Source organism: Spinacia oleracea, chromosome 6 (assembly GCF_020520425.1).
Source record: "Spinacia oleracea cultivar Varoflay chromosome 6, BTI_SOV_V1, whole genome shotgun sequence".
Classification (NCBI taxonomy): Eukaryota; Viridiplantae; Streptophyta; class Magnoliopsida; order Caryophyllales; family Amaranthaceae; genus Spinacia; species Spinacia oleracea.
This window is the reverse complement of record NC_079492.1, coordinates 28910418-28982506: the sequence shown is the minus strand read 5'-3', so window position 1 is coordinate 28982506 and position 72089 is coordinate 28910418. Positions and strand designations below refer to the sequence as shown.

The following is a 72089-nucleotide window of genomic DNA, read 5'->3' as shown; positions in this document are numbered from 1 at the left end:
CTTGGTCCAAGTATGCATATAATATTAAGTCTAATAAATGCGGTTCAGTATTAATTAACAAGTTAATAAATCAGTGAGATCAAGTGAGCTGAATGCCTGACTAGAGGCCGCTTCAGTTCAAGTGGAATTAATTATATTAATCCACAGCTTACTCTTGACTGAACCCGTAGGGTCACACAAATAGTACATAAACGGATCAAGTATTTAATGGCATTAAATACTCCATCTATGGATATTCGGAATCGACGGATCTTGGTTTCAGTGGGAGCTGAGATCGTCACAGGCAAGAAATGAATACTCCGGAAACGATGATATTGCCGGAAACGGAAATATGGATCGTATCGGAAATATAAATATTATCCAAGTCGTAGATGTTGCCGGAAACGGAAACATGGTACGTATCGGAAAATATTATCGGAAATGGAAATATTGCCGGAATCGGAAATATTGCCGGAAACGGAAATATTGTCAGAATCGGAAATATTATCGGAATCGGAAAATAATTCCGGAAACGGAAATATTAAATATTTGTTCGAAACGGAAATTAATTCTGGAATCGGAAATATTAAATGTTGTTCGTATCGGAAATGAATTCCGGAATCGGGAATTTAAATCGGAAGCGTATCGTACGAATTAGCATCGGACGAGGCTCGCTAGACGAAGGCCCAGCACGAAGCCAGGCCATCGCCCAGCGAGCCGCACGCAGCAACGCACGCCTCGACCAGGCCCAGCGCAAGGCCAGGCCCAGCCAAGGGCGCGCGCGAGCAGCACCGCACATGGGCTGTGCGCTTGTCGTGGGCCGCAAGGCCTGCGCGGGTGCACGGTTTGTACGATGCGTGTGCGGGAAATCCTAATCCTATTAGGATTCGTGCGAAGATTAAAATCCTAATCCTATTAGATTTGCTTTGTTATTTAGAGTCCTAATAAAGTTCTAATTAACAAATCCACATCCTAGTAGGATTACAATTCCTTTTCCATACCTCTATAAATAAGGGCCTAGGGTCATTATTTGTACACACGATTCAAGTATTCAAAGTGATTTTTGAGAGCAAAAATTCAGTCATATAATTTCCTACATTTGCCGAAAATTCTAAGTACCTTAAGGGCGATTCTAGTTGGTCAAGCTTAAGGCGGATCCGGACGTGCTGTGGACTATCTACGGAAGGACGACATTTGGAGTCCTAAAGACTTGTTCTTGTTCGGTTCGGGCGCAGCTAGGGAAGGCATGCAACAAAGTGTATGCATCTAAACTATGCTAAATGATTATGTGTAAATAATATGCTTTCCTGGCTTTATGGTTTTTCCGCATGATTTATGAATTGTCATATGTATCATAACCTAACAGTGGTATCACGAGCCTCTTATTATTTTCATAATCTAAATTGCATGAACATGGTTAAATATTACAAATTTGCAAGAATTAAAAGGGTGATTAATTTTCGTAATTGTTAATTAATTGCAAATTGCGTTTATTTAATTATACGTACGCAGTTTTTCGGCAGTTTCTTCGTTACTCATCCAAATCGAGTGATTTTTGTGTCAATTCCGCATGTAAAAGGCATTCTAAAATTCTCAAATTCGAAGCCTAACTATGACTTTTCGGAGGTTTTAGTTTTTCGAATGCAAAATTTCGTAAATTTAAGATGTTAAATTAAATATTTGCGATTCTTGTTGATAAATCTTGAATTTTTGATTGACCTACTGTATATGTTTAACAAGTTTGAATGCCTAGCCTTGTTAATTATGCAATCTAATTTATAATTATGATTAATTTGTTGAAAATTGGAATAATTTAGAATTAATTTGATTTTCATAATTAGTTATAATTTAATTAGAAACCTATGATTAAAAACCACCATAAAAATTGTAAATTTATGTTAAATTTTAAATTTTTATGACCTAGACTTGAATCCATGTTAATCGAAAATCAATTAAATAATAAATTTTCGAGTTTTTCGCCCTAAAATTATGAAATTAATATTATTTATTAATTTGTCATTAATTTTGAATATAAATTTTTATTTTTTATGCGACTCGCTCATATAACTTGCACGCACAAAGCAATGGACGCTACGTGTTACCCTTAAGGGGTGTTGTATAGTGCGGGCATGCGACGACGAGCAAGGGAGCTCGTCGCCCATGCGGTACGAATGCAGCGAGCAAGGCCATGGTGCACGAGCACAAGGCAGCAGCCCTGCCTTGTGTCGTGGGCTGTGAGCAATGGGCGTGTGGGCAGGGGCGAGAGCAAGGCACGAGCAGTCGCGTGTGGGCAGCAAGCGTGCTGCGCCACAGCGCGCACTGCCTCGCGCAAGCATGCGGAGCCTCGCGCGCAGGGAGCGCAAGCTCGCGTGCCACGAGCGCTACGCACAGCGTCGATTGCTCGCGCGCAGCGAGCGTCAGCTCGCATACTGCTGCCTCGTGCGATGAGCGCAAGCTCGCGTGCGAGAAAGGCAGGCGCGCAGCGAGCGATGGCTCGCATGGATCGAGCGCTGGCAAGCGAGCGCAGCGAGCGATGGCTCCCGTGCATCGAGCGCTGGCGCGCGCAGCGAGCACTGGCTCGCATGTTCGATTGGCGCCTTGCGATGGGGAGCAGCAGCGATGCGACGCAGCGCATGGGCTGCGCGCACATGGCCAGCAATGGTTGTGTGCGTGTGGCCCATGGGCGTGCGTTGCGTGGGATTGTTGCGTTGCGATTAGATCGTTTTGAAATTTTAATTTGAAATTTTCAGTTTACGTAATTTTAATTAATTTTAAAATTAATAATTTAAATTATTTTCTTGGATTTTAATTTTGAATATTGTAATTATAATAAATTTTATTTATTCTAATTATTTTACTAAAATTAAAATCATGAATTAATTTAAATACGACTGAAATTAAATTAAAATTTTTTGGATTCAATTATAAATTTATATGAGCTTTAAATTTTAATTAAATTTGTATGTTTCCGGTTAGACTAGAAATACATTTTTATGTTTAAAATTAGTAAAGCATATGAATTTATTGGTTTAAGTGGGAGCCCTTTTTAGTCATAAACTCTTGATTAGGTCTACAAATCCTTAAGGTTAAAACAACTTGATTAGAATTAATAAGGACTGAATAATTTGTAGATTATTGGTGCCCTTGATTAATTGCTGCAAATATTTATGTGATGCATAACGTGTTTTACTAACCAACTATGTGGGCCATTCAAGATAATGAATGGGTGAATGGTATATATTGTATATGTACTGTTTTGCAGGTTATGAAGTGACTAGTATGGCCCAAATAGGATAGAAAATATGGTCTGCGTACCATTAATTTGAATGTAATTGGTCTATAGTACCAAAATTGTATTTCAATTCAAATATGGTCTGCGTACCATCAAATAGTTGTAATTAGTTTTAATTATAGCTTATCCTATTTGAAGAAAATGGTGCCTCCCACGGAGATTTTCAAGACGGACTTTGAAGTTAAAGCTTCAAGATGAAGTCGGGCCATACTAGATCACATTTATCTTATGCATGTTTTAAGTTATTTATTGCTTTTAAATATGTCTTAAAATGCATGAGATCAAAAGCTTGATTATGTTGCATGATTAAGGATTTTAGTTCACTTAAAATCTAACCAACATAGTAAGAGCCTTAAGTTCCAAACTTAAAAATTGAGTTAAAAGGTGCCATACCAAAATATACACTTGCTTGGATATCCTTTACATCAATCTAGTAATAGTTTTCGCTCAGCGAGGTGTTACTTATTGGTCCTAAAGGGGCAAGGTACACAAATAATTGTGAGTACATGTTAGTTTTGGTGAAACTCAACGATATAAGTAAGGAGTCCTTTTATGTCGTGGCAAAATCGATAGGTTTACCTAATAAGTTCTTAGACGTACCTATCAACCAAGAATAGTTTCTAGACTATTAGCAAAAGGCTTTTGCTTACCTAAGATGTTTTAGGACTAAGTCGACAAACTGTGCTTAGTTCTTCAATGATTTTAGGATCTTGGAATCATTTTATTCACACGTGCCGGAACACATAACTTGAATAAAATGCTTAATGAACATTGAATTATGCATGTATGCTAGAATTTAAGTTTATTAAGAGAAACTGTGAATCGTTATTTATTGGTTTATTCTTTTCAATTGTAGTTTTAAATATGGCAAACAACAATTCATTCAACATTCGATCAATTCTCGAAAAGGAGAAGTTGAGCGGGAAAAACTTCCTTGACTGGCAAAGGAACTTGCAAATAGTTCTTATGCAGGAAGAAAAGGAGTATGTCCTAGAAGAGGCGATGCCCGAAGCCGCAGGCGACGGGGTCACTCAGGCAGCCCTCAATCGTTGGATTGATGCCAACAAGGATGTGAAATGTCTAATGCTCGCCACCATGAGTGCAGATCTGCAGAAAACGTTCATCAATTCAGATGCTTTCACAATCATCAGTGAGTTGAAGAACATGTTCCAAGATCTGGCTCGAGTCGAAAGATTCGAGACTCATAGGCAAATTCTTGAGAACAAGCTTAAGAAAGGCGAGCCCGTAAGTCCACATGTTCTCAAAATGATTGGACTCATTGAGAATATGAGTCGGCTGGATCAGCAATTTTCTCAGGAAATGGCTATAGACACCATCCTCCATTCTCTTCATAGCGGGTATGATCAGTTCAAACTGAACTACAGTATGAATAGTCTAGACAAAACGCTCACTGAGCTTCACGGTATGCTGAAGACCGCTGAAAAGACGCTCAAAAGTGATAAGCATGATGTGCTTATGGTGCGTGGGGGCAAGTTCAAGAAATCTGGAAAGAAGAGGAATGCTAAGAAAAATGGCAACAAGGCCAGCCCAACTAAGCAAACTGGCGCCAAATCTGTAAAGAGGAAGGTCAGTCAACCCACTTCTGAATCCGAATGCTTCTACTGCAAGAAGAAGGGGCATTGGAAGAGAGATTGCTTGAAGCTAAAGGAAGATCAGAAGAACGGAACAGTCGTTCCATCTTCAGGTATTTTCGTTATAGACTGTATACTTGCTAATTCAACTTCTTGGGTATTAGATACAGGTTGTGGCTCACACTTATGTTCCAATCCACAGGGACTAAGAAGAAGTAGAAAGTTAAGCAAGGGTGAAGTCGACCTACGAGTGGGAAATGGAGCACGGATTGCTGCATTAGCTGTAGGAACTTATTATTTGTCGTTGCCCTCCGGGCTAGTTTTGGAACTGGAAGAGTGTTTCCATGTTCCAAGTCTTACTAAAAACATCATTTCAGTTTCTTGCTTAGATGCTAAGGGATTTTCCTTTTTAATAAAAGACAATAGTTGTTCGTTTTATTTTAAAGAGATGTTTTATGGATCTGCTAGATTAGTCAATGGACTTTATTTATTAGATCACGACAAACAAGTATATAACATAAATACCAAAAGGGCCAAAAAGGATGATTCAGATCTCACCAATCTGTGGCATTGTCGATTAGGCCATATAAACTTGAAACGCTTAGAAAGACATCAAAAGGAAGGCATTCTAGAACCATTTGACTTAGAGGATTATGGTAAATGCGAATCATGTTTACTTGGCAAAATGACAAAGCAACCTTTCTCTAAAGTTGGAGAAAGAGCAAATGAACTATTGGGTTTAATCCATACAGATGTATGTGGACCAATGAGTACAAATGCTAGAGGTGGTTTCAGCTACTTTATCACTTTCACTGATGACTTCAGTAGATATGGTTATGTCTACCTAATGAAGCATAAGTCTGAATCCTTTGACAAATTCAAGGAATTTCAGAGTGAAGTAGAGAATCAATTAGGCAAGAAGATTAAGGCACTGCGGTCTGACAGAGGCGGTGAATATCTGAGCTATGAATTTGATGACCATCTGAAAGAATGTGGAATTCTATCAGAATTGACTCCTCCTGGAACACCACAATGGAACGGTGTGTCGGAACGGAGGAACAGAACCTTGCTAGACATGGTCAGGTCAATGATGGGTCAGGCCAAACTTCCATTAGAATTTTGGGGACATGCACTAAATACAGTTGCACTCACTATAAATAGAGCTCCGTCTAAAGCTGTTGAAAAGACTCCATATGAGTTATGGTTTGGAAAGCCTCCAAATGTGTCTTTTCTTAAGATTTGGGGATGTGAAGTATACGTCAAACGATTAATTTCATACAAACTTCATCCAAAATCTGACAAATGTATCCTTGTGGGCTATCCAAAGGAAACAAAGGGGTATTACTTCTACAATACATCTGAGAACAAGGTGTTTGTTGCTCGAGATGGTGTCTTTTGGAGAAAGATCACATTTCCAAAATGACAAGTGGGAGAAAAGTAGACCTCGAAGAAATTCGAGTCGAACAACAAACTCTAGAGAATGCTCAAGATGACATTCAGGATGAAACTCAGAGATCTTTAGAAGAATCTGGTGAGAATCATGGTCAATCTAGAAATGTTACCCCGCGTAGATCGCAAAGATATAGATCTCAACCGGAAAGGTACTTAGGTATTTTGACGAACGAGAGCTATGACGTTCTATTACTTGAAAGTGATGAACCTGTGACTTACAAACAAGCTATGACGAGCCCTAGCTCCAAGCAATGGCAAGAAGCCATGCAATCTGAATTAGACTCCATGTCTGAAAACCAAGTATGGGATTTGGTCGATTTGCCAGATGGCTACCATGCCATTGGAAGCAAATGGGTTTTCAAACTGAAAAAGGACAAGGATGGGAAACTTGAAGTTTTCAAAGCTAGATTGGTTGCAAAAGGTTACAGGCAAGTCCACGGTGTGGATTACGATGAAACTTTTTCACCAGTTGCAATGCTAAAGTCTATTCGGATAATGTTAGCAATCGCTGCATATTACGATTACGAAATATGGCAGATGGATGTCAAAACTGCTTTCTTAAACGGCGTTTTAACAGAAACTGTGTTTATGACACAGCCTGAAGGTTTTGAGGATCCAAAGAATGCTAAAAAGTTATGCAAGCTAAAGAAGTCAATCTACGGATTAAAGCAGGCATCCAGGAGCTGGAATATACGTTTTGATGAAGCAGTCAGTGACTTTGGTTTCATCAAGAACGCAGACGAATCTTGTGTATACAAGAAGGTCAGTGGGAGCAAAATTGCTTTCCTAGTATTATATGTCGACGACATATTACTTATCGGAAATGACATTCCTATGTTGAACTCTGTCAAGATTTGGCTTGGGAAATGTTTTTCGATGAAAGATCTAGGAGAAGCACAGTACATATTGGGCATCAAGATTTACAGAGATAGATCTAAAAAGATGATTGGACTTAGTCAAAGCACTTATATCAATAAGGTGCTTGATAGGTTCAAGATGGCAGACTCCAAGTGAGGCTACCTACCCATGTCTCATGGAATAACTCTAAGCAAGACTCAGTGCCCAAAAACACTTGATGAGCGTAGACGAATGAATGGGATTCCATATGCATCATTGATTGGTTCAATAATGTATGCTATGATATGTACACACCGGGATGTTGCGTACGCACTCAGTGCTACGAGCAGATACCAGTCAGACCCAGGAGAGGCGCATTGGACTGCTGCCAAGAATATTCTGAAGTACCTGAAAAGGCACAAAGATGACTTCCTGGTCTATGGTGGAGATGATGAATTAATTGTTAAAGGCTATACGTACGCAAGTTTCCAAACCGACAAAGATGATTTCAGATCACAGTCTGGGTTTGTCTTCTGCCTCAACGGAGGTGCAGTAAGCTGGAAAAGTGCTAAGCAAAGCACCATTGCGGATTCTACAACTGAAGCGGAGTACATTGCTGCACATGAAGCAGCAAAGGAAGCTATATGGCTAAGGAAGTTCATAGGTGAACTTGGTGTAGTCCCCTCCATTAAAGGACCAATAGCCCTGTATTGTGATAATAACGGAGCTATTGCACAGGCAAAGGAGCCTAGACACCACCAGAGAGTCAAGCATGTACTTCGTAGATTTCACCTTCTACGAGAGTTCGTTGAAAGAAAAGAAGTCGAGATAAACAAGATTGGAACTGATGACAACATATCAGATCCATTGACTAAACCTCTGCCGCAGGCGAAGCACAACTCGCACACTGCAGCTATGGGAATCAAGCATATTGGAGAATGGCTTTGATATCCCTGTTTAATGTTTTAAAGTTTTAGAGTTTAAATCTTTGTAAAACATTATTGGTTAATCATTCACAATAAATGAAGAGAATTCATTTTTCCATTTAATTTGTGGTTTATTAAATGATGAGTCCCTTCAATTTGACGATATATTCAAGATAGACTGTCAGGACCAGTCCTGTGACTAAGAAATGTCTATCATTTGAACTTGAATGTCAAAGTTGAAAATGGTCCCTAGTCGGAGTTTTCTATAAAATTGGACGCATAGAAAACGTTAGACGATTAGAATGCAAGATGACTAGTAGTTCTGTTTCTTGAACTATGTGGACATGGCAATGTCATAATCATTTGCATAGATACTTACTTTGGGAAGACTAGTATCGGACAAGACCTATGAAACTTTACTGTAAGAGATGAAAATCTGTCATAAGTAAATTTCATTAAAATTATTAGACACTAAATCCTCAATACCATAGTGATTTGAGATTACTTGTTTGAGAACTGGTTGCTTTGACGTTGACCAACCGTCGCACCGTAAAAGGAGGCTATAAAGGCAACGCTCAGGTAATCACCTATCAAACGAAGTCTAATCTCAAGATCACAAGATTGGGATTGTCCTCCCATAAATCGGGATGAGATGCTTAAAAGTTGTACAAGGCCACTCGGAGAGCTAGGAACTGTGAAATGCATGGCCGTGCTCGGATGAATCATAGGCTATGATTATCTGTTTATTTGATCAGTTGAACTCTGAAACCGAGGAACACCTCTGGACATAATAAGGATGACAACTCTTACCTTATGTTCAAGAGCAAGCATCGAGCGACAAAGGAATTAGGAAATGCACACTTGTCCCTAAGGACAAGTGGGAGACTGAAGGAAATAGTGCCCTTGGTCCAAGTATGCATATAATATTAAGTCTAATAAATGCGGTTCAGTATTAATTAACAAGTTAATAAATCAGTGAGATCAAGTGAGCTTAATGCCTGACTAGAGGCCGCTTCAGTTCAAGTGGAATTAATGATATTAATCCACAGCTTACTCTTGACTGAACCCGTAGGGTCACACAAATAGTACGTAAACGGATCAAGTATTTAATGGCATTAAATACTCCATCTATGGATATTCGGAATCGACGGATCTTGGTTTCAGTGGGAGCTGAGATCGTCACAGGCAAGAAATGAATACTCCGGAAACGATGATATTGCCGGAAACGGAAATATGGATCGTATCGGAAATATAAATATTATCCAAGTCGTAGATGTTGCCGGAAACGGAAACATGGTACGTATCGGAAAATATTATCGGAAATGGAAATATTGCCGGAATCGGAAATATTGCCGGAAACGGAAATATTGTCAGAATCGGAAATATTATCGGAATCGGAAAATAATTCTGGAAACGGAAAAATTAAATATTTGTTCGAAACGGAAATTAATTCCGGAATCGGAAATATTAAATGTTGTTCGTATCGGAAATGAATTCCGGAATCGGGAATTTAAATCGGAAGCGTATCGTACGAATTAGCATCGGACGAGGCCCGCTAGACGAAGGCCCAGCACGAAGCCAGGCCATCGCCCAGCGAGCCGCACGCAGCAACGCACGCCTCGACCAGGCCCAGCGCAAGGCCAGGCCCAGCCAAGGGCGCGCGCGCGCAGCACCGCACATGGGCTGTGCGCTTGTCGTGGGCCGCAAGGCCTGCGCGGGTGCACGATTTGTACGATGCGTGTGCGGGAAATCCTAATCCTATTAGGATTCGTGCGAAGATTAAAATCCTAATCCTATTAGATTTGCTTTGTTATTTAGAGTCCTAATAAAGTTCTAATTAACAAATCCACATCCTAGTAGGATTACAATTCCTTTTCCATACCTCTATAAATAAGGGCCTAGGGTCATTATTTGTACACACGATTCAAGTATTCAAAGTGATTTTTGAGAGCAAAAATTCAGTCATATAATTGCCTACATTAGCCGAAAATTCTAAGTACCTTAAGGGCGATTCTAGTTGGTCAAGCTTAAGGCGGATCCGGACGTGCTGTGGACTATCTACGGAGGGACGACATTTGGAGTCCTAAAGACTTGTTCTTGTTCGGTTCGGGCGCAGCTAGGGAAGGCACGCAACAAAGTGTATGCATCTAAACTATGCTAAATGATTATGTGTAAATAATATGCTTTCCTGGCTTTATGGTTTTTCCGCATGATTTATGAAATGTCATATGTATCATAACCTAACAGAATAGACATCTCTTAGAAGACTTTACAAGTGCTTCAAAGGGAACAGAATATTTAAAGGACTTTCAAGTGGCTATTAATATTCTATTTGCTTGATGTTCTATACCCAAGTAGGCATAGAGGTCAAGTCACTGAAACTATGAGATTCTTCTATTAGATAGTAAAGAAACCTACAACTTGCAGTCAAACTATTATCATGAAGATTAATGAGTTTGTGACCTGTAAGAAAGCTATGACGAAATCCAGATTCCCTAAAATGGTTAGAGGCCATATATAGACTCAAATATTTTAAATGGTTAGAGGCCATAAAACATACTCAATGTTTTGATGACAAAATTGAAATTTTGTTGATTTGCAAGAATAGTTTCACACCTATTGGTTGCAAGTTGGTTTTAAGGATAAAAACCATCAAACATGGAATTGTGTTCACACACAAAGCTAGATTAGTTGCTAAAGGTTACAAGAAAATTCACGACGTAGATTGTGTTGAAGCCTCATGCAAAATCGTAATGCTTAAGTCTATAATTCAAGAAACGATTGCATATTGGTACATATGGCAATTGGATGACAAAACGTATTCCTCAATCAAATGTTGGAAGAAAACTATGTACATGGCATGTCATTGGATTTGTGGATCCAAATAAATGCTTGAAAAGGAATGCTAGCTTATGAAATATAAGTACATATTTAAGCAAGCAATTGGGAATTGGACCTGTATTTTAGTGAAGCTAATAAGCATTTTAGTTTCATAAAATGTACATGATTCTTATAGATGTATAAGAAGTTTAGTGGGAGTACATAAAAACTTAATTGGTCCTATGTTTATCACACACATATCTCTTTATTGTGAAATAACATTCAAATGCTAATGACTTAGATTTGAAATTATTCATCAATAATGGACCAAGGCGAAACTTAGTACATACTGGGTATTAAGATCTATTTACAAAGATCTTATATTAATGTTTTGGATTAAGTAATGGCATTTACTAAATCAAACACGAAATACTCCATTGGAGATATTCGACCCATGTGAATAAATCTAAGTAAAAGATGTCTGAACTATGTATAAGAGTTTACTAAGTTAAACATCAAAGGATCTAAGTAAGATTCTTAACCTATATTATATGTCAAAGAATTTAGCTAGATTTAGTATCTACTGAAACTAGATGAGCTAAAGTTACATGAATAGAATTCTATTGAGAATTATTTCGCAAAAGAATTTATCATGTATGATATAATATGAGGATCGCCAAAAACGTATCGTATGACTTTAGGCATGACGAACATATACCAATCTCTATTTATCTAAGTGGAGATCAACTAGATTGAGATCGATCAAGAAAAACTTATGGTACTTGAAAAGGTACATAAGAGTAGTTCTTGATTCAAGAAAATAAAGATATGCTAAATATTGATGCTACACGCATAAACACTGGCAAAGGATCAAATCAAGATTTCTTTGGAGTTAACCATTGACAAGGACGAGCTAAAGAGCATCGTATTTTGAAATGACAACATGGATTGGAGACCATGAGTTGTTGCGTGGGAAATTAAATATTAATTTCTATGTTCTAAGATACAGCTAGAAAGTCTTCCACATATCTATGAACTGCTTGGATAAGCAAATCTAAACAAAGCATCACTAGCAACCTAAACAGTTGAAGTAAAAGTAATTATTGCCTAAGAAGCAATAAAACAGGGTTGTTTAAATTAAAGAGTTCTTTACTGAACTTGGGTGGATCACATGTCTGCTAACTTGATGGTTCTTCATTGCAAAATGCGTAGAACCACTATCGAAATAAGAAAGACTAGATCACATAATTAACAAACTCAAAAGATCTTATCATCATATCTCGAAGAACATTCGATGAAAAGGATATTAAGATTGGCAAAGCATGATAAGTAAACCTATGCAACAAGTGAGAAAGCAACACTCACATTGTAGCACTGGAAATCAAGCATAGTTTTGAATTCCACTAATTGTTTTAAAGATGGGTTCGAGGCCCATGGTTGTAAAACATTGGGGTTGAACATTTATCATATATGAAATGTATTTTCATATTCCATTTAATCTTGGTTTAGTATTAAATGATGAGTCCCTTCAATTTGAATGAATATTCAAGATAGACTGTCAGGACCAGTCCTGTGACTAAGAAATGTCTATCAAGTGAACTTGAATGTCAAAGGTTGAAAATGGTCCCTGGTCGGAGTTTCCTATAAAATTGGACGCATAGAAAACGTTAGACGACTAGAATGCAAGATGACTAGTAGTTCTGTTTCTTGAACTATGTGGACATGGCAATGTCATAATCATTTGCATAGATACTTACTTTGGGAAGACTAGTATCGGAAAGACCTATGAAACTTTACTGTAAGAGATGAAAATCTGTCATAAGTAAATTTCATTAAAATTATTAGACACTAAATCCTCAGTACCTGAGTGATTTGAGATTACTTGTTTGAGAACTGGTTGCTTTGACGTTGACCAACCGTCGCACCGTAAAAGGAGGATATAAAGGCAACGCTCAGGTAATCACCTATCAAACGAAGTCTAATCTCAAGATCGCAAGATTGGGATTGTCCTCCCATAAATTGGGATGAGATGCTTAAAAGTTGTACAAGGCCACTCAGAGAACTAGAAACTGTGAAATGCATGGCCGTGCTCGGATGAATCATAGGCTATGATTATCTGTTTATTTGATCAGTTGAACTCTGAAACCGAGAAACACCTCTGGACATAATAAGGATGACAACTCTTACCTTATGTTCAAGAGCAAGCATCGAGCGACAAAGGAATTAGGTAAACGCACACTTGCCCTAAGGACAAGTGGGAGACTGAAGGAAATAATGCCCTTGGTCTAAGTATGCATTCAATGTTAAGTCTAATAAATGCGGTTCAGTATTAATTAACAAGTTAATAATTCAGTGAGATCAAGTGAGCTGAATGCCTAGCTAGAGGCCGCTTCAGTTCAAGTGGAATTAATGATATTAATCCACAGCTTACTCTTGACTGAACCCGTAGGGTCACACAAATAGTACGTAAACGGATCAAGTATTTAATGGCAATTAAATACTCTATCTATGGATATTCGGAATCGACGAATCTTGGTTTCAGTGGGAGCTGAGATCGTCACAAGCAAGAAATGAATACTCCGGAAACGATGATATTGGCGGAATCGGAAATATGAATCGTATCGGAAATATAAATATTATCCAAGTCGTAGATGTTGCCGGAAACGGAAACATGGTACGTATCGGAAAATATTATCGGAAATGGAAATATTGCCGGAATCGGAAATATTGCCGGAAACGGAAATATTGTCAGAATCGGAAATATTATCGGAATCGGAAAATAATTCCGGAAACGGAAATATTAAATATTTGTTCGAAACGGAAATTAATTCCGGAATCGGAAATATTAAATATTGTTTGGATCGGAAATGAATTCCGGAACCGGGAATTTAATCGGAAGCGTATCGTACGAATAAGCATCGGACGAGGCCTGCCGGACGAAAGCCCAGCGCAAAGCCAGGCCATCGCCCAGCAAGCAAAGACGCGCGCCAACGCCCAGCCCAAGGCAGCGCCAGGCCCACCGCAAGGCAGGCACAGCGCGCCAAGGCAAGGCTGCCCAGCGTGGGCTGCGTGGGTCGAGCGCACGCGTGCGGGCGCCCTCGTGGCTCCGTGCGTGTGTGTTTGTGTCCATGCACAATTCCTAAATCTATTAGGATTTGGTGTATGATTAAACTCCTATTCCTATTAGGATTATTTAATTAATTAGAGTCCTTGTAGGATTCTAAGTTTAATTAAATCGTATCCTACTAGGATTCCAATTCCCTTTCCAAACCTCTATAAATAAGGGCCTAGGGTCATAATTTATACGTACGATTGAAGTATTCAAAAGGGTAAGTTTTGAAAGAAAATTCAGCCACACTCTTGCACAATAATAGCCGAAAATTCCTAAGCACCTTAAGGGCGATTCTAGTTGGTCAATCTTGAGGCGGATCCGGACGTACTGTGGACTATCTACGGAGGGACGACACTTGGAGTCCTAAAGACTTGTTCTTGTTCGGTTCGGGCGCAGCTAGGGAAGGCACGCTACAAAGTGTATGCATCTATACTATGCTAAATGATTATGTGTAAATAATATGCTTTCCTGGCTTTATGGTTTTTCCGTATGATTTATGTATTGTCATATGTATCATAACCTAACATGCAAATATGCCTGTCATATCTGGTATCCACCAGGCCTGGAGCATATGTGGCTATTGTAAATCTTACTAAGGCGGTTTCAACTTATGTTAGTGGCATAGATCTTCGTGGTCTTAGTTCAGTACTTTCACTACTACAAATCGCGTACTTTAAAGTCGCTTTTTCGGCCATTTATCGACGCCTTAAGGCGTCGAGAAATTTCTCCTCGTCGCTTACAGAAAGCGTCGTCAAAAAGTTAGTCGAGAATTCTCGCCGCTTTTCTGCGTCAATAATCTCGACGGTTTTTAGGGTCCTGTCCTTTTTCCCAGCGTCGTGATTCTCGACGCCTTTATGCGACTAGAAATTTTATACAGTGTCTAGAATCCCACTTACCCGCCACGCTCAAAATAAAAATCTTTATTTTTGCGACGCCTTTGGTCGTCGAGAATTCTTTCAACCGTTGTTATTTGGCTGAACTAACATACTATACCAAAAAAGGTTGATCATAGACGATTTTAATATAAAATAAACAAACACTGTCATAACAAGCTAGCAGCAACATGTTTTATTTCCAAAAATAAGAATATACAAATATCAATTACAAAGGTATACATACATCAAAAAATCCCTCACATATAAAAACCTAATACTCAGCAAAAACATTATCTAAAAAAATACATGATCAATGATGGAGCAGCAACAGGGCGTCGAATAAATATAGGATACCAACTCGATGTCCTTTCTAGCAACCTTAGCTTTATGGCAGTCATTCGTTTCTCTCTTGTCAATTTCCGTAGATTACAGTAACAACCTAAAAGGAATAGTAACAATTAATAAAAATGGCAGCATGATATCATCTATTTTATTCCAATGCTTATAAACTATTTCGAAAATAGCACAAGCAGATCAGGTAGAGCAGAACCTATAAATTTTGACAAGGAATAAAAGTGGAAGAGCAGAACTCGTATTTGGTGCCAGCACTTAGTTTTAAGCTACAATAACAACTCCAATACAATGCATCCATAACAAAAACAAGAATCAACAACCAGACATGTATATGATAAATAAAAGTGGTTGTTCAGGTTTTGTGGAGTTTGGTAACCATTGCGGTAGAATACCACTTTTTTTTTTCAATGAAATAAAAAGTTATAATTTAGCATACATCTTGTATTGCATAGCATATTAAAAGTTATAATTTAGCATACATCTTGTATTGCATAGCATATTATTATCCCATCGTTTTAACTTTAGAACTTCATGAATTTGCAGAACCATTCTATAGTACTATTTGCTTATACAATAAAGAAGAGAACACCAAAAAGTTATCAGAAGACTTCATTTCCAGGCTAGCTTACAGATTAAACTTATTACGAGGTCCTGCTTTTATTGACAGAGTTATGGACTAGATCTACACCCCCCTCAAGCTAAGAGTGGTATCAATCACACCTATCTTTTTCACCAAAAAATAGCTTAATAAGGCGACTAAGTTTGGACTCATACCACAACAGAAAGGTTTCGTCCTTACCCGTATGAGATTTTATCCAATGGGCTAATAAATTCATTTTTTCTCTATGCTTGTCTTCCTATACATGGGTAGCAATGTAAAAAGTACTATAGAAAATCTGACAAGATAAGATGCATATATTTAACAAACACAAAATCTATGAGTAAAAGAAAGCATTGTGAGTCCATTTATACTCTTTCATCCAATTTTATAATACATATCGTAGTGTAATTTATAGGGCTAAGTTCATGATTCATACATAATAAGCTTGATGGTTTGCAAAGCTGTTAGAACCGGATATGTGAGATTGATTTTAGGAGTTTCGAAATTCTTTCCCACCGCTCTGATAGTTTATGCACTCATATTCAAACCGACTTTAACAAATAAATTAAGAAAAATTAATCAAATAAGTAGAATACGAGGAATAGACCTATAGAACTAGGAGATGTTGATCAAAGATCACTTGGTCATTAAACTAGCTAGCTCAACCAAGTACATGAGAAAGACGCACACACTATATAAACTATAATTTCAGAACATAATGAACACAACTCACCAGAACAGATCAGGTCCTGATGATCTGAGCACCTTAGTAACAAAGACAGCATAACATTAGCATACTACTTCAGTTACAAACTAGAGTTGAATATAAACATGAAAGCGTACATTGAGAGTTGTTCAAAACAGTATTAATAAAGGGATTCAGATAAATTGAGGAGAGGGGTTTAGTTCAAAGATGGTTAGATAAGGCATTAAACATAATGATAACAAAATCCATCCATTGAGAGTTGTTCAAAATAGTGTTAAAAGGGATTCGCATAAACTTACTCTTGAAGCACACAATCCCATCTTGCAGCCTCTGAACACAATTTACAAAAGACACAAGCTAGAGTGATGCTGCAAAAAATTTCCTAAAAAAAGCAGGAAATTATGAATTAATAAAGATTTTTTTTTTGCATTCAGATGTTAATCAATGTTTTTATTTTTATTACAAAGGAACTCAACTCAACAACTTATCAAACTCAATTACATCCAAGATCTAGTATCATAAAATTAATCGCATTAGTCAATGCTCTCTCAATGCCTCATAAGAATCTTGAGGGTTATCATTGGATCAGAATTTGTTGTCCTGATGGTACGCATGATAAGACCTTGAGGGTTAGGCCTTGGTACACTGGCTGTCGAATTTTCCTGATTTTATTTCAAGATACAAGTAGAACAAAAAAATATATGCAAGAGTGATTAGCACTACATTAGAAAATATCATGCCTTGATATTATCAGAAGGAATCAATTTTTAAATATATTTTTGTGAAAATGTAAAAGAAATGGAATCAAAACTAATTACCTTGATTTTTGGTGTATTCATTCAATCCCTTGTGGGAAGAGCAAGTTCATGATGTTGAGCCGCTTGGTCATCTCCATAGCTGGCAGGCCTGGAACAGAGGCAATCCCTCTGGCCATTGACAAGTGACATGTCATAAATTGGAACTGAATAAAACATGACTCGAAACAAACTGCGAGGCTACTTGCAGATTGAACCTACAACTATGATTGAAGAGAACAATATCAGATGAAATAAGGAAATGCGAGCATGAGGTTGCTTTTTGTCTGGGGAGTTAAAGAATCAAACCATGTTATGATATATGGAGGATAAAGATGATTATTCGAATCAGTTAAAAGGCTTGAGGACAGACCAAAATTTTCCCCAACGTTGTACGTATCGCGTCGAGCTCATGTCGTCGAGAATTAGCGTGTTTTGTTGTAGTGAAATCCTCAGATAAAACCCTAAAGATGGAAAAATATAAATCTGAAATAAGCCAGTAATAATAATTGAATAAATCGGTACACATACTGAAAAACTGAAACGAAAGAGACCCTTCTCATATTTGCAAATTCAGTAACATCATACAGAGAATATCAAACAATTGTTAAACCCAGGCAGCTTAATTAAATCAATTACTGTAGAATATTACCGTACTTGTCCTATTGGGAATCATGTGGTGCTAATGGCCATAAAATTTAAGCCAAATATGGTCAAACTATGAAATTCATTTCATTAAACCAATAAATGAACCCATAATCATTGACAAAATACATGGAGACAGGTAATTGCGTTCCATTAAAGCTTCAATTCAATCTCAGTTGAGTCTCAAGACAACAAATTGCTGCAAATAATGCCCATATGTTACTGTTTTAGGACACCCAATGAAGATTCAAAGCAAAATTAAGAGACCATAAAGCATCATCCAATCAAATATCTAAACATCCCAAATATCTGATTTAACATAAATATAAAAACCAAATTTATTGAAAACTATTTCATATCATTTAATCGAATGAATTAAGAACAACAAAAGCGTTCTCAAATCCCGGATCTAGATCAAAAAGAATATAAATGTTCCTCCTAACACAAATATATAACCAAAATTGTACTGGGTAATAACTAAAAGTAAAGAACACTGGCCTTGATCTTCTCTTCAACAATTTTAGAAATAAACTTACCCTAAATAACAACAGGATGAGAATTAGGCAGAACACCCTTACCAAAAACCTTAAAAAAACGAACTGAGTGACATCAATGACTGAAGTCTTGCCTTCTTTGTTGGCCTTCTCCTTGATATCATCAGGAGCCATTGACCAGATAAACTATAAATACACAAATCTGAATCAAACTCGAATATTTAATAATAAATTTCATTACCTACAACCAAACACGGTTAACGATTTCCCGAGCTATCTTCCAAATCTTCAATCTAGTAACAAAATAGTTATAAACAAACCAATAAATTACCCGAATAAAAAACGAAACCAATCTTGCCAAATAATGAATTAAAATCTCTAGAATTGAACAATAGATCTACGAAGAGGAAGGAATAAAAACGAAGATATAAAACAAAATTGATATCGCAAATTAACAGCGGAATACACAAAATTACAAGTTACATCAGCAAGGTAACCTTGAAACGTAGGAAAACCCGAATAGAAACCAAAGAGTCCTCGATCTCTGGTTGAAATCAGTTGATAGATCTGTGATTTTTCGAGAATATGAATTGAATGAGAGAGAAGTTGATTAGTGGGAGGCTAGGGTTCAGTTACACGGGGAGGGAGTGGGTGTTTTTCCCCCAAATTTTTTGAAGCAGAATATTAGTCTACCACGTGCCCAGCATGTGCCAAGTACTCGACGTCTTTCTGTGTCCACTTTTAGAGAAGACGACAAACCGTGTCGAGAAAATACGCGGACCAAAAATTTCACCAACGCTGTACCTTCGGCGTCGAGCAGCTATCGTCGAGAATTAGCGGGATTTGTAGTAGTGTTTTTTTTGTTGTTTGTTATTCAGAGCAGTCGCCACCGCCTGCTTAGAAGTCATACAGGAGATCTTGCTATTTTAATCTTGAAGTCCCTACATGAAAGAGCTATTACTCTTACCAACTGAGTTTTTCTTTCTTGTAGGTGCAACAGGGGGGCATGCTACTGGAGAAAAACATATCTCTGCTAGACAATACTATGCGTATAAACTCCAGAGCCGCCCTAATAATCTGCTTCTCAGAGCCGGCCGATGTTTTCAGCAGTATATCGTGGATATGTATGCGAAGGTCGAAAATACACGTCTTGACTTCTTCCGCAAAAACCAGTACACTATAAGGGAAGACCTGTACCAAGGGATCCTAGACACTGTAGAAAGAGGGGAAAATAGCGCTGCTAACGCAGGGCATCGTGTGGTGTTGCCACCAACTTTCATTGGAGGCCCTCGAGACCTTAAGAAGGGGTATTTAAATGCAATGGCGCTTGTTCAACGTTATGGAAAGCCTGATCTTTTGGTAACGATGACGTGTAACCCGAATTGGCAGGAGATAAAACAAGAACTTGCCATCGGAGAAGAAGCTCAAAACAGGCCTGATCTTGTTTCAAGGATTTTTCGAGCAAAATTTCTAGCCCTCAAGAAATTGATAATGGAGAAACATGTGTTTGGTGAGGTTGCTGCAATGATCTATCTCGTTGAGTTTCAGAAAAGGGGTTTTCCTCATGCGCATTTTCTCATCATTCTCACACCGCCTTGCAAGATCAAAACTCCTGCCGACTATGACAAATTCGTTTCTGTTGAGGTACCCTCCGTGGATACTCCTCGCCTTCGAAAGATCATCCTCAAGCACATGATGCATGACCCTTGTGGCCAGTTAAACCCCAAATGCCCGTGCATAAAACAGAAAGGAAATAAGGAACATTGTAAAAGTGGATACCCAAAACAATTTTGTGACGACACGACCACCAGTACTGATGGATTCCCGGTGTATAGGCGAAGGGACACTGGTGAAACGGTTCCCATTCGAAAGGCCACCTTGGATAACAGGTGGGTTATTCCATACAACCCGTACCTCTCATCTTTGTTTGATTGCCATCTCAACGTCGAGGTTTGTTCAAGCATTTAGGAAGTCAAGTACTTTTATAAATATGTTTACAAAGGCCATGATAGAATCTCGTTCAATGTTGTGCAAGATGGTGATCATAGCCTTGTTGATGAGATCGAACAATACCAATCAGGTAGATGGGTTTTGCCTTATGAAGCTGCATGACGCCTTTTGGCCTTTGACCTGTATGAAATGCATCCAACTGTGTTACCTCTCCAGGTCCACCTGCCTAACATGCAGACAGTTCAGCTCAGGCCTCGTGAGCAGCTTGATTCTGTCATTGCAACTGACAAACGGTCTCGCACTTCTCTCACCGAATTCTTTAAAGAAAATGCTGCAACTCCGAATGGCACATGCTATCTATATGGGAGGTTTATAGAAAAATACAGATGTGATGTGGCTGGAAAACAATGGCTTTTAAGGAAAAACAAGGCTGTGGTTATTGGTAGGCTAGCTTTTACTGCTCCGTCTGAAGGAGAGCGCTATTTCCTGAGATTACTGCTCGTTCATGTGCATAACCCTAAATCATTTGAGGATCTCTTGACAGTTGATGGCTATCGATGTGCAACTTTTCAGGAGGCGGCCCTGAAGCGCAGATTGCTTGAAGAAGATGAAGCTGTTGATCTGTGTTTGGCAGAGGCATGTGAGGTCCAAATGCATATTGCTTTGCGTAGCCTCTTTGCAACAGTCCTCATTTTCTGCCAACCAAGTAACCCGAATGCACTGTGGGATAAATACTATGCTGCTCTGTCTGAGGATTTTAAGCGCCAATTCCCGGACTTATATTCAAAGGTGAAGCATCTGACAGTGAGATCAGTGGAGCAATGCTTGGAAGAGATGGGGAAATCCCTAAACACTTTTGGTCTTGAACACTTGAATGTGGCACAGGATGCTGAGGTAGCCAGGACCAAAGATATAACTGATGCGCTAGATGCACCAATACCTGAACATTGCATTAGTTGCCGTGGTAGATTAAAACTAGCCCAACAAGAAGCATTCAATTCCATCATTGACCATGTGAAGCAAGAAAAGGGTGGGGCATTCTTTATAGATGGGCCTGGTGGAACTGGGAAAACGTTTTTGTACAACGCATTGTACGCAGAGGTCCGACTAATGGGAAAGATTGTGTTTGCAACTTCTACTTCATGTATCGCTGCAGCGAACATACCATCTGGTAGAACAGCCCACTCCAGGTTCAAAATACCAATTGATACTGAAGCTTCCCTAGCTTGCGATGTCCCAAAACAAGTTAGCTTGGGTGCATTGATACAGGCACCATCTCTTATCATATGGGACGAGGCTTCAATGGCAAGAAAAGAAAACGTTGAATCCTTAGATTTGCTTCTCCGCGACTTGTGTGATGAAAACCTGTTATTTGGTGGTTAGCTTGTTGTCTTTGGCTGTGATTTCCGACAGGTACTTCTTGTACTACCACGTAAAACTCAGCGAGAAGCAGTTGCAGTCAGTTTAGTCAGCTCTATCCTTTGGCCTAGGCTGATAAAGTTTCACCTCACAGAAAATATACGCGCCCGTGAAGATCCAGCCTTCTCCGAGTTTTTACTTGCACTGGGTAATGGACAGCTGCAAACTGTTGAAAATAGCCTTGTCTGCTTGCCGAGTGAGGTTGTAAAACCTCTTGAGGAAGGCAAGGATCCCATCACAGACCTGACCACTCTTACATTTCCTGAGCTTGACCTTCACACCTTCACCTCCGACATCTTTACAACAAGGGAAATTCTGACTCCCATGAACACCGATGTTGACTCTATAAACACGGACCTTATTCAAAAGTTCCCAGGGCAGTCGTTTCCCTATAAACGACTTGACACAATGCTTGATGATAACTGTGATGTCTATTCTACAGAATTTATAAATACACTCTGCCCTAGTGGGATGAGTCCTCATGAACCTGTCTTAATGAAGGGAAGTCTAGTAATTTTGATCCGAAATATTCTCCCAGCTTCTGGCCTATGCAATGGTACAAGGGTAATATGCGAAGGGTTCTTCCCCAACCTGATCCAGTGTGTGATAATCACTGGTCACCACAAAGGCAAGCATGTTTTCATTCCTCGTGTTAAACTAAGACCTGCTGCTTCTTCGAAGTACCCAATACTCTTTCAGAGGAAACAATTTCCTTTAAAACTCAGCTTCGCAATGACAATCAACAAGTCTTAGGGACAAACATTAAGTCAAGTTGTTGTGTACCTCCCTCGTCCGTGTTTCTCACATGGGCAGTTATATGTGGCCTTGTCACGGGCAAGACAATCAGCTCAGGTTACTGTCATTTCAGCCGGCACTCCACAACAGCGGACTGGAAATCAGGTTAAAAATGTCATTTCATATGATGTGTTGCGGCTGGCTGGTATTATATAATCCGCCACATCTATGTAAGTGTCCCTAATGTGTCTGTGCACTCAATACTTTGTTTGGCCTTCCCTTTCCACTTGCAGTGATCTATTACACTCACTCATATTCTGACTTATCATGCTTTTCATTCTACTGTAAATGTCGTTAGATAATTATTAACTAAATGTCTTATGTTGTCGTCTGTATCATTGCAGGGAGATATACAGCAACTTTGTGATAAGCTTGTTGTTGCTGGGCGTATAAACAAACGTAGGTAAAAGCATAAGGTCACAGTGTCAATTTTTAGGCTTAGAGCGTTAAGTCTGTTGGTTATGTGTGCTGAAATCTTCTATTGCTTTTGTTAACAGGTCCAAAGTTGACTTGAGCTCCCTACTAATGTGCTAATATTTCTGGTCGCTTCTGAATTTTTGATGTGCTGTTGCTAAAATCTGTTTTTTATGTTTAGTTTTTTAGAATTATTTCCAATGTTCTAAAATATTTGAACAGGTTATTTTAGTGGTAAAAAATGTTGTTTTAAAATGTTGAGAATCTATCGATTAAGGAGTTTAGTGGAATAAATACTTCATTCATTCGCTTCTACACAAACATACCATGGTTTCAAAGGTTCCTACTGTAATTATTGGGATGGATGTCTCACATGGCTCCCCTGGACTAGATGATGCATGTCCCATCTATTGCAGCAGTATGTTTGTAGTTCCGAGTGACTTGGTGATGGCGGTCGGACTGGATAGGTGGTTAAGAGGGATAATGCATTTTGTTCCACAAGGGGACGCCTTGGTGAGAATGAGTTTTGTCAAGGGATATGCCATCCCAGTGGGAAATGCTGTCATTTTAAAGCATATCATGGCTCATATACTGGTATATATTTTTCTTTTTTTCCTTGTAATTTTATTTAACTTTTTGTAGTTAAAATCATTGGAAATATGCATTTTTTCAGTAGATAATGGCGGAACGACTAATATAAGCTTATACTTATATTGGCAGGTACTTCCCGTACTTACCTAAACTTCAAGAATAAAAAAACAACATAGGTATTCATTATTGGCAGATAATATTAATGCTGATGGTATTAATATCGGAAGTATTCATTGTCTTCTCTGCTTCAAATACAGAGTCGTGACTACTTATTTGTCAGGAAATTTGTTCCTTTTGTCGGTAGTGTTATGGTGAAAGCTTGTAAGGAATCAGATGATGAATCGGATATGGAGGTTATTTTAGCTGGTTTGGCTTCTCTGAATGATGAAAGTTCTTGGTTTAAGAAAGAAGCTTCAAAATGGGATGCTCAGCTTAGTGACAACACTCCTCTAAAGACAAACCAGAACTATTGCATGTAACATATTCTTCTACTACGTATGTTAAGCTCTTCTATGACCAGGTCTTCCTCTTAAATTCTCCTATTCGGAGCAGTAAAGGATATAATATGAATATTTCTTTTGTGATGAACCGTTCTAAGAAAATCATCGACTGTTAGAAGCTAAGTTTGGGTGTCAGTTCAAACTGGCTTCTGGCCAACCGCTCCAGCCATTCATGAAGAAATTCTTCATAGAGTGAGGAAGCCAAATAATGAAGCATTCTTTTCTGGAGTCTTACTGCGGGAAATTCTGGTATGGTTTTCTCAACATTGCATCTTTTCTTTATTCAGAAAAATTAAGTTGTATTTTGTTTTTCATAATCTTTTCTTTCTTTCCCCAGAGCTGCTATGACTCAGAAAACATAAAGTAGAAGTCTAAATACGTCGTGGTTTCTTCACATTTAGTAGAATTGTTATGTTGTTGAATTTCGAGTCATGACTTTATTTATATCTTAAGCTGAATTGATTATTATCACTTTATTCCCAATTATATTCTTAATGTGGAATTTTAACTTAGGGAGCTGTATTTTATAACTACAGGAGGTAGTTATCAAACTAGAGTAGAACACACCAGGGAAATGTAATGCTCCAGCACGGAGAGAGTTTGCTTCTTTTTTGCTTTGAATTGATGTGGAAAAGTTGGTGATTAAACTAAGATGGACAACAACGATATTCTTAAAATAATGTTAATGCTTTCTGCATAATTTATGGGTGTTCTTTGGTCAAATTCGAAGTGTTGCAAAATAATTCTATTTTTGGGAGATGGTTCTTTTGGTTGTGTACAAACACGTAAAAGCTCAATTAATCTAGGGGCAGAGCGAAGTTGATTGCTATTCATCCTTTAATTTGATGTCCTTTTTCCCAGTTACTACTCCCAAACCCCAATAAGAATTCAAAGACTTTCCATTTTTGCTATCCGAGTCAAGTTTCCCACATATCCTCGCAGAATTTCCGAGTCAAGACTTTCCTCAATAGCTCTCCGAGTCAAGACTCGAAAGACTTTCCTCAATTCTCACAGAGTATTTGTTGTTTACCATCTTGGTTCTCCAACTAATGATCACTAATATATGACATATTTCGCGCAGACATGAACCTTTTCCTTCCGGTAAAGGAAACATTGATGCATTAGCCTTTATGGACGTCTTTTGCGTGGACGTACCATTTTTACATCAAACGTGTTGCCGGAAGTAGCAGCGTATACATGCATGCGTATTCACAGCACTATTCATTCTTTTTTACGCCATTGGTATTGCATTCTATTACATGTCTTTGCCTTGGAACTCACTTGTGATCTCATGTGCTTTTATATTATGCTTCTAAAGTATCATTAATTTCTGTTAGATACATGGTCAACAAAATATTATGGTTACTTCCTTTGTGTAGTTGTGTCCTTTTTTTGCTTAACATATCATTTTTCCTTGTTACCTATTATAATAATGGCAAGTCTGAGTAGGTGAAAACCAGCCACATATTTGTATTCTGTTCACTCCTCAAATGGCACAAACACTGCCCAAAAAAAAGGATAAGTTGGCTATTTAATTGGTCTTCTATGTATATTTTCATGTACTTCAGATTTTGAAAATATATACTACAGTTTTCCTATCTTTTAAGACACCGTGGCTTCATATTATGCTTCTAAAGTATGGATAGTGACTGTGAAATACGTCAGGTAATGCAAGTATTATGTTTGTTGCCTTTGTTTAAATCATATGCTCATTTTTTTGCTAATCATGTAATTTGTACTTTGATCTCTTATTAGTTATTATAAATCAATGCTAAGCATTAGTCATGGTCCTTATTCTGTTCACTTCTTAAATGCACAAAACCTGCCTTTAAAAAAGGATCAGTTATCTGTTTGATTGGCCGTCTATGCAAACTTTTATGAACTTATTCTGAATTTCTATGATACAGTCCATAAAAGAGTTAGAATAATACTAAATGTGTACTTACACAGCCTTATGAAGTATGGTGCACACACTGCTGGGTAGAGTCATGGGTATGACCTCATAAAGTTTTTACTGTTTTAACAACAATATTTCCAGGACAGTTCCTGTTTGGGACTGTTTCAGTCCTTTCTTTGCCAAAACCCACTGGTTAACCACCCATTTTTTACCTACAAACCCATGCTTTACCTTCCCCTATATATATATATATATATATATATATATATATATATATATATATATATATATATATATATATATATATATATATATATATATATATATATATATATATATGCTAATGGATTTCAGTTTACCTAAAGGATACAAGCTTCCCTTAACCAACAACTCTTTCATCCTTCTGTCAGGTATATCAGAAATCTTCCTTAATGTTCTTCCATTTCTTAGCCTTCATTGTTCTTTCCTTGCTTGCTTATGATTTTTAATAGTTGATTGATGCCATGCTACATGTATTTATTTCTTACCTTTAACATCAAATCAAGATCTTATAAATGCTTTGCTTAAAAGTTGGACTTATCTTCATAAATGCTTGTAGTCGCTTTGGTATACAATTTATTGTTTTAGCACTTACATGGCTGCATGTTTTTTTTTCAAAATTTGAGTGTTTCACATGGTTGGTAACAATAAATAGGATACTGATTACATGTTTCTTTCCCAATAAGGCAAGTTTTTTTTTCCTATTGTTAGTTCCTCAAGTATACTTCTTGTTGTTAACCAGTAATACCTGATTTTACCCTACCTTAACCAGCAGCCCTTAGAGGCTTTGTATGTCTTCCTGTTAGGGCTCAGCTCTCCATGACTGCATGTTTTTTCCCCAGAATTAGAGTCAATATCTGTTAATACTTTAATGCCTTGCATGTTTCACTCTCATAACATGTTTACCACTTATAAATGCAAAAACAACAACATAGCATGTTACACTAAAACATGCTTATAAATACATACTTTCTACACACTATCACCTGCTTCTTTACTCATCGTATGGTGAGATTTAATAGCTTCATGTTAAACAATTTGCACGTTAGTGTCATATGGTGAGATTTGCATGTTAGTGTATCATAAGGTGTTTTTCCTGTTCCGGTTAAACACTCACCTTTGCAGTTTATCCTTAAATGCATGTGTGGTCTACTTAAAGCCAAAAAAAACCAGCCATGTTCATACGCTTATTGTAATGAGTTCATATTGAAGTTTCTGGTTGTTGTGATCCACTTAAGTTGCTAATTAAGCTTTGAATCTTTTGTTAATTGATTAAATGAAGTTTTTTAATCTTAAGCTCCCATTGTCTGTTTAGAAATATTTCACAACACTCGATATTGCTATACAATTTGGCTGCTGATTTGATATTGCAGATCACTATCTTAAATGACCATGCTAATTTCCCCATGTTTTCCTTTTGTGCGGTATGGTATACCATACTAATTTCCCCATGTGTTCCTTTTTGTGCGGTATGGTGTACAGATTTGCAATATGAAACATGAACGTGTCTTCTTAGATGAGATGAACCCTATCAGTAAGTCATACAAAGTGAAAGTCAAGGTCATTGAGAAGGGGAGGTCTAAGCTATCTCCTAAGAAGGGGATCCTATATCAGCATTTGGTTTTGCAAGATGATAAGGTATCAATCTGGCTTCCTTTCAAATTACTCTATCCCTACTTACGTATGCGTGCTTTACCAACTTGTCCATCTACAACCACTTTCTTGTTAGCTATCGGTTTTCCAGTATATCAAGGTTCTGTACTATCTATTCCTTTGTACAATTGTTAGTTAGAATATACTATTGAAACCTGATGTGTTGTACCTCGTGCATGGACTCGTCCAGTGATATTATAATTAGCTATCTGTGTCCATTTGAATCTTGAGGGTTTTATTTGATTTTTGTACCATTTGTTGTTTGGATCAGAAGTTCTGAACAGTCTTGCTTTGATCTCATCCTTAATGAGTCACAGACTCATTTTGCATCGTACCAAAACTTCGGGTCATGATCAGGCATATGCATGCAAAATATACATATTGATCAAACACGTGCTCTCATAATCTCATTAGAGTATACCTTAACCTTTTTGTTCTTAGATTTTCCAAATTGCCTCAGCAATATATTAAGTGCAAAATGAAAATGCTCGTTAGCTATTACTCCTAGCCTTACCTGCCATTTTGTGGGCCTTATCTTACTTAGCATAACTTATACATTTACCCTGCTACCTGTTTGAAACTAATCAACCAAATACCCTGCTATTTAACAGAAAAACAAGATGCGGGGTGAGCTCTTTGGAGATCAGATAGAGGCATACAAGGACGCATTTGTGCACAAAGGAGAATATGAAATAGCTGATGCTCCCATCAGGCATGCAGACCCACAATGGAAGAAAACCGAAGAAGAGCTTGACTTCCAGATGACCTTTGGACGGCAGACAGTCATCCAACGTGTGAACGTTGAAGCAGGCCCTATCCTGCCCGACTACCAGTCCATTGCTTCTATCCCAAGAGCTGGGGATCCCGATGATAGATATGGTAATAAACAAGTTTGTCATTGCATGCATTGCTCATTTAATTATCTTTGATGTTCCATACACGTTTTGGTTATTATGGAATATATGCAACGTATATGTATTAGGTTTGCCCGAAATTCATAGTTCCAAATTTTAGAGATGCATAGCACTTAGATACTATTCAACAGTTATGCACGTGCAGTATAGTATTTCTTCCTTGTAGTCTGTTATTCCTTTAAAAAATGCGTCGGAACTGTCTCATTACAGCCTTATAACACCATCCTGCCCCACTGCATTCAGATATTGTTGGAGTGGTTCTTTATGTTGAGGAATAACCAAGGGTTATTACCACTGCCCAGGACCGCCAAGTCTTGGTTCGAGAAATTGTCATTGCTGATCATAGGTATCTTTGCCAGCCACCATCATTTATCTTAGTGTCACCTTTCACTCATACAAACACACTGATGTATCTACCACTTCTATTTGTCAGCTCTGAACAGCCATTAATCATCTCCGTCTTGAATGATCTTGCTGAAGCTGATTGTGACCCGCTCTCCTGCTGGGGTGAGAAGTTTGTTGTGGTTGGCTTCACTTCCTTGAGGGCCACATCCCACAAAGGTATTACTTATTAGAAGCACCCTACTGAAATCTATTTGTTAGTCTTCGCCACTCATATCTGTCTTTTATGGCGTAGCTTTATCCCTCTCATCAAGCATGTCCACTGTGTTCGTTCATGATCCTGAAGGGCACAGAGAAGATGCACTGAAAGAATGGTCATACCCTTTTCCCACTTGCTTTAACTTCACATGTACCACTTCCTCAACTGATTATTTTTCACCTTCTTACTTTCAGGGCACTCCGCCATCAGGTTGTCCTTGCTGATAGACAGTCACGGGTCCTTGTTTTTAGGAACCCCTCCAATGAAAAGGTGATCATAACCCTAGATGAACTGAGGAACAAAAAGGCAAGTCCCCATACCGTTCTTTAATTTGGTGTGCCTGCTAACTTTTAGCCGTTACAAGAGTATTCCTTAATTGTAATGTAGGGACTGATTACCTTTAAATTACCTTTACCTGATAAATATTTATCAAATATTTTGTATTATTCATCAAATATTTATTCCTTAATTGTAACAGAACACCAACACTCTCCAAGAGGAGCGCCCTTGGTTAAAAGTGTGTATCCCTGATGCAAGAATTGAGAAAGTGCATGCTTATCTTGGCTGCCCTAACTGTGGTAAGACAACCACTGTGCCAGTTGGTGAAGATTTTAAGTGTCTGACCTGCTCCAGGAACGGCGTTATATCCACTCCTAGGTTTGTCTAGAGAAATGTCGCTTACATTCATTTACGTTCTGCCCTCACAACCTTCACTAAATTTGTCATTTATAAATCACTTGAATTTATTTACGTTATAACCATCCTCAATGCAGAATCACTTTCAACTGTGAAGTCTCAGATGACACGGGCACATATGCCTTCACACCCTTCACCGAGGATTCTGAAAGACTTTTCAGAATGACTGTTGCTGATATCTTCAGGATGAAACACGATGTAAGTGTATTTATTTAATCCATAATGATGCCTGGTAACCGGCAAGCAAACCCTTTTACCATGTCATACTTAATAATGCACCCCCAAATAGCATAGCACATATATGTAACTGATATGTCAACTACACCATGCAAAACAACCTAATTCTGTTATACACTTTTTCCAGTTTATTATTAACTTCACAGATCAGTTGCTTGTGTTCAGTCCACACATGAATATTACCTATCCGTAACCAATGAATCAAAATGTATTTATCTCTAAACTGAACATATCCAACTCACACGTAAAAGCACACCTGGTCATACCCATCTCACACATAAAAGGGCAACTAATACACCACACAAGCATGTCCATGCAATTATATACTTCAACCTAACATTTCTAAGTGTATACCGTAAGTTTTTTACTTGTACCCTTTCAATCCAGTCAAAACAAAACTGCATTTACTATGCATGCGAAAACAAAACTGCATTTATGCTCGTAGCTGAAGGAAATATGTCCTTCACCCAAGGTGCATTAAGTCTAATACCAAGGTTCAGATTAATTGCGAATAATTAATTCAGTTAGATCAAGTGATCGGAACAGCTAGCTGGAGCAATGCTTCCGATCAGTGAGTTCTAATGGATATTGAACTCACAACTTACTCTTGACTGAACCTACAAGGTCACACCAATGACACGTAACAGATCACCGGATTAAATGAATCGGAAATTCATTTAATAGCTTTTCGGGAATTAGTTGGAAACGTATTATACGATACGACCTTTGTCGGAATCGTATATCGTATCGCGAATATTCGTAAGCTGGGCGACACGAATAAATCGTATAGTACGACGGTGATTCGTCGTATACGAAACGATAAATAATAATATCGGAAATATATTAAATCGCGATACGAAGGGCATCGGAGTTTCCGGCCCGTCGAGCCAAGCACGTAAGCGTGCAAGGCCCAACGAGCCAGCAAGCTCGCGAGCAAGCAAGGCAAGCCCATTGGGCGCGAGCACGCAACAGCAAGCAATAGCGCAACAGCAGCAACGAGCGAGCAAGGCCCACGGCCCAGCTGCTCGGCGCGCGCGCTGTGGGCTTCGACCTGCAGTGTGTCGCTGGGCACGCGGGCATGTGTCCGTTGCTTGGCTCGCACGGCTTGCTAGCCGGCCTTGCTTCTTGCTTGGTCGGTTAATAAGGTTAATGATATAACCATACAACCTAGTTTCCAACAAACAACACAATTCATACACTCAAACCCTAGAGACACAGAGAACCCTAATTCTCTCTGTGCCTCCAAAGTGAGTTCTTCCCAAAAGCAAAGTATCTTGATCAATTGTCTAAGCTACGGTTATCAAGACGGATCTGACGTGTCGGTGAACCAAGTAGAGGAACGACAAGTGGAGTTCTTTGTTCGTGTTCGTTGACGGATTAACGTGGAAAACACGCTTCGAATGTAAGTTTGCTTAATCTGTGCTTTATACATGTTTCCTGGCTTTGGGGATTGTTCCGCACATGTTATTATGTTTAACTGTATTCCCCTACAGTGGTATCATGAGCCTTATGTATTCAAAGCATGAATTAGCATGATTATTATTGTTTTTGCATTGTCGAAAATTTTGGAATTTTTGGTGATTTTTCGGAATTTTTTCGAATTATGGGATTAATTGCGAAATTGGCAGTTCCGAAATCAAAAATATTCGCTTTTTCAATTTTTAAAACCCTAAGCTGATGGAAAACGATTTTCTAAGATCAACTCATCAGAATAGAATTGCGAAAACAGGCCTCGAAGTATCGTTTTTTGGGCGTTTTTGTTAATTTTTCATTAAAAATTAAAAGTGTCGGACTGTAATTCAATTAAAAGGTCGACCTAAAATACTTTTGACATTTTGACACAATGTTGCTGGGTACATGCTTGATCTATGGTAAAATTTTCAGATTTTTCCGATAAGTATAAACCCTAATTTTGCCTTTCCCCAATTCATAAAATTTACAACCCTAATTGAATTTTAATTAATTTTGGTTTAATAATTCGGTTAATTGGGGAAGGGGGTATAATTTCATGGGTCATTGGTTAATTTTAAAAATTATTGGATTAAAATTTTGAATGGTTTCGTTAATTTTAATCGCACTAAAACCAAATTATTAATAATCTGAAATTTAATTGTTTATGAACGATATAAAGTTTCGGATTTTATTAATTAAAAGTTCAAACTTTAAATTTGATTCGATCGTTCTTGAAAGTTTGAATATTGTTAGCCCTTGATTTATTAATTTTACGAAATTGGATTGTCGTTAAAGTTTATTAAATCGTTAAAAATTGTTGTTTTTCGAAAATTAAATCGTAACTTTTTTTGAAAAATAAAATTAATGCAAGTTCGTGAATTAAATTTTAATTTTAATTAAGTTGGTCCGTATTACGAACCAAAAACACGAACATGAGCATGGTGGAAGTATGGCTCGTCGAGCCATACGAGGCCATTGTGCTCGCCGAGCCATGCGACACGGGCAGCAGCAGCAAGGCTGCGTGCCTCGTGCGCGCTAGGCAAGGAAGGGGCAGGCGAGTACGCTTGCGGGGCTGCGACGAAGCAAGGGCAAGCCTTGCGACGTCCAGCAGCATGGCTGCGGGTACGCGGTGCGCATGCGGTGCGATGGGGCTGGGGCGCGCGGGCATTGCTCGTGTGCTCTTGGGCCTCACGCACGATGGGGCTGGGGTGCGCGGGCAATGCTCGTGTGCTCTTGGGCTTCACGCAAGGCGGGGCTGGGCGCAAGCCTAGCCTGATTAGGCAATTGAACTTTTTTTTAAATCGTTTAATTCGTTGGGCTTCGTATATTTGCATTAATTTGGGCTAACGGGATATTTAATTTAATATTTTATTTTCTTGGGCCGGGCCGCGAGTTTTAATTTAATATTTCATAATTAATTATCCGGAATAATTATTGGTTTGAGTGGGAGCCACTAAATGAAATTAAAATGAAATAATTATTTTAATTATTTCGTAGGTCGCATTATTTTAATTAAATTCAATTTTAATTAGAATAAAGTCTAAGGATTAATAATTTGGAAATTGATTAATCTTTTAGGACGCGTTTATGTGAACGTAAATTTTAATTAATTCACGTAAATACTTGCATATTAACATGGGCCATTCGTTTTAGCATACGAATGGATGGATGCGTAGAATATATATTTTATGCAATGCAGGTACTCCAAGTGACTAGTATGGCCAATTTAGGATAGTTAAATACGGTCTGCGCACCGTTCTATCTTTGAATGTAAAGTTTTAAATATGGTCTGCGTACCATGGAAATTTTGATGTAATTTATTATTTTCAAGTATTTCTAAGTTTAGAACTTTAAGTTAGCATTTGAACGAAGATTCAGGACGATGCCAAGCTAACAAGGAGGTGATGAAGATTGGATGCTTCAAGACAAGAAGTTTTGGGCCATAATAGATCACCAATTATTTATGCAATCTAATATATATATTATGCGTGAATGTATGAATGTATGTATGCTTTGCATGAACAGGTTGTTTCCTATGAATCGATTAGTTTTAAGTTCACCAACTAATCGAACCAACATAGAAACAACTAGGTCCAAGTTATATTGAGTTTTAAAAATATCCTTCCAAATCAACACTTACAAAAATCTAGGGATCTAAGATAGTAGGTTTACGCAAAAGGGAGGTGCTATTTTAGTTGACTTAGGTGGTAAGGCGTCCTAAAGGAGCATGTTGATTGTGGTTACAACTTAAACAACAATGGCATTAAGTTGTGGCAATGGGATAAATTATGACATTAATTTATTAACCAAGAGTAATTTGGAGATTACTAGCAATAGGTTTTGCTTACCTAAAATCTTAAACTACTTAAGACATGCTAAAGCTGCTTAAGGATTTAGGACTTTTGGGGTCTTGGAATCGTTTCATTCATTTTGGACCATGTTTTTACTTTTGCATGAATGAAATGTTTTAATAGCTTTAATGATTGCATGTTTTTGCTTTTATTTCAAAGTTATTAAATTATATGAATGGTTATTTATTGCAAATTCTTTTCGATTGTAGTAATCAAAATGGTCGCAAACATAACAACAATCATATCATCTGAAATTCTGGATGTCGAGTTAGACTTGACTAATTTTCTTGAATGGAAAGAGAAACTTGTCGAAGTTTTGAAAGTTAATGGCATACACTATGTCATTGAAAAACCTTTTCCTAGCTATGATGCGCGAGGCATGACTCCTGAAAGGTACAGAAGTTGGGCACTTCACAAGTACCTTGTCCCGGAGTTCATCCTTAAGTCTATCCCTGAGAGTTGGAGAGGGAGGTTCATTACTTTTGAACCTCAAGCTCTCCTAAGTAGCCTCGAGGATAAGTGTGCGGGTTTTCGACCCTTGTGCCAAATTGGTGGCAATGGGGTCGACGAATTGGCTAATTCGATGGGCGATCTCAAGCTCGTAACCCCACGCAAGTCGTGCCTAGAAATCGAACTTCTAGAGGCACAAAGGCGCATTTACTCTGTCAAGATGGAAAAGAACACATCAATTCGGTCTCATGTGGATATGATGTCTGGATTATTTTTCACAATTGAGAGACTTGGTGGTTCCATCAAAGAGTCGGTAGCTATTGCACTAGTGTTGAATTCTCTTCATAAGGATTATGAGGGTTTTAAGATGCACTATCTCTTTCATCAGAAAGAGAGCACATTCTGTGAACTTGTGGAATTGCTCGTGAAATTCGAGAGATTCCTTAAGTTCAATCAAGACCCTTTGAATGTGAGATGCACTAAATTCAAGAAAGTAGGCAAGGGGAAGAAAAGCAAGGCTGCATCTTCGTCCACTCCTGGAGGGCATCTGGCGCCTTCTAAGCGCAAAATGAAGAGGAATGCTTCTCCTTCCACATCGCAATGCTTCAATTGTAATGAAATTGGTCATTACAAGCGAGATTGCCCCAAACTAAAGGAAGAGAAGAAGGACGAAAACGTAGCTTCTCCTTCAAGTATGTATGTTATACATTGTAATCTTGCTAATTCTACTTCTTGGGTATTAGATACTGGTTGTGGCTCACACTTATGTTCCAATTCACATGGACTAAGGAGAAGTAGAAAGCTTGATAGAGGCGAGATGGATCTACGCGTGGGAAATGGAGCACTGATTGCTGCATTAGCCGTAGGATCTTATTTTATTTCTTTGCCTAGTGGGTTTGTTTTGGAACTAGAAAACTGTTGCTATGTTCCTAGTATCACCAGAAATATCATTTCCGTTTCAAGTTTGGATTCTAAAGGTTTTAGTTTTCAATTTAAAGACAACAGTTGTTCTTTTTCTTTGAATAGAATGTTTTATGGTTCAGCACAACAAGAAAACGGTCTTTATGTGCTAGATACAAGCAAACACATTTATAACATAAATACCAAAAAGGCTAAAACTGGTGATTCGGATCTCATATTTCTGTGGCATTGTCGATTAGGCCATATAAACATAAAGCGCATGGAATTACTTCAACGCAAAGGAATTCTAGAATCATTCGACTTAGAGAAGATTGATCAATGCGAATCTTGTTTACTTGGCAAAATGACAAAGCCACCTTTCTCAAAGGTGGGATAAAGAGCAAGCGAACTTCTAGGGCTAATACATACGGACGTATGTGGGCCTATGAGTACGAAAGCTAGAGGTGAGTTCAGCTATTTCATAACGTTTACGGACGACTTCAGTAGATATGGCTATATTTACTTAATGAAGCACAAGTCTGAATCGTTTGACAAATTCCGAGAATTTCAAAATGAATTAGAGAATCAACATGGCAAGAAAATCAAAGCTCTAAGATCGGATCGAGAAGGTGAATATCTTAGCCACGAGTTTGATGACCATCTAAAAGAATGCGGTATTCTTTCTGAATTGACTGCTCCGGGGACACCTCAATGGAATGGAGTGTCGGAACGGAGAAATAGGACCTTACTCGATATGGTCAGGTCAATGATGGGTCAAGCCGAACTTCCTTTACAATTCAGGGGACATGCGTTGCAAACTGTAGTACTCACACTGAATCGTGCTCCGTCAAAAGCTGTTGAAAAGACTCCATACGAATAATGGACTGGGAAACTTCCAAAGTTGTCTTTTCTGAAGATTTGGGGTTGCAAAGCATATGTCAAGCGATTGATTTGGGACAAGCTACAACCTAAATCTGACAAATGTTTCTTCGTTGGGTATCCAAAAGAAACTATGGGGTATTACTTCTACAACAAGTCAGACAACAAGGTATTCGTTGCTCGTGACAGTGTCTTTTTGGAATGAAATCATATTTCCAAATTGACAAGTGGGAGAATAATAGACCTCGAAGAGATTCGAGACGAACAACGAACTCAGAACTCTTTAGAAGCAGTTCAAGTTGATGAACCTCCAAGGTCTTTAGAAGATCCAGTGGGAGTAGTTCCTCAAAACGTTGTTGCCCCTCGTAGGTCAAATAGAACTATTTTTCAGCCGGACAGATGGACAGGCGTCCTCTTGACTGAAAACTTAGACGTTCTCATATTGGATAGTGATGCACCTTTGACTTACAAGCAAGCTATGACGAGCCCAAGCTCCATTAAATGGTTAGAGGCCATGCAATCTGAAATAGACTCCATGTCTGAAAATCAAGTCTGGGATTTGGTTGATTTGCCGGATGGGTTCACACCTATCGGATGCAAATGGGTCTTCAAGTTGAAGAAAGACAAAGATGGAATTGTATACATATACAAGGCTAGATTGGTAGCAAAAGGTTACAGGCAAGTTCACGGCGTTGACTACGATGAAACCTTTTCTCCAGTCGCGATGCTTAAGTCTATTCAGATAATCCTTGTGATTGCCGCTTTTCATGACTATGAAATATGGAAAATGGATGTCAAAACTGCCTTCTTGAACGGTGTTCTTGAAGAGACTGTGTTCATGACACAGCCGGAGGGTTTTGTCGATCAAAAGAACCAAGGAAAGGTATGCAAGCTTAAGAAGTCCATCTACGGACTAAAGCAGGCATCAAGGAGTTGGAATAAACGATTTGATGAAGAAGTCAATAAGTTTGGCTTCATCAAGAATCAGGACGAATCTTGTGTATACAAGGTCAGTGGGAGTAAAATTGCATTCCTAGTCTTGTACGTTGACGACATACTGCTTATTGGAAACGACATTCCTATGTTGGAGTCTGTAAAGACTTGGCTCGGGAAGTGTTTCTCAATGAAGGACTTAGGAGAGGCACAGTACATATTGGGCATCAAGATCTATAGGGATAGATCTAAGAAGATGATTGGACTAAGCCAAAGCACTTACATTGACAAAGTGCTAGCTAAGTTCAATATGATGGAAGCCAAGAGAGGCCATCTACCCATGTCACATGGCGTATATCTAAGCAAGAATCAGTGTCCCAAAACATCTGATGTGCGTAGAAAGATGAGTGGAATTCCATACGCTTCGGCTATTGGATCCATCATGTATACTATGATTTGTACAAGGCCAGATATTTCGTTCGCACTCAGTGCAACGAGCAGGTACCAGTCAGAACCAGGTGAGGCGCATTGGACTGCTGCCAAGTGTTAGGTTATGATACATATGACATTTACATAGATCATGCGGAAACAACCATTAACCCAGGAAACATATTATTTACACATAATCATATAGCATAATTAGATGCATACTCTTTGTTGCGTGCCTTCCCTAGCTGCGCCCGAACCGAACAAGAACAAGTCTTTTAGGACTCCAAGTGTCGTCCCTCCGTAGAAAGTCCACAGCACGTCCGGATCCGCCTTAAGATTGACCAACTAGAATCGCCCTTAAGGTACTCAGAAAATTCGGCACTTTTGGGGCAAGATGGGTGTTTGAATTTTCTCTCAAAAAACTCACTTTTGAATACTTTGAAACTTGTATATAAATTATGACCCCTAGGCCTTTATTTATAGAGTTATGGAAAAGGAATCGTAATCCTAGTAGGATGCGAATTAATTGGAATTAGAATTCTACATGAATTCTACTTAATCAATTTATCCAATAGGAATAGACATTTAATCATACACTGACTCTTGCAGATTCAGGAATCTCGCATGAGCTCAAACTCACACACACACGGCAGCCACAAGGACTGCCCATGCGTGCGAGCTGTAGCCCACGCAGCAAGGCCCACGCATCCGTGGCCTTGGCGCGCGCTGGGCTTGTGCGTGCTTGCTGGGCGACGGCCTGGCTTCGTGCTGGGCCTTCGTCCGGCAGGTCTCGTCCGATGCTAATTCGTACGATACGCTTCCGATTAAATTTCCATTTCCGGAATCTATTTCCGATACGAACAATATTTAATATTTCCGATTCCGGAATTAATTTCCGTTTCGAACAAATATTTAATATTTCCGTTTCCGGAATTATTTTCCGATTCCGGTAATATTTCCGATTCTGACAATATTTCCGTTTCCGGCAATATTTCCGATTCTGGTAATATTTCCATTTCCAACAATATTTTCCGATACGTACCATGTTTCCGTTTCCGGCAACATCTACGACTTGGATAATATTCATATTTCCGATACGATCCATATTTCCGTTTCCGGCAATATCATCGTTTCCGGAGTATTCATTTCTTGCCTGTGACGATCTTAGCTCCCACTGAAACCAAGATCCGTCGGTTCCGAATATTCATAGATGGAGTATTTAATGCCATTAAATACTTGATCCGTTTACGTACTATTTGTGTGACCCTACGGGTTCAGTCAAGAGTAAGCTGTGGATTAATATCATTAATTCCACTTGAACTGAAGCGGCCTCTAGCTAGGCATTCAGCTCACTTGATCTCACTGAATTATTAACTTGTTAATTAATACTGAACCGCATTTATTAGACTTAACATAGAATGCATACTTGGACCAAGGGCATTATTTCCTTCAGTCTCCCACTTGTCCTTAGGGACAAGTGTGCATTTCCTAATTCCTTTGTCGCTCGATGCTTGCTCTTGAACATAAGGTAAGAGTTGTCATCCTTATTATGTCCAGAGGTGTTCCTCGGTTTCAGAGTTCAACTGATCAAATAAACAGATAATCATAGCCTATGATTCATCCGAGCACGGCCATGCATTTCACAGTTTCTAGCTCTCCGAGTGGCCTTGTACAACTTTTAAGCATCTCATCCCGATTTATGGGAGGACAATCCCAATCTTGCGATCTTGAGATTAGACTTCGTTTGATAGGTGATTACCTGAGCGTTGCCTTTATAGCCTCCTTTTACGGTGCGACGGTTGGTCAACGTCAAAGCAACCAGTTCTCAAACAAGTAATCTCAAATCACTCAGGTATTGAGGATTTAGTGTCTAATAATTTAATGAAATTTACTTATGACAGACTTTCATCTCTTACAGTAAAGTTTCATAGGTCTTGTCCGATACTAGTCTTCCCAAAGTAAGTATCTATGCAAATGATTATGACATTGCCATGTCCACATAGTTCAAGAAACAGAACTACTAGTCATCTTGCATTCTAATCGTCTAACGTTTTCTATGCGTCCAATTTTATAGAAAACTCCGACTAGGGACCATTTTCAACCTTTGACATTCAAGTTCACTTGATAGACATTTCTTAGTCACAGGACTGGTCCTGACAGTCTATCTTGAATATATCGTCAAGTTGAAGGGACTCATCATTTAATAAACCACAAATTAAATGGAAAAATGAATTCCTTTCATTTATTGTGAATGATTAACCAATAATGTTTTACAAAGATTTAAACTCTAAAACTTTAAAACATTAAACAGAGACATCAAAGCCATTCTCCAATATGCTTGATTCCCATAGCTGCAGTGTGCGAGTTGTGCTTCGCTTGCGGCAGAGGTTTAGTTAATGGATCTGATATGTTGTCATCAGTTCCAATTTTGCTTATCTCGACTTCTTTTCTTTCAACGAACTCTCGTAGAAGGTGAAATCTACGAAGTACATGCTTGACTCTCTGGTGGTGTCTAGGCTCTTTTGCCTGTGCAATAGCTCCGTTATTATCACAATACAGGGCTATTGGTCCTTTAATGGAGGGGACTACACCAAGTTCTCCTATGAACTTCCTTAGCCATATAGCTTCCTTTGCTGCTTCATGTGCAGCAATGTACTCCGCTTCAGTTGTAGAATCCGCAATGGTGCTTTGCTTAGCACTTTTCCAGCTTACTGCTCCTCCGTTGAGGCAGAAGACAAACCCAGACTGTGATCTGAAATCATCTTTGTCGGTTTGGAAACTTGCGTCCGTATAGCCTTTAACAATTAATTCATCATCTCCACCATAGACCAGGAAGTCATCTTTGTGCCTTTTCAGGTACTTCAGAATGTTCTTGGCAGCAGTCCAATGCGCCTCTCCTGGGTCTGACTGGTATCTGCTCGTAGCACTGAGTGCGTACGCAACATCCGGGCGTGTACATATCATAGCATACATTATTGAACCAATCAATGATGCATATGGAATCCCATTCATTCGTCTACGCTCATCAAGTGTTTTTGGGCACTGAGTCTTGCTTAGAGTCATTCCATGAGACATGGGTAGGTAGCCTCGCTTGGAGTCCGCCATCTTGAACCTATCAAGCACCTTATTGATATAAGTGCTTTGACTAAGTCCAATCATCTTTTTAGATCTATCTCTGTAAATCTTGATGCCCAATATGTACTGTGCTTCTCCTAGATCCTTCATCGAAAAACATTTCCCAAGCCAAATCTTGACAGAGTTCAACATAGGAATGTCATTTCCGATAAGCAATATGTCGTCGACATATAATACTAGGAAAGCAATTTTGCTCCCACTGACCTTCTTGTATACACAAGATTCGTCTGCGTTCTTGATGAAACCAAAGTCACTGACCGCTTCATCAAAACGTATATTCCAGCTCCTGGATGCCTGCTTCAATCCGTAGATTGATTTCTTTAGCTTGCATACCTTTTTAGCATTCTTTGGATCCTCAAAACCTTCAGGCTGTGTCATAAACACAGTTTCTGTTAAAACGCCGTTTAAGAAAGCAGTTTTGACATCCATCTGCCATATTTCGTAATCGTAATATGCAGCGATTGCTAACATTATTCGAATAGACTTTAGCATTGCAACTGGTGAAAAGGTTTCATCGTAATCCACACCGTGGACTTGCCTGTAACCTTTCGCAACCAATCTAGCTTTGAAAACTTCAAGTTTCCCATCCTTGTCCTTTTTCAGTTTGAAAACCCATTTGCTTCCAATGGCTTGGTAGCCATCCGGCAAATCGACCAAATCCCATACTTGGTTTTCAGACATGGAGTCTAATTCAGATTGCATGGCTTCTTGCCATTGCTTGGAGCTAGGGCTCGTCATAGCTTGCTTGTAAGTCGCAGGTTCATCACTTTCAAGTAATAGAACGTCATAGCTCTCGTTCGTCAAAATACCTAAGTACCTTTCCGGTTGAGATCTATATCTTTGCGATCTACGCGGGGTAACATTTCTAGATTGACCATGATTCTCACCAGATTCTTCTAAAGATCTCTGAGTTTCATCCTGAATGTCATCTTGAGCATTCTCTAGAGTTTGTGGTTCGACTCGAATTTCTTCGAGGTCTACTTTTCTCCCACTTGTCATTTTGGAAATGTGATCTTTCTCCAAAAAGACACCATCTCGAGCAACAAACACTTTGTTCTCAGATGTATTGTAGAAGTAATACCCCTTTGTTTCCTTTGGATAGCCCACAAGGATACATTTGTCAGATTTTGGATGAAGTTTGTCTGAAATTAATCGTTTGACGTATACTTCACATCCCCAAATCTTAAGAAAAGACACATTTGGAGGCTTTCCAAACCATAATTCGTATGGAGTCTTTTCGACAGCTTTAGACGGAGCTCTATTTATAGTGAGTGCAGCTGTATTTAGTGCATGTCCCCAAAATTCTAATGGAAGTTCGGCCTGACCCATCATTGACCTGACCATGTCTAGCAAGGTTCTGTTCCTCCGTTCTGACACACCGTTCCATTGTGGTGTTCCAGGAGGAGTCAATTCTGATAGAATTCCACATTCTTTCAGATGGTCATCAAATTCATAGCTCAGATATTCACCGCCTCTATCAGACCGCAGTGCCTTAATCTTCTTGCCTAATTGATTCTCTACTTCACTCTGAAATTCCTTGAATTTGTCAAAGGATTCAGACTTATGCTTCATTAGGTAGACATAACCATACCTACTGAAGTCATCAGTGAAAGTGATAAAGTAGCTGAAACCACCTCTAGCATTTGTACTCATTGGTCCACATACATCTGTATGGATTAAACCCAATAGTTCATTTGCTCTTTCTCCAACTTTAGAGAAAGGTTGCTTTGTCATTTTGCCAAGTAAACATGATTCGCATTTACCATAATCCTCTAAGTCAAATGGTTCTAGAATTCCTTCCCTTTGAAGTCTTTCTAAGCGTTTCAAGTTTATATGGCCTAATCGACAATGCCACAGATAGGTGAGATCTGAATCATCCTTTTTGGCCTTTTTGGTATTTATGTTATATACTTGTTTGTCGTGATCTAATAAATAAAGTCCATTGACTAATCTAGCAGATCCATAAAACATCTCTTTAAAATAAAACGAACAACTATTGTCTTTTATTATAAAGGAAAATCCCTTAGCATCTAAGCAAGAAACTGAAATGATGTTTTTAGTAAGACTTGGAACATGGAAACATTCTTCCAGTTCCAAAACTAGCCCGGAGGGCAACGACAAATAGTAAGTTCCTACGGCTAATGCAGCAATCCGTGCTCCATTTCCCACTCGTAGGTCGACTTCTCCCTTGCTTAACTTTCTACTTCTTCTTAGTCCCTGTGGATTGGAACATAAGTGTGAGCCACAACCTGTATCTAATACCCAAGAAGTTGAATTTGCAAGTATACAGTCTATAACGAAAATACCTGAAGATGGAACGACTGTTCCGTTCTTCTGATCTTCCTTTAGCTTCAAGCAATCTCTCTTCCAATGCCCCTTCTTCTTGCAGTAGAAGCATTCGGATTCAGAAGTGGGTTGACTGACCTTCCTCTTTGCAGATTTGGCGCCAGTTTGCTTAGTTGGGCTGGCCTTGTTGCCACCTTTCTTAGCATTCCTCTTCTTTCCAGATTTCTTGAACTTGCCCCCACGCACCATAAGCACATCCTGCTTATCACTTTTGAGCGTCTTTTCAGCGGTCTTCAGCATACCGTGAAGCTCAGTGAGCGTTTTGTCCAGACTATTCATACTGTAGTTCAGTTTAAACTGATCATACCCGTTATGAAGAGAATGGAGGATGGTGTCTACAACCATTTCCTGAGAGAATTGTTGATCCAGCCGACTCATATTCTCAATGAGTCCAATCATTTTGAGAACATGTGGACTTACGGGCTCGCCTTTCTTAAGCTTGGTCTCAAGAATTTGCCTATGAGTCTCGAATCTTTCGACTCGAGCCAGATCTTGGAACATGTTCTTCAACTCACTGATGATTGTGAAAGCATCTGAGTTGATGAACGTTTTCTGCAGATCCGCACTCATGGTGGCGAGCATTAGACATTTCACATCCTTGTTGGCATCAATCCAACGATTGAGGGCTGCCTGAGTGATCCCGTCGCCTGGAGCTTCGGGCATCGCCTCATCTAGGACATACTCCTTTTCTTCCTGCATAAGAACTATTTGCAAGTTCCTTTGCCAGTCAAGGAAGTTTTTCCCGTTCAACTTCTCCTTTTCGAGAATTGATCGAATGTTGAATGAATTGTTGTTTGCCATATTAAAACTACAATTGAAAAGAATAAACAAATAAATAACCATTCACAGTTTCTCTTAATAAACTTAAATTCTAGCATACATGCATAATTCAATGTTTATTAAGCATTTTATTCAAGTTATGTGTTCCGGCAGGTGTGAATAAAATGATTCCAAGATCCTAAAATCATTGAAGAACTAAGCACAGTTTGTCGACTTAATCCTAGAACATCTTAGGTAAGCAAAAGCCTTTTGCTAATAGTCTAGAAACTATTCTTGGTTGATAGGTACGTCTAAGAACTTATTAGGTAAACCTATCGAATTTGCCACGACATAAAAGGACTCCTTACTTATATCGTTGAGTTTCACCAAAACTAACATGTACTCACAATTATTTGTGTACCTTGCCCCTTTAGGACCAATAAGTAACACCTCGCTGAGCGAAAACTATTACTAGATTGATGTAAAGGATATCCAAGCAAGTGTATATTTTGGCATGGCACCTTTTAACTCAATTTTTAAGTTTGGAACTTAAGGCTCTTACTATGTTGGTTAGATTTTAAGTGAACTAAAATCCTTAATCATGCAACATAATCAAGCTTTTGATCTCATGCATTTTAAGACATATTTAAAGCAATAAATAACTTAAAACATGCATAAGATATTTGTGATCTAGTATGGCCCGACTTCATCTTGAAGCTTTGACTTCAAAGTCCGTCTTGAAAATCTCCGTGGGAGGCACCATTTTCTTCAAATAGGATAAGTTATAACTAATTACAACTATTTGATGGTACGCAGACCATATTTGAATTGAAAAACAACTTTGGTACTTTAGACCAATTACATTCAAATTAATGGTACGCAGACCATATTTTCTATCCTATTTGGGCCATACTAGTCACTTCATAACCTGCAAAACAGTACATATACAATATATACCATTCACCCATTCATTATCATGAATGGCCCACATAGCTGGTTAGTTAAACACATTATGCATCACGTAAACATTTGCAGCAATTAATCAAGGGCACCAATAATCTACCAATTATTCAGTCCTTATTAATTCTAATCGAGTTGTTTTAACCTTAAGGATTTGTAGACCTAATCAAGAGTTTATGACTAAAAAGTGCTCCCACTCAAACCAATAAATTCATATGCTTTACTAATTTTAAACATAAAATTGTATTTCTAGTCTAACCGGAAACATACAAATTTAATTAAAATTTAAAGCTCATATAAATCTATAATTGAATCCAAAATTTAATTTAATTTCATTCGCATTCAAATTAATTCATGATTTTAATTTTAGTAAAATAATTAGAATAAATTCCATTTATTATAATTATAATATTCAAAATTAAAATCCAAGAAATTAATTCAAATTATTAATTTTAAAATTAATTAAAATTACGTGAACTGAAATTTTCAATTAAACATTCAAAACGATCTAATCGAAACGCAAACACCCTACGCGTTGCACGCCCATGGGCCGTACGCACACAGCCATTGCTGGCCATGTGCGCGCAGCCCATGCGCTCGTCGCATAGCTGCTGCTGTCCTATCCGCAAGCCTCCGCACAGCGCCCACCGCACGCGAGCTATCGCTCGCAGCGCGCGCGCGTTACCGCGCTCGCTGGTGCGCGAGATCGCTCGCTGGTGCGCGCGAGCCATCGCTCGCTGGGGCGCTGCATCGCTCGCTGGTGCGCGCGAGCCATCGCTCGCTGGCGCGCGAGATCGCGCGCTGGTGCGCGCGAGCCATCGCTCGCTGGCGCGCGAGATCGCTCGCTGGTGCGCGCGAGTGATGCTGTGCGCAGCGCTCGTGGCACGCGAGCTTGCGCTCGCTGCGCACGAGGCTGCGCGCTGTTATGCGAGGCAGCGCGCGCTGTGGCGCAGCTCGCTTGCTGCCCACACGCGACTGCCTTGGCTCGCCCCTCGCCCATGCCCATCCGTTCATTGCTCGTGGCACACGACACAAGGCAGGGCTGCTGCCTTGTGCTCGTGCACTACGCCCTTGCTCATTGCATTCGTGCCGCACGGGCGACGAGCTCCCTTGCTCGTCGTCGCATGCCCGCATTATACAACACCCCTTAAGGGTAACACGAAGCGTCCATTGCTTCGTGCGTGCAAGTTATTTGAACGAATCGCATAAAAATTTAAAATTTATATTTAAAATTAATGACAAATTAATAAATAATATTAATTTCATAATTTTAGGGCGAAAAAATCGAAAATTTATTATCCAATTGATTTCCGATTGATATGGATTCAAGTCTAGGTCATAAAAATTTAAAATTTATCGTAAATTTACAATTTTTATGGTGGTTTTTAATCATAGGTTTCTAATTAAATTACAATTAATTATGAAAATCAAATTAATTCTAAATTATTCTAATTTTCAACAAATTAATCATAATTACAAATTAGATTGCATAATTAACAAGACTAGGCATTCAAACTTGTTAAACATATGCAGTAGGTCAATCAAAAATTCAAGATTTATCAACAGGAATCGCAAATATTTAATTTAACATCTTAAATTTACGAAATTTTGCATCCGAAAAACTAAAACCTTCGAAAAGTCATAGTTAGGCTTCGAATTTGAGAATTCTGGGTTCGGCAGAAAAATACTATTTTTGTCAAAATTTTAGAATGCCTTTTACATGCGGAATTGACACAAAAATCACTCAATTCGGATGAGTAATGAAGAAACTGCCGAAAAACTGCGTACATATAATTAAATAAACGCAATTTGCAATTAATTAACAATTACGAAAATTAATCACCCCTTTTAATTCTTGCAAATTTGTAATATTTAACCATGTTCATGCAATTTAGATTATGAAAATAATAAGGGGCTCGTGATACCACTGTTAGGTTATGATACATATGACATTTACATAGATCATGCGGAAACAACCATTAACCCAGGAAACATATTATTTACACATAATCATATAGCATAATTAGATGCATACTCTTTGTTGCGTGCCTTCCCTAGCTGCGCCCGAACCGAACAAGAACAAGTCTTTTAGGACTCCAAGTGTCGTCCCTCCGTAGAAAGTCCACAGCACGTCCGGATCCGCCTTAAGATTGACCAACTAGAATCGCCCTTAAGGTACTCAGAAAATTCGGCACTTTTGGGGCAAGATGGGTGTTTGAATTTTCTCTCAAAAAACTCACTTTTGAATACTTTGAAACTTGTATATAAATTATGACCCCTAGGCCTTTATTTATAGAGTTATGGAAAAGGAATCGTAATCCTAGTAGGATGCGAATTAATTGGAATTAGAATTCTACATGAATTCTACTTAATCAATTTATCCAATAGGAATAGACATTTAATCATACACTGACTCTTGCAGATTCAGGAATCTCGCATGAGCTCAAACTCACACACACACGGCAGCCACAAGGACTGCCCATGCGTGCGAGCTGTAGCCCACGCAGCAAGGCCCACGCATCCGTGGCCTTGGCGCGCGCTGGGCTTGTGCGTGCTTGCTGGGCGACGGCCTGGCTTCGTGCTGGGCCTTCGTCCGGCAGGTCTCGTCCGATGCTAATTCGTACGATACGCTTCCGATTAAATTTCCATTTCCGGAATCTATTTCCGATACGAACAATATTTAATATTTCCGATTCCGGAATTAATTTCCGTTTCGAACAAATATTTAATATTTCCGTTTCCGGAATTATTTTCCGATTCCGGTAATATTTCCGATTCTGACAATATTTCCGTTTCCGGCAATATTTCCGATTCTGGTAATATTTCCATTTCCAACAATATTTTCCGATACGTACCATGTTTCCGTTTCCGGCAACATCTACGACTTGGATAATATTCATATTTCCGATACGATCCATATTTCCGTTTCCGGCAATATCATCGTTTCCGGAGTATTCATTTCTTGCCTGTGACGATCTTAGCTCCCACTGAAACCAAGATCCGTCGGTTCCGAATATTCATAGATGGAGTATTTAATGCCATTAAATACTTGATCCGTTTACGTACTATTTGTGTGACCCTACGGGTTCAGTCAAGAGTAAGCTGTGGATTAATATCATTAATTCCACTTGAACTGAAGCGGCCTCTAGCTAGGCATTCAGCTCACTTGATCTCACTGAATTATTAACTTGTTAATTAATACTGAACCGCATTTATTAGACTTAACATAGAATGCATACTTGGACCAAGGGCATTATTTCCTTCACCAAGAACATCCTAAAGTACCTGAAAAGGACTAAGGATCAGTTTCTGGTTTATGGTGGTACAGATGAGTTGATTGTTAAGGGCTATACGGACGCAAGCTTTCAAACCGACAGAGATGATTTCAGATCACAGTCTGGGTTTGTGTTCTGCCTCAACGGCGGAGCAGTAAGCTGGAAAAGTGCTAAGCAAAGCACTATTGCGGATTCTACAACTGAAGCCGAGTACATTGCTGCCTCAGAAGAAGCAAAGGAAGCTGTTTGGATTCGGAAGTTCATCGAAGAACTTGGTGTTGTCCCCTCCATTAAAGGACCAGTGGCTTTGTATTCCGACAATAGTGGAACCATTGCCCAGGCAAAGGAGCCTAGGAGCCACCAGAAGTCCAAGCCCGTACTGCGGCGATTTCATATACTTCGATAGATCGTTGAAAGAAAGGAAATCGAGATTTGCAAGGTTGGAACTGACGACAACGTCGCGGATCCATTGACTAAACTGTTGCCACAAGTGAAACACAACGCACATGTAGCAACTATGGGAATCAAGCATGTTGGAGAATGGCTTTGATTTTCTAAGTATTGTTTTAGAACATCTGTTAGATCCATGTTTAAAACAATTGGTTTAACCATTTCATATTTATGAAATTTATTTATTTCATATTCATTTAATTGTGGTTTAGAATTAAATGATAAGTCCATGTGATTCAAATCATTCAAATGGGATGTCAAGATGGATTCTTTGGCAAAGAAACACCCATAAGTGAACTTGAATATTGAAGTCACAAAGGATCCCTAATCCAGGGCATTGAAAGGTGGACGACCAATGACTAATGAAGATTAGATTGCAAGTAGATTACTTAGTTCTGTTTCTTGAACTAGAGTGGCTGGATGTCAGGATCTTTTGCATAGATACTTATTGGATATTGTATCGGATTGACCATGAGAACGCTTTAAGAGATTAAAGTCATGTCATAGGTAGTTCTCATTAATGGTGATTAGAAACCGTTCCTCAGAACATGAGCGATTATGTCTTCTTGTTTGAGAATTAGTTCGCTTTGATACTAGCTAAACGTCGCACCGTAAAAGGAGGCTATAAAAGCAGTTATTGGGCGTACTATGAATCAAAGTGAGTATTCATAGATTGCAAGAATGGATTGTCCTCCTATCTTTGATAGGATATGGTGTTGTTGTGTAACAAGGCCTCTCGGAGAGTTAGATACTGTAAAATGCATGGTCGTGCTCAGAATGGTTAGGCTTAACCTTCTGCAAAAGTTTGACAGTTGAACTCTGTAATCCGAGAAACACTTCTGGACCTAATAAGGATGGCTTGGATCTTACCTTATGTTCAGTAAGTAACACTAAGTGACAAAGGAATGTGGATGCACACTTGTCTGAATGACAAGTGGGAGATTGAAGGAAATATGTCCTTCACCCAAGGTGCATTAAGTCTAATACCAAGGTTCAGATTAATTGCGAACAATTAATTCAGTGAGATCAAGTGATCGGAACAGCTAGCTGGAGCAATGCTTCCGATCATTGAGTTTTAATGGATATTGAACTCACAAATTGCTCTTGACTGAACCTACAAGGTCACACCAATGACACATAACAAATCACCGGATTAAATGAATCGGAAATTCATTTAATAGCTTTTCGGGAATTAGTTGGAAACGTATTATACGATACGACCTTTCTCGGAATCGTATATCGTATCGCGAATATTCGTAAGCTGGGCGACACGAATAAATCGTATCGTACGACGGTGATTCGTCGTATACGAAACGATAAATAATATATCGGAAATATATTAAATCGCGAATACGAAGGGCATCGGAGTTGTCGGCCCGTCGAGCCAAGCACGTAAGCGTGCAGGGCCCAACGAGCCAGCAAGCTCGCGAGCAAGCAAGGCAAGCCCATTGGGCGCGAGCACGCAACAGCAAGCAATATCACAACAACAGCGACGAGTGAGCAAGGCCCACGGCCCAGCTGCTCGGCGCGCGCTCTGTGGGCTTCGGCCTGCAGTGTGTCGCTGGGCACGCGGGTGTGTGTCCGTTGCTTGGCTCGCACGGCTTGCTAGCCGGCCTTGCTTCTTGCTTGGTCGGTTAGTAAGGTTAATGATATAACCTTACAACCTAGTTTCCAACAAACAACACAATTCATACACTCAAACCCTAGAGACACAGAGAACCCTAATTCTCTCTGTGCCTCCAAAGTGAGTTCTTCCCAAAAGCAAAGTATCTTGATCAATTGTCTAAGCTGCGGTTATCAAGACGGATCTGACGTGTCGGTGAACCAAGTAAAGGAACGACAAGTGGAGTTCTTTGTTCGTGTTCGTTGACGGATTAACGTGGAAAACACGCTTCGAATGTAAGTTTGCTTAATCTGTGCTTTATACATGTTTCCTGGCTTTGGGGATTGTTCCGCACATGTTATTATGTTTAACTGTATTCCCCTATAATAGCTTTATTGTTGTGTTGCTTCTATATGTTCCTGTACATGTGTTCTTCACACTAAAATAGCTCACACCCCTCTTTTTCCAGGGTGATCTAAAGACCTTCATGGTTGCACGCAAATTGCTCCTCACTAAGCATTTTTTGATTCAAGTCGGGCCAACTACATCTCTGTCCACAAGCAATGTGCTGCAATGGTGCTTGAAGAAAGTATCAATTCAGGAAGATATCGTGGAGGATGTCCTCACAACTGATGCCAACAGAGCAGAGAATGCTACCTGGACAGATGTGGCCACTGAAGGAAATACAAGCGCACAGAATGCTATTTCTTTGAATGCTGGGCATGCTGATGCAGAAGATTACACCAATGCCGATCCTTTGGATGCGGATAATGCAGCTACTGAAGATGATGATGCTAATCACAGTTCAGAGGAATGACTGTACTTAGCCTCCCTTTTGTCAAACATGCTAATGGCAACTACCTATGTATAAAAAACACTTGCAAGCATGTTCTTAGTGGCTACGTTTAAGCCTATCTTGCCTCTAACAGACTGGTTCATGTAATGTTAAGTTAACTCTAGGTATTTTGGATGTGGTTTTTCTAAAGGAACATGTAAGAGTTTAGAAACTCATGTTCCTAGGAAATACCCGTAAGCCTTTTGCTCGGCAGATATGCCTTAGAACTATCAGTGGCACCAATATTATCAATATATGTATGTTTTATTATTATCCAGGTAGTCCAGCTCATCATTATGTATACAAGTTTTATCCTTAAAAGGATACCCATTGTCGGCAGAAGTTAGCCGTTTATTTCACAAGCCATTAAGGGTACCTCATGAGCATGCATACAGGTTTACCATCAGCTTGTTGTGTTTGAAGCTTGTTAGGAGTTCACTGTGTTTCTTACAGGTTTTCCTTCTGCTTAGCTATTGCATGGTCATACTGAATTATAAGCACGTATTATATGCAGATGGCCACTGCCGAAGTTGTTAGGAGGTTTATAGCACTGTTTTGCATGCAATCCATGTGAGAAGTAACTTCCCTGATTCTTCAGCTCTTCTGTTCTTTGTAAATTTATGCTCTACTTTGAATTGACATCTTCTGGTTGTTTTTATTGTGTTACGAGCACAGGGATTCTATCTTCTGGCTAACAGTGTGACCGTTGCTTGGTTTATCACCCCGTCGTGACCTAGACTCAGAACCAAACGTAGTCTGTTAGTCTTCTGCAATCTCTGTGTTTAATTCTCAGTCCACACTTTGCATTGGCATAAAGGCTGAATATCTCCGCGGTACTTAGCATTGGAAGACATTGAATCTTATAAAAGGCCCCTATGTATCTCTTTTACATGTGATTTGAATGTTGCCTTCTCTTTGTATCTCTCTTACTTTGTGTTGACTTGGTTTGTGAACCCTCCCTCTCACTAACTAAGGAGATTTTGAAGGTTTTTTGTTTCTTAGTTGTTGTTTATCCTTTGAGTCACTTAAGAAAGGCTCGGGAGTATGTGGAATCAAGTTGCTATTCTGTTTTAATTTAAAGTGGGATTATGCTGTCATGTTTCTCATTTGTATGAAACTAAATAGCCACCATCAATAAAGTGGGACTAAGATTTTAATTTAGGTCGTACTACACCTTCATCTTATGAACACAAGCAAGAGTAGTACAGAAACGAGCTAAATAATGATCGTAATTGCCATTTTCCATGACGTTTCTAATGAAATTTATACATCACAGTTCGCCTATAGATTAATATATGGATAAGGGTTGTTTTTTATGGTGGATGTTGGTTTGGTCGAGTACTCTGAATTTATTTCATTGCCCAGAATTTGTATTTTGCTGTAAGTTTTTGTATTGAAGAGCTGGTATGATAACTCTTGATGGGTTTTGTAATGATTTTCTGCCCTAGATGTTTGTAATGTTTAAAACATATCCACCGGTTGAATTCTTTCTGTTTAGATTTTTCTATATCGGGAAATAATGCTAGGGTTGCGAAATAAACTGGAATGTTTTATTGTCTTTCTAGGACTTCTATCTGTATTTTGTTTGGAATTGATATATTAAGTAACGGCTCCGTTGCTACTGCAAACTACAGTCCCTGATTTATCTCTGTCACAAGGTTATGTTTTTTGGGTTTTGCTGTGGTTTTTGGGCTATACAAAGTATATGCTATAGAGATTTTGTGGAAAGAATTGAAATACCACTACGAATATGTAGCCCTAGGTTATTAGGTTAATTTCTTACTGAAGATAGGCGCATCAAGAGAATGTGGTGGGATGTAAGCTTCAAAGGGGATAGCCTTTATAATTTAGTACTCCGATGCTTCATAATCATTTAGTATTATTGATAGATCTTAGGACACAAATGTTCGTGGTTTTTGCTATTGCCTCTCCTACTGTTTGCTTTTTTTTGACATTTGTTTCTATCAATCATGATTAGGATGGAAGATTCAGGTCTAAGTAATTGAAAGTTAAACAATTTCTGAAACCTATAAATCAAGAGACTCTTACCTCGAGAACCTTCCCGTCAACATTATGCATTGCGTTGCTCCCATTTCGTAGGAGACAGTAAAGTAATAAATCATATGAAATTGACAAAGTGGAGTCAGTTTTGTTTGTTACCGACCTGAATTTGAGTACTGTTGTATGTTGTGAGTGCTCTCTTAGGAATTATTTTTCAATTTAATTATTTTCATGTAGGAGCACAAGATAATGGAAACTGGACTGACTAATTGGCAGAAAGCCTGCTTTGTTCCCACCAAATTAGATGCTCTTGTAATTGCCTTTAGAAAGTGGCTGAAGAAATACTCTTGTGGTCAAGTTGATTGGAGAATGAAATTCGATGGATCGCTGCCTCCAATATCTCCTCGTGAACAACAAATGGATAGGTTAGTCTCACTGAGTGAAGCCTACTGTTTGACGTATGCAAACCTTTATCCGTGGAAAATTTTTGTTTGTTTGTCTCTTCTCACCCCCTCCCCCAACCTCCTACTCGAATTTAAGGCGAATGCCATTTCATATAAATACATCTTGCCACCAGTTACTGTGATAGACTTAGGTGTCAAGGTTCACATTGATAGTCATAGCTGCTAAACATGTTTCAGGTACTAGAGTCACGTAGTGAACTGCAACAGCTGTAGTGCTGCATATAAGGGGCTCTACATCGGTGAACCTGTACTTTAAGTCATATATGTTATTATCATTGGGGTTGCTGCAGTAACCCGACAGGGAGCACTAACCATTTTTCAAAGAAGTGCTCTATTCATGGCGACATTGATATGTTTTGAGGTATCAAAATGGTTGTCTCGTTTCATAGACAAAAAGTGGTCTGTTCATGGAGGCATTGATATGTTTTAAGGTATCTGTTAAGATAGAATATAGGAGATAATATATTGTGAATATTCTGTAGAGTCCTAAATATGGTATGTTACCTAATATGAGTCCTACATATGGTATGTTACCTAATATGTAATCTAGGGTTTAGGTAATGAGTTGTACTATATATATACGTGTGTTATTAATGAGAAGGAGACGAGATTACACAATATTTGACATGGTATCAAGAGCTTAGGGAGATCCTACGACCCGTCTACAAAAAATTATCCCCTGCCGGTGGGTTAGAAAAATAAATCCACCGGCGGGATTCGTAATTAATATAATAATTCCGCTGCAAATTGGTAGAAGATGAGGTTGGTGTTGGAGAAAAGACTCGTACTTGGAATCGCGTCCAATTCGAGTATTCATATTGAGATAATTGGTGAGTTCGAAAAGAAGGGCGTTCTCATCAAGAGAGGAAAAAAAAAAAGTGCAGGTTCGAAAAGAATGGCGTTCTTGCTCGATTTTTTTTATTGAAGAATGGTGTTTCCAATCGCAACGTTCGTGAAACTGCCGTTACGATTGAGGGAGGGAGTAAAGGATAAGTAAAGGATAACGTAGTTATCCTAGAGGATAGAATATCATATGAGATAGAGTTATGTTATATGATATGAGTGATACTGAGGGAGTGTCGTCACCTACGGGTGATACTGAGGGAGTGTTGTCGCATACAGGTGACAATGAGGACGTGTCGTTGACTAGTGGCGTCGACGAAGGGGTGTCGTCGCCTGTGAGGGAGGAACAACAACATTATACACCCAGTCGAGTGGAATCAGACGTCGTCTCAGCAACGACAGGTGTCGATGAGACGACGTGTAGTGATGAGAGTGAGACAAGGCAGTCATCAGCCCGTCGTATGTGTCGACGAAGGTTCAGTTAGCAGATATCGTCACTAAAGCGTTGGGGAAGAAGCAATTTGAGTTTTTTTTTGAATAAGATGGGCATTCGAGATCTTCATGCTCCACCTTGAGGGGGATGTTAAGATAGAATATAGGAGATAATATATTGTGAATATTCTGTAGAGTCCTAAATATGGTATGTTACCTAATATGAGTCCTACATATGGTATGTTACCTAATATGTAATCTAGGGTTTAGGTAATGATTTGTACTATATATATACGTGTGTTATTAATGAGAAGGAGACGAGATTACACAATATTTGACAGTATCTGTTATTCTATTATCAGAGATGAAGATAAAGAAGCTGATGCCAATGGATCATGAGTCTCGTAGACTGATAGATTGGATGGAGGAAGGCGAGTACACTTTTAAAATGTTTTTGACATACCACTTGTTTGGTTTTATTGGTACTTGCTAATGTAGCTGAGAAACTTGGTTTTTCTGTCCTTTGGCAGGTGTATATGATGCATTGCAGAATAAGTATCTAAAGACACTGTTGTTCAGCATATGTGATGCAATAGATGGGCAGGCAATCGAGGAATATACATGTAAGGTTCTTATGCGTGCAAAAGTTAAAAAGAAACACTGTTGGATTTCAACGAGTCAATCAAAGTCAATGAGTCAATTAGAGAGACTTTGTCATTATAATGCAGTTCATAAGCATGCGTAAATATGACATACTCCTTCTTATTCCCTTATCTTCTTGTATGCAAGTCTTTTTTTTTATTGTGATGGTAACTCAATAATACCCAACTGTAATGCATAGCTGAATAATCTCAAATTTTGTATATACAACTTGCATTTTCTTTTAGCTATCCAAATGCTTAGAGCCAGGAAGTCTACATGAATTTCAATTGCTCTGGTAACAAAAAGACGGGCGTAATTTAAGTGCAATTCTACTGATTAGGTTGCTTCAAATCAAATGAAGTAAAGTTATAGTGTAAAGGTATAAAGGTTGCTTCAAATCAATTCTACTGATTAGGTTGCTTCTTGGAATAGTATAAAGGTATAAAAAGAGACTAGTAAATGATTATTTTCTGTTGTGACCATTTCAACTTTTTGATCAATTTCTCTCAAAATTGTAACTGTATGCTTTGGAAAACTATACATCACAACATGCTTGAGGATAGGAGCATTTATATTGGACCTATCTACTTTACAATTGTTCTGAATTTATTCAATGGTGCAGTGAGGCCTCCAAATACAGTTTTCTGGTGTAGCTACGCAACCTGCACAAGGTGTTGCCTTTCATGGATTTCCTGGAGGAGCTCTTCAATTGGGCTCAAACATGCTTATTTCGAGAGCAACAACAAATAGCGTAGGGGCTGTGGTGAACACAGAAAGGTCACCAACAAGAGTCTTCTCAGACAGAGGTAATAGTCTTTTGACAAACCATTCTGGGTTTCTATCGACTCTATAACCTGCAGCTTGTTTACCACCTAAGCCATCTGTAACAGCAGGGGGTTCTTCCACACAACCTACACCATCCAAAAATGATTCCTTCTGGAAGCCTACAAGTCCCTTCAGTCGAGGTTCTATTATCTGATTTCTTCATACGCGTTGCCAGGTATCTGCCAAGGAACAAACGGAAGATGAAATATGGTGTCAAGAGTGAACGTTTTCACATTTCAGATTAATGTAACCCGATTTCTTACCTACGCTTTTTAGTATGGCTAATATATATTTCTTGGGGGACCGTGCGCGCTAGAGCACGGGCGAACAACTAGTTTTTATAAAAAGTACCAATGATGTCTTGGCCTAGTAGTTAAGACTGAGGGCATGTGTACCATAGGTCTCAGGTTCGAATCCCCCCACCCCCATTTGTAATTTATATTGCCCTTATAGAAATAGGTAAAAAATATATAGAAATAGGTCTACAACCGGTACGTGCGGGCTTTAGACCGATTTTTCCGGTTCAGTCCAAGCATAATTGGTCCAGTTTTTGGATCTTGAATTATCAAAATTTTGGTCGATCCTGTCCGGATTTAGAGCGATGAACACCCACCCTATCCACGGGTGAGCAAAATTCCGAAACTCATAATCAAAATGGGAACCGATTGACTAATGATTCTGGTTCTGGTTTCGTTAATAAAATTAAGAATGGATTAAGTATACTCTTTGTCACTTCGTATATATACTTCCCTTGCTAATCATTGTTTGCAAAGTTCCTAGCCGTTGTGAGGTAATAAGAAAGAAGCAAAAGTTTATATCTGATATAAGTGAGATACAATACAAACTCTTTATGAAAAAGTGTATTACTTGTATCTTTTGCAAATGTAAAGCAAGGTGTATTTATAGCCAAAAACTCTTACTATTCATAGCTAGTAGTAGCTCTACTATTTACTATGGTAGGTGGTAGAAAACTTGTGTAAAAACTTGACATTCACCTAAGTATTAGTTATAATTGTTGACTCCTACAACTGTTAACTCTTAAAACTCCCCCCTTGAATGTCAGTTTAAGCATGGTGTCAGTTGCCTCATTGCTATATAGAACCCAGTGGAACCAAAAACCACTGTTAGGGGATAAAAGTTTGTGATTATATGCTTTGTCATACTGCCTTATTAAAAACCTTGTCTGGAAAAATCCAGTGGGATAAAAACCTGATTGAAGGGAAAAAGAGTGCAGTGCATATAATACACCCCCTCAATTTAATATAGCTCACGAAGACGACACATTCCAATTTTATGTACCAATTGTTCAAACCTCTTTGAAGGAAGAGATTTGGTAAAAAATATCTGCAAGATTGTCACACGATTGAATCTGTTGGACGTTTATCGTTCCTTCTTTCGAGAGATCGTGTGTGAAGAATAACTTTGGGGATAAGTGTTTTGTTCGATCGCCTTTTATATACCCTTCAGTTACTTGTGCGATGCATGCAGTATTGTTTTCGTAGATGATGGTAGGATTTTCTGTTATTGAGTTCATCCCACATCCTTCTTGGATATTACTGATCATTGACCTGAGCCATACACATTCTCGTCCAGCTTCAAAAAGAGTAATTGATTCCGCATGGTTTGATGATGTAGCGGTCAATGTTTGTTTCGTTGATTTCCAAGATATTGCAGTACCTCCATAGGTGAACAAATATCCAGTTTGTGACTGGGCCTTCTGTGGATCAGATAAGTATCCAGCATCTGCATATCCGATGAGAGTAGCATCTTTTCTGGTTGGATAGAGTAGACCAAGATCCGATTTTCCTCTTAGATAACGGAATAAATGCCTTATTCCATTCCAATGTCTCTTTGTTGGAGAATTAGTATACCTGGATAACAAGTTCACAGAAAAAGCAATATCGGGTCTAGTATTGTTTGCTAAATACATTAAAGCGCCAATTGCACTTAGATATGGTACTTCAGGACCAAGAATTTACTCATTTTCATCTCGAGGTCTTAATGGATCATCTTTCATATTCAAAGATCGAACGATCATAGGGGAATTCATTGGATGTGATTTGTCCATGTAAAAGCGTTTCAGGACCCTTTCTGTGTAATTTGATTGATGGACAAAATTTCCCTCTTTCAAGTGCTCAATTTGTAGTCCAAGACAAAATTTGGTTTTTCCAAGATCTTTCATCTCAAATTCTTTCATCAAGTATTTTGCAGTTTGTTCAAGTTCTCTTGGAGTTCCAATGATATTTAAATCATCCACATATACTGCAATGATAGCGAATTCTGACTGGGATCGCTTAATGAAAACACAGGGACTTATTTGGTTGTTTTTGAATCCTTCTTTCACAAGGTATTTACTAAGACGATTATACCACATCCTTCCAGATTGTTTTAGCCCATAAAGTGACATTTTCAGCTTTATGGAAAGAATTTCTTTAGGTTTGTGGTTTTCTGGTAATTTCAGTCCTTCAGGGACTTTCATATAAATTTCAGCGTCAAGTGACCCATATAAATATGCGGTCACAACGTCCATTAATCGTATTTGCAGTTATTTCAAAACTGTCAAGCTTACCAGAAATCTTAGTGTAGTTGCATCAACTACCAGAAATCATCGTTATCGACTTCTTTATGATTTTCTTCCTCCTCTTTAGGAGGATCTTCTTTATATATATTTTCCTCTTCATCTGGTCTTTCATGACCTTCTTTTGGAGGATCGATATTGATTTCATTTGTTATTCCATCAGACCTCTTTACTTTTCTTGGCTTAGAATCTTTTGAACCAAATGGCCTTCCACGTTTTCGTCATGTCATAGACTCATTTTCAATGGCCTTATTATCAGTGGAAATTTCAATGTGTGCAGGTGCATCAGGCAATTGATTTGCAATACTTTGTAAATGAACAATTTTCTTGACTTCTTGTTCCAATGAATTTGTTTGTGGATCAAATATTGAAAGTTGTGTTGCATTCTATATGATTTCAATCTCCTTTTTCGGCAGGTCCACTTTCTCTCCCCCTAAGGATGAGAATACTGACTCATTAAAATGACAGTTCGCAAACCTTGCTTTAAATAAATCTCCAGTTATTGGCTCAAGGTATCTAATTATGGACGGGGACTCATACCCAACATCAATTCCCAGCCTTCTTTGTGGACTCATTTTTGTGCGTTGGGATGGACCAATGTGAACATACACGGCACAACCTAATATTTTTTAGATGTGAGACATTTGGTTCTCGACCATACCAACTGTAGTGGTGAGAACTCATGATAAGTTCTCTGTCTCAATCTTATTAACGCTGCCGCGTGTAAAATAGCATGGCCCCAAGCAGATGAAGGTAATTTTGATCGCATTCACAATGGTCTTGCAATCAATTGTAGTCTCTTGATCAGTGACTCGGCGAGACCATTTTGTGTACGCGCATGATCCACTAGATGTTCAACAACAATTCCAATCGATATGCAATAATCATTAAAATTTTGGGATGTAAATTCCCCAGCATTGTGAAGTTTAATTTTCTTTATTGTATGGTCTAGGAATTGAGTTCTTAATTTGATAATCTGAGCAAGTAGAATTGAAAATGCAACATTTCTACTTGACAAGAGACTCACAAGTGACCATCGTGTTTAAGCATCGATCAATACCATAAAATATCGAAATGGTCCACTTGTAGGATTAATAGGCCCGCAAATATCTCCCTAAATTCTTTCTAAAAATGATGGAGATTCAGTGGAAATTTTGTTTTTGGATGGCCTTATAATCAATTTGCCAAGCGAGCATCAGAGCATGTCAATTCATTTGATCGGGGTATTTTAACATTCCTTATTGAATGCCCGATCGAATTTGCTATAATCTTGTGCATCATTCCTGTTCCAGGATGACCCAAACGGCCATACCATAATGTGAGAAAATTCTTTTCATCTAACTTGTTGTTAGATATCATATTTATTTCAATTGGCCGTAAATATATACGATATAGCCCTGAAGAATATGCTGGAAATTTCTCATAAATATGTTTCTTGCCACATTTTTCTGCCGTGGGGCATAAATATTCTTTTTGATCCACTGTCGTTGTTTCTAAATGATAGCCAATTTTGACGCACATCTTTAAAACTTAAGAGATTTTTTCTAGATTTACTCGAATATAAAGCGTCATTAATAATCAATTTTGTTCCATTTGTGAGCACAATGCAAGCTCTTCTAGATCCTTATATTACTTTGTTGTCCCGGAAATGGTATTGACATTTGCTTGGAACTTTGTCAGTTTTGAAAAACATTTTCTATCTTTTAAGATAGTACGCGTTGTTGCACTATCCAGAAGGCATTGATGTTGGGAACCAACTTCTGGTAGATTCATATCTTCATAAATAAATATGCAATTAGTTTAGAGAAATGATAATGAAAAGTTTATTGATGAAAAACTCATAACAAGGTAATCGAAAAGCACATAAAAAAAAAACATAAGAACAATACATGACATAATTTTAGATGGGGTTCTATATGTTACTATTATCCCCAAATATCAAATCATTGTCATTGTCAAGGTTATCCACGAAGAAATCAGACACATCAAAGCTTGGCCCTGAGGTATTTTCCTCATTTACATAGTTTGCCTCTGCAACTTTTCCTTTGCCTTTTATGGAGGCTTGGTACAAATCTACCAAATATTTGGCAATACGACAAGTTTTCCCCAAATGGCTAGTCATGCCACATCTAAAACATATGTGTTTTTCTTTTGAAGGGGTCTGCTTTTTAATTTCCTTGATAATGCCCTTTGTGGTTATTATTTCTAGGGGCGAAATAACCCCTGTCACGACCATGGTCACGGCCACGCCCGCGGTGGTTTCTGAAGGAAATGTGTCCTTCACCCAAGGTGCATTAGTCCAATACCAAGGTTCAGATGAACTACGAACAATTAATTCAGTGAGATCAAGTGATCGGAACAGCTAGCTAGAGAAATGCTTCCGATCAGTGAGTTCTAATCTATATTAGGCTCACAATTTACTCTTGACTAAACCTATAAGGTCACACCATTGGCATGTAACAGATCATCGGATTAAATGAATCGGAAATTCATTTAATAGCTTTTCGGGAAACTAGTTCGGAAAACATAATTATACGATTTAACATTGGATCGTGAAATCGTATATCGTGATTGCGTATATTCGTAAGCTAGGCGAAACGAATAAGCGTATCGTACGAAAATGGATCATAAAGTACGAAACCATAAATAAATTATCGGATGATAATTGAATGAAGCAAACACGATAGCAAGCCCAGGAGCAAAGCACAAGGAGCAAGGGCCCATGGCCTTGCTGCCTCGGTTGTGCCCGCACGCAAGGAAGCCACAGCAGCAGCAGCAACGACGTCCCAAGCCCATGAGCTACAGTGTTGTACGCTTATGCGTGTCAGCGTGCTTATGGGCCTTGCTGGCCGGTTGAGCCTTGTGCTTGGCCGGTTGGCTTGGCTTACTAGATAGGTTATTATAATAACCTAATCTACATGTTTTTTCCTTAACCTAATGCAAAAATCAGATTCTAACCTAAGGCAAGAGAAACCCTAAACTCTCTGTGCCTCCATTAGAATTGTTCTTCCCAAAAGCACAAACTCTTGAATATTGTCTAAGCTACGATTATCAAGACGGATCTGGACGTGTCGGTGAACCAAATAGAGGAACGACAATTGGAGTTCTTTGTTCGTGTTCGTTAATACTAAACTCGGGAAAACACGCTTCCAATGTAAGTATACTTAATCTGTGCTTTATACATGTTTCCTGGCTTTGGGGATGTTCCGCACATATTATATGTTTAACTGTATTCCCCTACAGTGGTATCATGAGTCTTATGTATTCAAAGCATTTTTAGCATGATTTTTGTTTTTGTATGTTGTCGAATTTTGTTATATTTTTCAAAAAAATTTCGAATGTTTCTGGATTATTGGATAGATCGCAGGTACCACTTCTGAATTCGAAAATTGTTCAAATTTCGATTTTTCTGATCCTAATCTGATTGAAAACAATTTTCTAAGATCAACTCATGAGAACGCAATTGCAAAAACAGGCCTCGAAGTATGAGTTTTTAGGCGTTTTTGTTAATTTACGAATTAAAATTAACAAATTCAGAAAGTTTTTTAATTAATTGGTTGACCTAAAATACTCGGAATTGATTGAAATTTTGACCTAATTCTGTAGGGTATATCTTAAAGTTATGGTAAAATTTTCGGCCATATATGTTAAGTATAAACCCTAATTTCACTTTGTGAGGGGGTCGAAAAAGCACGAGGCTAAATGCGTGACCTCGTCCCTCGTGGGCGTGACGTTGTCAGATCAAGTGTAATTGGATTTCCTGTGAGTTTACACCCAATGGACTAGTAATATAGGAGTCTCCATTCAGTTTTTAACGACAATGAGAAAAACTGACAAAACCCGGTTATCGTGACATAAAGGGAGTGCAATGATGTTCGACCACGACGGCCATAGGTTCCCTTGTGATCCCTGGTGTGGGGATCGCTCAACGTACACCCGCAGGGCAGAGATTGAGAGTTCGGGGGACTGTAACTACCGAGAGGAGTGCTCATCGATAACTCCAGAGGCAGGTTATCCTTACTAGCTCAGCATAAATAATTGAAGGGACATGCGTTAAACTATTAAACTATTCTGAATTGATTTTAGCAATATGCAACACATAACACTAAATCGATCGTGATTATCTTATTTTGATTGATATAAGGTACTTAGCATGATAATTCAATTTTCCAAGGTATTATCTTATTAGGCGTGATAGATCAATCAAGTTAATAGTTTGACAATTTTATAAAAGGGCGATGAAAGCGATTAAATCATATGAGGGACACATTACAACGCACCCTTGAGAGGTGTGTTACGGTTCACAGAAAACTAACCACTTGGCTTTGCTATTTCTCCTTTTATTTAACGAATCTCGGGTTTCCAAGCAATGTTCCAGTATTTAGGCTTAATTCATCGACTACAAGGGGCAGGATGCGTTCTGTTCGACTTTTGGGTCGATTGCGACAGAACGCCGGATCAATTTCGCAGCGTGAGGCTGGGCTTAAGGCTAGAGTCAATACTCAGGTTATGGAATTGTGTGTCCCCTTCATGTCGGTTTTGAGGCTGTATTCATAGGGAAAGAGTTTGTGGAAAGATATATTTTTAGAATATGAATCCAAAAAGAATTCGGAGACGACACGGCCCCAGGCATTTTTAGCGCCCAGGGCTGGGCGCCAAAGATTTCGGCGCCGAGATCCAGGCGTTGAAAATGGGATCTAAGCCGAGTTCTTTGTCAGATTTGGACTCTTAGAACACGGACCTTTGTGGGAGATTTATCCGAGTCTTTTAGTGCGTATTAACTTATGACGGAATGCGTCTGGGCCCGTTACGAACTCTAGGTTCGTTAGGAATTTAGTTCATACGTGACACTTATTTTTGAATTATACCAGGAATGCAAATTCCATCTCCTTTAGGATTTACTACCTCCGTTTCAAAAAGATCTTTACAATTACTATTTACACGGACTCCAATACAATATTTAACTACTAATATATCCAATTTCGTATGTGAAAAAATTATAAAAATTTGATATTCCAAAAATACATCCCTAGACCAATTTAACAAGATCTTACATGTAAAGTTTTGATGTATGTAATAGTGAGAATTTACGGTCAAAGTTTTATACATTGGACACATTTTCCAAAGCGTAAAGAACTTTCTTAAACGGAGGTAGTATGTTGGAGTGGAACACCTAATTCTGACAGGTTTCTATCTTTTATGACTTTGCCACTTTTAACAACTACCTTTTACGGCGGTTACTATTCTTAGAAGGTTTCTATAAATAGCAGTTTTGGCTGAAATGAAAGGGTGATTGAGATTCGTTATTTTATAGGAGATGCGTTGCCAAGTGGAGATTTATGTTCTCATCATCAAACCTTCCCTTTCGGGAATGGGGACAAAAGTAGGTGTCTACAGTTAGCCCCCACTTTGACTGAGTCTCGAGATGAGACGATGGTCAAAGTACTAGACGGAGTGCATCATACAAGCCATGGTGTATGTGACCTGTTTTGCGAGGGTCTCACGAGCCCCCGAGTGATAACATTTGACTTAAGGGTCATCACTTGAAGTGTTAACACATTCCTCACGTGTCATTAGAATCTGTTAACCGATAGTATAGAAACTCCCTCACTTTGTCATTGGAAGTATCTAAAGATGTTTTCGAAATCAAAGCTATAATGTGTAACTAGGCCTGGCCAAGCCCAATCACGAGGTAAAACGTTTTAAAAGATTCTCATTTTTAAGGTTAGCTAAACGAGAAAACCCCCTTGTTTTTATAGGACGTAAAACGAAGGAAAATCCAGCACATCGCTTTTTTTGGGAAAACGGAAAACCAATCCTGCGCGGTTAGTGACGCAGACCCCGCCCGTTGGAGGTGGGCGAGCCTGTCCGCTGAGGGTGGACGCCTCGTCCGATAGAAGTGGACGAATCTATTTTGATATTTTGAAAATAAGGACCTACGCGGTTTGTGACGTAGACCCCGCCGGCTGAAGATGGCGAGCCTGTTTTGTGTTTTTGAAGATTTCATTTTCGAAAACTGAGGACCTGCGCGGTTAGTGACGCAGACCCCGCCCGCTGAAGGTGGGCGAACCTGTCCGCTAAGGGTGGACGCCCCGTCCGATAGAAGTGGACGAATCTGTTTTGATGTTTTGAAAATAAGGACGTACGCGGTTTGTGACGTAGACCCCGCCGGCTGAAGATGGCGAGCCTGTTTTGTGTTTTTAAAGATTTCATTTTCGAAAACTGAGGACCTGCGTGGTTAGTGACGCAAACCCCGCCCGCTGAAGGTGGGGATCCAGAAGAGAGCCTTACTCTATGGGAGTGCTAGCGCTTTACTACTAGGCTCAATGAATAGGTTTATCCTGGCTGGGCTCATATCGGCGAGCCCTGTCCGCTAAGGGTGGAGGCCCCGCCCGCTGGAGGTGAGCGAACCTGAATTCGTCTTTTCGATTTGGGGCCCGCGCGGTTCGTGGCTCGATCTTGCCCGATTGAGGTGGACAAGTCCCTATTTGCTTTGTTCTTGGGATTTCTTTTGAGAATTTCTTTTTATTCATTCTTGTAATAGCGAATTCTTTCGAGGGATGCTCGGATTTAGTTGCAACCTGAATGTGGGTTGACAACGTGCTTATACGGACCATTGTCTCGTGGTCATCATCTTTCATGGTTTTGAGCTAGTCCTTACGGCCCAATTTTTCTACCTCTTGGTCCTTGATTAGAGGTATAAGTATTGACGGCGACCTTTGTCTTGAGGTCGTAATCCGGTTTTATCTTTTGAGATTATCCCAACACGGGACTTCGTACAGCATAGTCTGGGAATATTGTTTTATCTTTGCATACTCTCTTTTGAAATACATATTTTCTTTCAAGCCCCCAAGCATTCGTTCTTGACGGTCATTTCTTGTCAAAGAGGTTCCTTGGGGATACGCATTTTGCAATGTCCTTGATCGTGTTTGGGATCGTGCTCGTAAGTGAGAGCGATCTTTGTAGTGGTATGCTACTTTGATGAAGTCGTGGAGTGCGACTTCATTTTCCGGGCGACAAATTAAGTGCTTCAGTTTTCAACAATTAATACATCGAGCTCGCTTTGGCCCGGCTTGATCTTTTGACAAATAAACGCTTTTTAATTTAAGAAACCAACGACTTGATTTTTTTTGTGTTTCGAAGAATGACTTTGTTTATTTTTTTTCTATATCGCCTTATCAAAATGTTCATATATTTGAGATGAGTCTAAGTTTCGACAAGCTTTAACATTTGTTTTCACTATTCGGGCTCTAACGGTGTTTTAGGCTTGATCTTGATTACAAAAGGGCCTCGTACGATTTTAAGTCCTTTCCTGCTCCGTGTTTTGAAGGGTCCGGGTCTTGGACTAGATTTCCGGCGCCCCTGGCTTGGTGTTAATAATTTTGGCGCCTGTGAGGCGGTCGAAAAAGCACGAGGCTAATGCGTGACCTCGTCCCTCGTGGGTGTGACGATTCTTTTTATTCAATCAAGTGTAATTGGATTTCCTGTGAGTTTACACCCAATTGACTAGTAATATAGGAGTCTCCATTCAGTTTTTAACGACAATGAGAAAAACTGACAAAACCCGGTTATCGTGACATAAAGGGAGTGCAATTATGTTTGACCACGACGGCCGTAGGTTCCCTTGTGACCCCTGGTGTGGGGATCTCTCAACATACACCCGCAAGGTAGAGATTGAGGGTTCGGGGGACTGTAACTACCGAGAGGAGTACTTCGCTCATCGATAACTCCAGAGGCAGGATATCCTTACTAGCTCAGCATAAATAATTGAAGGGACATGCGTTAACTATTAAACTAATCTAAGTTGATTTTAGCAATATGCAACATATAATACTAATTCGATCGGGATCATCTGATTTAAATAGCATTAAGGGACCTAGCATGATAATCCGATTTCCCAAAAATATTATATTTGTTAGGCGTGATAGAACAAGCAGATTAGGTTAGTTTACACAGTTCATAAAAAGGGCGAGGAAAGCAGTTAAATCATCGAAAAGGGACACATTACGACGCACCCTTGAGAGGTGCGTCACGGTTCTCAGAAAACTAACCACTTTGACTTTGCTATTTCTCCTTTTTATTTAACGAATCTCAATTATGGGACAGGATACGTTCTGTTCGATTTATGGATCGATTGCGACAGAACGCGTGAACAATTTCGCAGCGAGAGGCTTAGGCTAAGGGGTTTAGAGTCAATACTCAGAATATAATTATGTGTTGTTGTGTTCTTTTCACGTCGAATTTAGGGGTCTATTTATAGGGGAGAGTTCGTGGAAAGATAGAATTGCAGAGTTCTAATCCACAAAGAATTATGAAAAAACACGTACCCAGGTATTTTCAGCGCCTAGAGCCAGGCGTTGAAAATAGGGTCTGGGCTGTTTTCTTTAGTCAGATTCGGATTCCTGAAATCCGTAGAGTTTGAGATTAATTCGAGTCTTTTAGCGCGTATCAATTTTGTGACGGAATGCGTCTGGGCCCGTTACGAACTCTAGGCTCGTTAGGATTTCAATTAATACGTAACTCTTATTTCCGAATCATATTAGGAATAGGATTCTCGCAGTTTTCTATCTCATTTAGGATTTATGTTGGAATGCAACACCTAATTCTGACAGGTTTCTATCTTTTATGATTTGCCACTTTTAGAAGCTACCTTTTACGGCAGTTACTATTTTTAGCAGGTTTCCATAAATAGCAGGTTTCGGGTGAAATGAAAAGGGGAATTGAGATTCGTTTATTTCATAGGAGATGCGTTGTCAAGTGGAGATTTACGTTTTCATCATCGAACCTTTCCCTTGCGGGAATGGGGACAAAAGTAGGTGTCTACAGTTAGCCCCCACTTTGACTGAGTCTTGGAGTAGGACGATGGTCAAAGTATTAGACGGAGTGCGTCACACAAGCCATGGTGACTTTTTTTTGCGAGGGTCTCACGAGCCCCCGAGTGATAACATTTGACTTAAGGGTCATCACTTGAAGTGTCGACATATCCCTCACGTGTCATTGGGATTTGTCAACGGATAGTATAGAAACTTCCTCACTTTGTCATTGGAAGGATCTAAAGGTGCGTAGAAACTCCCTCACTTTGTCATTGAGAGTAGCTACAGATGTTTTTGAAATCAAAGCTGTAAAGTGTAATTGGGCCTGGCCAAGCCCAATCACGAGGTAAAAATGTTTTTTTTTTTTTTAAAGATTCTCATTTTCAGGGCTAGCTAAACGAGAAAACCCCCTTGTTTTTATAGGACGTAAAACGAAGGAAAATCCAGCACCCTTGTTTTTATAGGACGTAAAACGAAGGAAAATCCAGTAAAAGTTATCGCTGCAACGACTAAGGACCTGCGCGGTTTTAATGGCGCATACCCCGCCGGCTAAAGATGGCGAGCCTGTCCGCTAAGGGTGGACACCCCGTCCGATAGAAGTGGACGAATCTGTTTTTGAAATTTGAAAATAAGGACCTACGCGGTTTTTGACGTAGACCCCGCCGGCTAAAGATGGCGAACCTTGTCCGCTAAGGGTGGACACCCCGTCCGATAGAAGTGGACGAATCTATTTTAAAATTTATTTTGCTTTTTTGAAAATAAGGACCTACGCGGTTTGTGACGTAGACCTCGCCCGCTGAGGGTGGTCGAGCCCTGTCCGCTGAGGGTGGACGTCCCTGAATTCGTTTTCTTTTCGATTTGGGAACTCGCGCGGTTGTCGCTTTGGGGCGATTATTTTAAGGAACTGTAGCTTTTAAGGCGTACAGTTATTGCGATAGTTAGGCGAGTCTATATGGCCCGAGGAACATACCTTGAGGCGTAAGACTTTGATCGCTCTTGTATGTATATATTTTTTTCTTTTGAATGCGTTCGTGAATGTGATATATATGTGCGAACGAGTGTTCATAGAATGGCCGTTGTGTGCGGTCCATTAATCAGTTCGCTTGAATGTTTTTTGAGCAATGACTGATTTTGAATAGTTTTCTTTAGAAGCTTGATAGGATTCAGGCCCATTCATGAAGTGGCCTCAGACATCGTACCCTTTCGATTGTTCGAAAATTTGCTTCGAGATTTTTTTTATTTTGCTATGGTTGTTTCGTACCTTGGAGCCCCCAAGTATGCATGTTGGGATGCTTCCTTTTGGCGTACGATTTTTGGTAGGTTCTTTGGAGAAAGATGCCTTGGGGTTCCGCTCGTGTAGGTGCAAGCTATCCCTTCCGTGGTAGGTAATATTTTGCTACCTTTAATCCTTAATGTAGAAGTCGTGTGGCTTGCATTTTTAATTTGGGCGATAAGTAGTCTTTGCCTCTTTTACACATACTCTTGGTCGTGCCTGCATTAGTGCAATATGCCTTACTCTCTTTTTTAGACTTGTACCGTGGGATGGTTGAACTTATGGTGCAACGTAGGCTTGTGTGGCCTAACGGCGTGTCTTAGAACATTCCTCCAAACGTTAGGATATCATTATTATTTTTGCATTGGAGTACTTCATCATGCCTCGTTCAGGTATTCGAACAAGTGTAGCACCTTCCGCATGGGTTTGCACAGCTTATTACTTCGTTCGATGCGAGGATTCATAGATGTTTCTTTCTTTCTTTTTATCTGGGCAAAACTTGGCTAGAAGAAAGAATCAGCGCCCAGGCTGGGGCGTTAAAGATATTGGCGCCCAGCTCTGGGCGTTGAAAATAATTTCTGGGTATATTTTGACAGTTCTTATCCTTGATTTTTCTTTCGCTTTTGCTTTGAAACGAGGTAGACTGTGTAACGGGCGCTTGTAGGGCGAGCGTTATGTGCAGTAGTTTGATCGGAGTTTTGGTGACTCGCGATTTTCAGTTACCCTTGTTAGTGGGGTGACTTTATATATTCTAAGTAGTGCTTTAGAATTTGGGAGGGGTTGTATCCATTCTAAGGTTCGTTTTGCACGATTAAAGCTTAGGATTGAGCCCCTATGACATATGCATAGCATTAGCGTCGAGAATTTGCGATAAAATCGTCATTTCGAGCATTTTTAGAGTGTTTTTCTCAAGCCCCCAATTGTAGCTACGGGATTGGCTTGGTGCTATAATGCTTTGCATACGTTTTTATGCATTCATGGTGACACGGATCATGAATCGTTTGAACCAGACTCGTTTAGTGCGGGGTATGTTCGAGTAGTGATTTGCTACTTCTCTTGTAAATGTCGTATTGTGTGACATTGCCATGGTCAAGGTAGTCACATGCTGAAGTGTGCCTTGACTAAAAGCTAGGTGCCTTTCTTTACCCATAATCATATTTAAAAATCTTTTTGACTCACTTGCAACGTTGAGATGGCCGCACACTAAGCTTAAACCAACGGCACTTTATTTGTCCGAATAAGTCTTTAAAAATCATTTGAAAATTATTTAAAATCCGAGTCCTATTGTGTACAATCCGAGGTGTCCTAAGTAGATTGACTTATAGAAGGGTTCGTACAGGATTAAATGAGTGAATCAAAATACTGTTACGATTTTTGGAATGCTGTCTAAGGATTTGCTGGAAGCCAGGGTGCAGGCGTCAAGATATACTTGTGCCCGTTTGGCATGTGCTTTAGGATTTTAGGGCCATCTTTTCCAGAATTGCGGGATTATAAACCGTTTTCAAATTGACTTAGATTTACTTGGTGTATGTCTGCACAAAAGGTCAAGGTATACTTAGTTCTTTCCCTAGCTCTCTCATTTCACTTTTTAGCCCCCAGTTGCTGTTTTGTCTTCCCATTAATGATGCTTTCAGATTTCGATTTTAGATGCCCATGTCATATTCCTGAGTAGGGTGAGCCTTGGTTAAGTGCCAAGTCCTATTGACAATGTACCATTTTTTATTTTTTTATTTTCAAAGGGGATTAGCAAGCATTTGAATTACCATGAACGGGTGCCCTGAATTCGAAGGAACGATGGGGCGATGCCGTAGAACAATCCTCTTTATTGCAAGCTTACTTCCCTTACTCCTTGTTGGCGATCATGACTGTGTCTAGTGGTGAAAGAAGGTCTTTAAGCGAACGACTATGTCTAGTGGTGAAAGAAAGTCTTTAAGTGAGTTACTTCGCTTTAGGGAGGGTCAAGTCGAGTACTTTAGAGGTCATGGACGCTTGCGTTAGCCCCCATTCAATTGAGGCAGAGTGATCTTTTGAGTCTTGGCTAAGTGCCTAGGAGTGTGAGTGCTTCTTCTGGCAAGGGTACGTGCCCTTAATATTTTTCAATGTGTGCTCATTAATTTGGCATCTTGGTGACTTGGATTCTTCCTTTGACTTAAATTTTTCTTTCGACTTGGGTTGCAAGTAATTAAATTTCAATACGGGACTTCTATTTTTATTCTTGTTATTCTATAGGCTTTAATATTTTTGCAAATTGGTTGGACCGAATCATGGATTGCCTACGTATCCGCCTTAAATAGATTTAATTTGGAATCAGGTCTTGCGTAGTTCTTAGCCTAGAAAATGGTTTCATAGAATGCCGATTTTAAACAAGTATGTTCTGAGGTGGAAACATATTATTTGAAACGGTAGAATAAGTGAAGTTTATTATTATTTAAATCTGCTGCCTTGCCGTAAGCCAAAAAATTTGTTTTATATTTTTGAGTACATGTATTTTCTTTTCATGTGTTTTTTTTTGGTACGTATACCTGAATACGTGTTATACCCCTCCAAGTGTTCGTTATTTTTCCGTGCATGTGCGGATAAAATGACGAGCACTTCTGGACAAATTTTTCAGCAAGCAGAGAGATTCGGCGCCCAGGCTTGGGCGCTAAAGATTTCGGCGCCCAGCTCTGGGCGCTGAAAATGGTTTCTGGGCGGATATTTTTTGGTGCGCTAAATGCTTCTTTATTTTTATTTTTAGACTAACTTTAGAGGCGCTTTTGCAAAGTTTCTTTTTTATTATTCACATTTTATTAATTTTTTTGCACTTTTCATTTGTTTCCTTTTTTTTTTGTGACTCAAGACGGCTTGAAAGATGGGTTGAATGAGATAGGAGAATTTGTATAGGTGTTGGTCAAGCATGAGGATTATATCTGCTAGGGCTCACAATTTGCAGCTTCGTGCTAGTGTCACGAGTTTACATCAACCAAGGCCAATGAGCAGCATGGGGACGGCTCAAGGGTATATCAACAGGATGTATCCACAAAAGTTATATGTTCATTATGCTAATGGTGGTATAAGAGCAGGTTTTGGAAATAAGGGGTATGACGCACGTGTCAATGGCCGTGCGTGGTTTGCGGTTGACAACGAGTTCAAGAACAAGAGTCGAGGTAATGGTTTCTTGGGTCATGGCAATGAGAACATGGATAGGTTAAAATGAGCCGAACAGGGACCCCAGAGCGAAGGCGTCTAAGAGCATAAGGATTGGAAAGGGTAGACATCGTAGAATTTTATGATTTG

At 39.1% G+C, this 72089-nt stretch overlaps 2 protein-coding genes and 1 long non-coding RNA gene across 4 annotated transcripts; 2 read left to right on the top strand and 1 right to left on the bottom strand.

The window, feature by feature from the left end:
• Window positions 1-15050: 15050 nt before the first annotated feature.
• On the bottom strand, window positions 15051-19169 carry LOC110784888 (uncharacterized). 2 transcript variants are annotated; one of them, XR_002532429.2, is made up of 5 exons: window positions 18977-19151; window positions 18721-18772; window positions 17714-17804; window positions 17365-17472; window positions 16946-17208 (listed from the first exon to the last, which is right to left on the bottom strand). It is a non-coding gene; the product is annotated as an uncharacterized lncRNA (long non-coding RNA). The 2 variants fall into 2 exon arrangements; XR_008922664.1 differs by having other exon boundaries at window positions 15051-17208; window positions 17714-18772; window positions 18977-19169.
• A 255-nt stretch (window positions 19170-19424) lies between these two features.
• On the top strand, window positions 19425-23157 carry LOC110784880 (uncharacterized). Its single transcript, XM_056832049.1, has 6 exons — window positions 19425-20429; window positions 20646-21734; window positions 21843-22412; window positions 22662-22748; window positions 22988-23042; window positions 23141-23157. The coding sequence occupies exons 1-6, from the start codon at window positions 19425-19427 to the stop codon at window positions 23155-23157; spliced, it is 2823 nt and encodes a 940-aa protein (XP_056688027.1).
• Window positions 23158-25786: 2629 nt separating this feature from the next.
• On the top strand, window positions 25787-50924 carry LOC130463032 (replication protein A 70 kDa DNA-binding subunit B-like). Its single transcript, XM_056832048.1, has 10 exons — window positions 25787-25813; window positions 27458-27508; window positions 27567-27722; window positions 28349-28627; window positions 28954-29212; window positions 29289-29367; window positions 29447-29558; window positions 29731-29909; window positions 30026-30146; window positions 50577-50924. The coding sequence occupies exons 1-10, from the start codon at window positions 25787-25789 to the stop codon at window positions 50922-50924; spliced, it is 1611 nt and encodes a 536-aa protein (XP_056688026.1).
• The last annotated feature ends 21165 nt before the right edge of the window (window positions 50925-72089 follow it).

Excerpts from the sequence above, each read along its gene's own strand:
- LOC110784880 (XM_056832049.1), top strand. The coding sequence starts at position 19,425 with ATGAAAGAGCTATTACTCTTACCAACTGAGTTTTTCTTTCTTGTAGGT. Across the intron at positions 20,430-20,645 it reads ATTGCCATCTCAACGTCGAG|GTCCACCTGCCTAACATGCA; the intron begins GTTTGTTCAAGC and ends TTACCTCTCCAG. Across the intron at positions 22,413-22,661 it reads GCCTATGCAATGGTACAAGG|TTATATGTGGCCTTGTCACG; the intron begins GTAATATGCGAA and ends TCACATGGGCAG.
- LOC130463032 (XM_056832048.1), top strand. The coding sequence starts at position 25,787 with ATGGATAGTGACTGTGAAATACGTCAG. Across the intron at positions 27,723-28,348 it reads TGGTTTTGCAAGATGATAAG|AAAAACAAGATGCGGGGTGA; the intron begins GTATCAATCTGG and ends GCTATTTAACAG. Across the intron at positions 29,559-29,730 it reads ATGAACTGAGGAACAAAAAG|AACACCAACACTCTCCAAGA; the intron begins GCAAGTCCCCAT and ends TAATTGTAACAG.